This window comes from Ambystoma mexicanum, chromosome 14 (genome assembly GCF_040938575.1).
Source record: "Ambystoma mexicanum isolate Mex_15411 chromosome 14, UKY_AmexF1_1, whole genome shotgun sequence".
In the NCBI taxonomy this organism is placed as follows: domain Eukaryota; kingdom Metazoa; phylum Chordata; class Amphibia; order Caudata; family Ambystomatidae; genus Ambystoma; species Ambystoma mexicanum.
The window spans coordinates 272,152,942-272,225,030 of NC_090940.1; positions in this window are offsets into that span (position 1 = coordinate 272,152,942).

Here is a 72,089-nt window from a genome sequence, read left to right on the forward strand (position 1 = left end):
CCCCTCTGTGTACCTCCTTTAAGATGTTAACAAGACTTCCTCTTGCTGCAAACTTAATAACTTTCTATTACAAGATCCGCAGTTCATTCAATCTGTTCAATCATTTCTGCAACAATCATGACTGTGACACCTCCATTGTGAACAATTGGGAAATTGGGATGTGTTTAATGCTGCACTAAGAGGCCATATTATGGCTTTCTCAGGGGAAAAAAATGTGTAAAAAATATCTTGAAGATATTTATTCCCAATTTACTCTAGCCAAACAACGTTACCATCACAATTCTAATACAGCTAATCTTCGTCAGGTCAGGCCCTACACTTTCAAATTAATAAGGAGCTTACTTATCTAGCTGCTGAACCATACTTAAATATAATACAAAAATGTACCAGACATCAAATTAAGCTGGTATGGCACTAGCATCATATTTGAAAACTAAAAAAGAAATGTTATATATCTCATATTAAGGATGCATCTGGCACCTTACATAATCATCGTGACAAGATTTTTAACTGTTTTAAAATGTTTTAAATAGATTTGTATACTCCAGACAACCCTATCCCTCATGAAAATATTGTTTCAATAACAGATCTTCATATCCTCAAACAGATCATTCCCATTTAGATTATGACATTACTCCTCCAGAGATTGCCCAAGCTATTAACGGATTGGGTAGGGGAAAAGCCCCCGGACCAGATGGTCTTTCCACTGAATTGTACGACACTCTAGCCCATTACCTTATACCTAAACTCAAATATCTATTTTCCTATTTTATATCTCAAAAATCCTCATCTGGCTCATTCTCTGAAGCCCTACTCATATTATTCCCTAAACCAAAGACCCCACACTTCCCAGTAACTTTAGGCCTATTTCTCACATCAATGTTGAAAGTAAAACTTTTGCAAAAATTCTAGGCAATAGAATTGAATCTTCTCTCCCTGCTATAATCAAATCGGACCAAGTTGGCTTTGTAAATGGACGCAACATCTCCTCCAATGCAAGAATATTACTGGACACCATTAATTTAGCTTCTAGAGATAAAAAGAATAAACAAGGTTATGCGCCCATTGCACTTGATGCAGAAAAAGCTTTCAACCGTGTCAACTGGGATATTATGTTTCAATACCTGCAGTGGCACGATTGTGGCGATGAGTTTATTTCACTTGTCAAACTTCTCTACTCTTCCCCTAAATCCTCAATCAGTATTAATGGCCAATCCTCCCCATCTTTCCCCCTACTTAGAGGTACTCGACAGTGTTGTCCTCTCTCCCCAATTCTGTACATTCTCTCATTGGAGCCCTTACAAGAACTAATTAGATCCAATAAAAATATTCCTGGAATTTCAGGGGGAGTATCTCATATTAAATTTGCAGCATATGCCGTGACATCCTTATTCTTGTCAAAAACCCTAAACACACCTCCCTAACTTACTTAACTCACTCCGTCAATTTGGCCAAGTTTCGGGATACAAACTTAATAAAGACAAGTCAGAGATTTTGCCCCTAAACACCTATTGTCTCAAACACGATATTGATACATTTAGTTTCAAATGGTGTGATATTTCTATCAAATATTTGGAGATTCATTTTGCCTCTATGATCCATGAAACGATCAAACTCAACACACAGTTTTTGTTGGACAAACTTAAGGATTTAACTTCCAGATGGTACCCCTTTATCTCTCATAGTGTGGACGGCTTGACATGATCAAAATGATGCTCTCTACCATTGTTTTATATTATTTTCGCTCCTTTCTGTCCCTCTGCCTCTTTCCTTTTTTAAATATATCAACTCTATTCTACTTAACCTTTTCTAGGGTAATGGAAAACATAGAAGTATCGCCATTGCCAAGTTGAAAGCACCCTATGACTTGGGAGGGGTAAGGTTACCTGATTTTAAATTATATCACTCTGCTTTTCTCCTGAAACAATCCCGCTGCTGGTTTGCATGCCCAGAAGTTTCTGATATTCCCACATTGTGTATTTTAAAGAAACATCTGGTTCATCCTTTTAAAATTGCTGCCCTCATCTACCTATTTAATCATTCCTCCATAGCTATTTGTGATCCCATGAAAGCCTCCATTTCTGCTCTACAAATATGTATCTTTCCCCATATTAAAACTCCTAAAAATGCATCTCCCCTTTGCTATGGCACAATACAACTATTGTGATTAATAATAGGGCCTTGAATTGGAGTTCCCGTTTAAAAAAGGCATTATATCTATTCAACAAATTGTTAATGGCCCCTCTATGCTCTCCTTCCAACAATTAAAACATATATTCTCTATTATTTTTAATGCGGACTTCCATTTTTTTTAACAAACTAGTAAATTCTTGTCTCGATACACTCCATCACTTCTCAAATGATATCCTTTCACCATATGCTTTTAGATTACTGCAGTGTACTATGGTCTTCGATGTCAAGGCTTCTAAATTGTACAGTATACTTTCCTCTAATTCTGTGGTTTGCCCCGTGCATCTACAATGGGAAAATTATTTTGGCTGCACTTTTGATGACCGTACATGGTCCCTTTTTTTTTCCTAAAAGTAAATATATTTCAGTATCAGCCAATATCACTCAACATGTTTTCTTCTTTATTCATAGAGTGTTTATTACTCCTGTAAAACTAGCTAAATCCAAGACTGTTGTTAATGATCAATGTTGGTCTTGTGGCTATGCTCCGGCATCATATGTACATGTTTATTAGTTGTCCTTTTGTTTTCAGGTTCTGGCAAGATATATGGAGGTACCTTAAATGTATTTTCTTTGTAGACGTTCCACTATCTTTTTTGATATTTTTTTAGGTAGCCTGGCTGTCAACACCAGAGTTTTACATGCCTCAGCCAAACTTTATGGTCTATTTATCATCATTGCATTAAAACTCATTACGGTCAATTGGAAAATCTCTTGTTCTCTCTCTGCCAGAGGTTGGTGGAATAATATCTGCCATGTACAAAGAATGGAGCTATGTATGACAAACAATCTCAATTCTATTCCTAAATATAATGCCAAATGGTCCTTTTTCATTCCCTACTTGGACTGTGCTAATGCATCTGCGCATGGTACATGAACTTATATATGCTTATTTAACTTTCTGTTTGATTTACTATTTGATCAACCAATGTGTTTTGCTTGATACTATATTTACTGCATTCCTAAAGTTCTGATTGTCCTCCTTGCCTCTCCTTTTCTCCCTTCTGTTTTCATGTTTGTACTAAGTTTGTCTCCTGGTTTGTCTTCCCTTGTCTGTCTTAACCTTTTAAAAAGTTCTTCATCTGCAGAACTCCCTGTTATAAAAATTTCTCCAGTATTTGGCTCTAGAACTTTTAATTCTCACAAAGTTGCTTGTTGATCATATATTGTATATCTAGTATGGTTACTAAGAGCTCTTTGATGTTCTTTCTTTTTTCATTGTTTTCATAGCCCTCATGGATTTCTGCACTTTTCGAAATGTTATATTTTTATTGTAATCCCAATAAAGACTTATTAAACATTTTTAAAAAATACAGTGGGGAGGTCTAACATTTTGTATCCATAGCCAGAGTGGAGGAGCAATCTTGCCGGCAATTTAGCTCTACAAAATCCAAGGATTATCAGCTACAGTGTATGGTGCAGAGCTGTGGGCAGTATTCAAGTCCCCTCACTCCAAAGAGCAGATGACAATTTCCATAGAGCACTTTTGCAGCAGCCCAAAATCGCACCTATGGCCAGCCTCCGCTGGGAATGCGATTCAAAACCAATATCTTCTATACTGGCGATAAGACCATTAATGTATTGGTGTAGACTATGGAGCACCAGAGAACTTGAATCCTATAGAAATGCAATCAGAGTTCTGCTGGTTGTTCCCGGCTCACGGTCCTTGCCTTGTTTGAGATTTGTATGTAGTGGACTCGAAGGGCTGGACGTGACAGGCCTCTGGCTCGCTCCAGAAAGTATGCCACCTGACTTGAAATCAAGGGTTAAGTACAACTGCTGTATTGTGTTAAATAATGGTATGAAAATGGCTTGCCAAAAACTGAGCATAGGCACTTTATTCTTAGTGCATCATGACACGGTATGCGGTAACCATGGCGCTATTAGCGCCTTGGATGACGCCGGTATTTTACCATGCCTGCCTTGTTGGATGGCGGAATTACCACCCTACTCCAAGGTGAGCGGGGGCGGTAATTCCCCATTCACCAAGGCACTTCCCCATTCCCATTTTTGCCCCCATAGGGCTCAATGGGAATGGGGAAGGAGCTAATTACGGTACCACAAATTGCGGTACTGTAATTAGCACCAAGGTCCCTTTGCGGGCCCGTTCCTTAACGGCTGGTAAAACGGGTAAGGGTTTACCGGTACCGGTGCCTTTACCGGTACCGGTAAACCCTTACCGCATTCCGTGTAATGAGGCCCTTAGACTTGAAACCCGGGTATTGGTTCGAGCCATACCTTGATTAGGTAGGCCCCTGCTATGCCCAGGCATTATTCATCCAGTTGCGTAACAACTCCCTAAAACTAGGAACATTTACTGCAAAATGGTCAAGTTCTGATGATTAAAGCTGCAAGATATGTGCGGCTCAGAGGGAATCACTGACCCATTTCCTTTTATTCTGCCCTGCGAATATGGATTTAAGACACTGCCATCTAGTGCTGTTGTTTAGAAGTAGGGGTGTCAAATCTACTGCAATGGCTGTTGAACTATGCAAACAATCTGTGGATCTTAATATTGTCTACTTCATTTTGAAGTAAGTTTTTAGGGCCTGGCTACGCATATCTCGACTAATGGCTGCAGAATAAACTCACTCTTGAAGCCCTTGTTTGCTTCAATGTGTTAATGCTTTTCTATTTCTCCCTGGCACATTTAAAAAAGGTCTATTGTATTCTTATTATTTGTATGTGTATGACAATGACATGCTTTTATGGTTTTTACAGCCGAATGTTATGTTTAAACATATTTCTGTTCATTATGTCTAAAGAGAAGCTGCGTTTTTCATTCCTGTATCAATGTATAACAAACCTATAGCTAATTCACATACACCCTGTGAAATACAATTGTGATGAATGCGTAAAAAAATAAACCAAATATTGTTATTATTTTCACAAATTCACATTTCTCTTCTGCACAAAATAAAGTGCAAAGATGTTCCTTCATTTTCTGAGCTCACTTGTATTAAAACCATTATTCCTATAAATCAAGGTTCTGTTTTATTTATACCATTACTTTACAGCCTGAGGAAAAGACCCATGTGGTATTGAAAGCTAGCAGACAAACATATGGAATAAAGGAATCACTGCTGAAAGACCCTTTGTTGTTTTGTTTTTTTTATATATATATTTTTAACATTACCCTGCACTGTTTGGTTGGCTAGCACAGGATTTCCACCTGCCTTTGGAACATTGAAGATAATAAAAAGTACTGTGCATACATGAAAATAAAGAGCGTTCTGAACAAAATAGTCAAAGCTTGACAATGGCATATTTTTTTTCTCAGTGAATGCAAGAAAATAAACTCATCCAAAAAGCATTAACTATTAAGATCGCAGTTGCTTGTAACTACAAGCATAACAACTTTGCCACAGGACCTTGGAAAGAATTCCGAACCATTTCATCATATTTTCTGCAATCACAACAGGATTACACAAGAATAGATCAACACAAAGCAAGGATTACATGCTGTGAGTAGATGAAAAGGAGTCCAGACCCTCTACATAAGTTCTCTGCAACATTGTATCACAAACAGGAAAAATAAAGTTCCGAAGCCCAAGAACAAGAGAAAATAGTCTAGGGAAGAACATCAGAACCCAAAAAACCTACTGGCATACCAAAGGAATATGCATGCATTGTTAATCTCTCCATTTATAAACTAAATCTACTTAACTGTGTCATTGATGTGACCCTGCAAAGAGAGATGGTGTGTAGTGGGACCCTAGTCCCTTGATCTTCAGAGTGCTGGTAACTATAGAGGGCTATCTTTCCATTGCCCCTGCCCCAAGGCTTAACAGCCTGACAAGGTCACTGTTTTCTTCTGTTTCTGAGTGCATGAATTTCATCAAGCACATTAGACCTTGGAAGCCTGACAATAATCATGAATCCAGAAGAAATAACAGCTGAAGTGAAAACTGAACTTCCCCAAACAGAATGCACCTGGGTGCAACCGACAAACCCCAGCCTGGAGCAGGAGGAATGGGTCTAGCGTGAAAATTGATATGGACTGGACTCTTCAAATGCTAAAGAAGAAACAAAACACCCACCCGGATAACCCCAGATAGACAACCAGGGAGCTGTGGGCCAGTAACACCATGCAAACGACTGCAGGGGAACAGGGGAGCCCCAGAAACATTTGCACAAATATTGACCCAGAACACTCACAAACAAATGACCGGTCTGAACACATGGCTGCCTGCAGGAGAATGGAGTCTGAAAAAGGTGTGGGGCTAAAAGACCTCAAAGCTTTTGAGAGGACTCCTCGGTCTGAGGGGTGTGGCTCATGTAGAGCTTGACTAAGGGAATAGCCTATCTAGAGAACCTGGAGAGCCAATGGGAGCCATAATACACACCTGAGCATGAAGGGCTGGGGTCCGAAGCAGAATAGGTGGACCAAGAGACCAGCGAGGAGAGTTTCCCAGGTGGAGGAGGCATTGCAGGAGATTGTTTGAATACTAGGAGAGAGTGAAGGTAAGGTGTTGGATCTGCGAGGGGTGCCAATTGGGCTATGTACTGAATTGAAGACTGAGATTAGAAAGTGGGAAAGTTGTGGGTAAGTGGAAATGGTTGCGAGTTTATGAAATTGGCTGTGTCTGTATGTGTTTGTCTGTGTGAGTGTGTGAGAGATAGAGAGAGAGAGAGAGAGAGAGAGAGAGAGAGAGAGAGAGAGTGACAGAGAGAGAGAGAAGTCAGAAGGCAGCAATAGTGGTGGGAGTGAGGAGTTTTGAAAAAGGGATGACCAGAAGGGAGTTTGAGGGTGGAGACAGAAGCTTGGAGACAGAGAGTGCAGCAAGACCGGATGATTAAGTGTGGGGAGAGAGATAGAAAGAAATAGAGAGAGAGAAGAAAAAACAGGAAGCAAAGTACAGTGAGAGGGAAGGAAGTAGGTGGATGGCAGAAATAATAGAAGCAGGAGAGTGTGGGAAAACCAGTGGACGGCGTGTGGAGAGAGGAGTTTCAGAGAGAAGAGAAGAGACATGCAAGTGTGAAGAAGGGGAGGAGTTGGCCATCATGAAAGGTAAAGTGAAAGAACAAGCATAATAGCCAGGGAATTCACTACGGAAGCCTCTGCGGGGGTTAGTCAGGTAGCGCAAATTAAATGAGCGCAAAGAATGCAGCTGCTTCATTTGCGCTACTTTCATAAATGCACAGATCACCCTATTCTGAAAGTTGACTGGTGTTTTTCAGGATGGGAGGAAAAGTGATGCAAAGAAATGTGGTCCAGGCCCTTTGTATATAGTGTCGGGAACCTGCTGCCGACTCTCATGCATACCTGGATCCTAGCAAATACATGGTTTCTGGGAGTGCATTTCACGGAGGGGGGCACTTAAAGTAATATAAATGACCCTGTCATGATCTGTGCCACCCTCTGCACCACTACCCAACAAGGATGACCTACCTTTCTAGGCATTTTCTGAATTCAGGATTTGATTTTAAAAGTGCAGCAACATCCTCTGATATGCGCAAATACACCAAGGGGAGAAAACGGGTATTTAAGATGCACTAACTCAGATGCCTGTTGAAGAACGATTTGCTCCTTTTTTTCGTGTATCTGATGAGATTTTGATTTGCACCAAAATCCAACAATCCTGGCAACTATGTGTAATGTGTTCTTCACCCAACTTACCGCACACATGTGTATGTCATGAAACTGTCCAGGGATATTGTGAGATAACAACAAACCCGAGAGTAGAAAAAGCGAGACATATAGCTTCTGCAGTGGAAGATGGCGACACAATAAATAAAATCCAATGAGACACAAAGTAACTTGTTGTGCACCCTGTGATCAGGGAGCTGTAGCATATAGTATGCATGCGTTTGCAAATGGCACTGGTAACAGATGACTGAATGCAAAAATAGATGAATATTCATGCTTTTCATACATTGACAAATATGGCTCTGGTATACCAGATGCCTGAAGAATAAATCGATGAGTATTAATGCTTTGCATACATTAGAAAAATTGGCCCTGGTAACAGATGCCTGAGGAATCAATAAATTAGTAATAATGCTTTCCATACATCAGCAAAATTGACCCTAGTAACAGATGCCTGAGGAATAAAAAAAATGAGTATTAATGTTTTCCATATATTAGCAAAAATCAACACTGTTGATATGAAGTATTATTTCAATAAAATTGCCTAGGTGTCATAACAAAATATCTTGAGTCAATGAGCAGGTTAAAACTCAGTGTTCCCTTTTGCAAGATACACTTTCAATATAAAATGATATTTTCCAGCTTTCTTAAAGGTCTGCGCAACAATTGCGCCCTCTGGACATGGTGGGTCTTTTTACAAGAATGTCTTGACTCAAAGTTGCTGTTTATTCACTTGTTAAAGTTTCCTTCCAAAGTTCCATTCACTCTGGAGTCCAAGGTATATTTGATGCACTTGTAGTGCTGATGTTCTGTTCACTTTAAGGTTCCATGAAGATTGATTTCTTGGGTTCAAAGCTTTGGTTACTTTTAAGTTCAACATATATACATTTGACTTGTATTTAAAGTTGTATTCACTTTTGAGCTTGGTACATGATGAATGTCAAGCTTCTTCCATTTATGATCTTCATAGGTGACAGAGGAATTAAAATATTGTTAAAGATCTTCACTCGATTCACCTCGATGTTGTACATCATTGTAGAATGTCTGTAATAGCGTGCCCAGCAACCAAAGACTTTTGGAACAATTGTAAAAGGTTTCATTCATTTCATTATGGTGTTATAAGTCATTGTAAATTGCCTTTTCACACAATCATTATGCTACAAGGTAATCCTCTGCCTAATTTTGACACACTCGCATACCGGGTTTCCTTTCACATAGAAACTCACTGGTTGCATCTTTGTCTTTCCTGCAGCGCACATCTCTCAGCCTTTGATTCTCCACCTCCAGGCTCCACCTTCTGCCCCTCAGGCACTCCGGGGTCAGCTTCTTATCCCAGGAGAATGAGCACTGTGCACTCCATGAAAAGGGGCAGCCTCCAGGCACGGCTCCCCTTTCAGAGTTCCCTCGTTCCACGGAGCCCCATCTCCGGGATGCACTCCTTTGAAACATTGATGCATCTCTTGGCCTCTCTGCTGCTGCTCCTCCATGAATGCCACGGCTTCCCTCGCCACTGCTTCCCATGCTGACACGATCTGATTGGGCCTTTTATACACTGGCAGCCCCTTAACAGGCTGCAGTTGCACATGCACAATTAGCCCTGCCTGACCATCATTAAGGGGACAGGCCTGGCACCTAGTCTTCATTAAACCCAACAGCCTCTTCCTTGTCCCAGCAAGTTTAGTAGTCATATATGAGGAAGTCAGGGAAGTTGCCTCAAAATACCCCACGAAGGGTTGGGTTGGTCAGTAGTATGAAAAGGGGGATACCATGTCTCTCCTGAGGGCATCCCATTCCCAGTCCCCCCAGTCACCCTACCCCTCTCATATTTAGCCCTTTTGGCCTTCTTCCTAGTACATCTGGATTGGGAATATCTATCCTTTTCCTTGTCAATGGGACATGAATAGCAATACCCCATTGCTGCCCCTCGAATAAAGGTTTCTCCTTGGAAGAGAAGTGGGGAATACTGCATCTCACTTAAAGGTACCCCACTTCCAATCACCAAAGACCCTCCACCCAGGTGATCCTCCCTCGCTTTTCCAACCCCAGCATTGGGATTCAAGAGCATGACCTTTCCCAGGCCACTTGTGGAGAATATCCCAAGGGAGTGGAAGTGAGAATACCCTCTGGTTTCTCATAGTTCCCAATTTGTTCTATTGATTTTAAAACCCCACAAGAATTGTTTTACACCCTGTGATCGGGTAGTTGTTTTATATAAAATAATATGAACACTAATTGAAAACAAGCGGTGCCAGTAGATATTTTACATGCGTAAGCAAATGTCACTGGTAACAGATGACTGAATGGACCAATAGATGAATATTGATGCTTTTCATACAAATGTGGCCCTGGTAACAGATGCCTGAGGAATACATGAGTCTTAATGTTGTTGATACATTAGCAAAATTGGCCCTGGTAACAGATGCCAGAGGAATAAATAGATGAGTATTAATGCTTTCCATATATTAGCAAAAATCAACACTGTTGATATGAAGTATTAGTTCAACAAAAACACCAAACTGTCATAACTATAGGTTGCTGTGACTTAGTCAGACTTTTTCTCTTTAACAAATACACCAACATTTCAGGTCACTGTGACTGACATTTTTTCCTTTTCCACACAGTAAAACTGTATTTGCATGGAACCGTCCCTAACAAGACCTTTCAAACCTTACAGGTAGCTGAAGTCTATCACACAGAATAATTACATTCAAGTAGAGAATACCCACCAGCACACTAGATTCAACCCAAAAAAACAAACATTTAATGGCACATACAAGGTCCTCCCGATCCGGTGAGAGTCTTGGGTTTTAGTTAATAGGATGTGAGTAACACTACCATAATCTTCTAACCAAACCGTGCATGAAATCTCGCCAATCCTAATGATTACCAAGGATATAAAATGTTCAATACATGTGGTATGTATGTCCTGTGCACTGAATAGTGAGCCTGCACAGGCACTAGAATGACTGTGCCATTTCTTCCCCATGAAAACCAAGGACCCTCCTTTCAACAAAAAACAAACCCCCTCATAACCCAGAGGCTCCTCAGGTGACTCCCAATAGGTATCGCCACCCGTTAACAACATGCTCGCCCGCTGCATGCTTCTTCTGATGTGCAAAACAAGGTTCCCAATTTGTTCTGTGTTATGGATTTCGAAACCCCTAAATTCACCTTCACGCCAACAAACAGATGAGTGTTTACAAATTGGAAATATAAGCAGCTGAAAGATATGTTCGCTTTATTCCCAACCCCTCAGTAACACTCAGCCAAAAAGTACAGGCTGCTGACTGTTTCATGCGGGAAGCAGGCATGAAGCAAAGGTCACCCGTGTGGTATGATACCGAGAATCCTTCTATGAAATGGCTGGCGATAAGTATGAATTTAAATGTACTTGATTTTTTAAAGCTTTTTTTTTTTAAAGAAACTTTCTGCTCACTCACACTTTAAACAAGTCTCACTGTGAATTGAGAATACAATTCCTCGGGAAAACAGATCCTCCACCCCATCTATTGCCCCTGTCCTACGTCTCAGGCGCACTAACACGTATAGGAAACTGGCCTAAAGGCCTGTAGCTACTTAGCTGTGACCTTGGACCATGACCACACCCTGGTTCGTATGACAACAGGCTCCCTGTTCACCTGCATCCGGGGCTGCTTAACTGGAAGCAATTTGCCTCCCAAATCAGGTTGGGTCACCTTGAAAATCACAAGTGGCACACCCCGCTCCATGTCACTCTCCCTTGACTCCAATTCCACGTACTTTTTTCTCTTAACTGGAACACCACACCTCCTCACCCAGCAGGGGGAACCCGACTATAAACACAACAACATCTCCACAGCAGCTAAAAAACACCCCGTTCTTTGGGATGTACCATTACCTCCCATGTATAGACTCCCTGCTACAGGAGTCCAAATGCAAGCTAAATAGAGAGAACGACCATTTATAAAAAAAAATAAATTAGGAATACCCCCCATTAAAGGGCACTGCATACCTCAGAACACACGCACATGACATTGAACTAACAAACCACATAAAAAACGGAGACGATAGTCTTATATTTAATCCATGTTACTAGGTGTAAACATTGACAGGACAGGCGAACCTACACATAAATGGAGTCCTCTGGCAGATGTGCTCGGCAAACCCCTCACACATTTCAAAATGTAAACATATTACAAAGGCATAAGCCCCCTTTTTAAATAAAGTAAAATTAATTGCTCATCTTTTTTCATATTAAATGAACTATTGCATGGTTTTTAACCCAGCCTATAAATGAAGGGGTTGCATATGGTTATTGAGTCACTCTATGCCGATCTCCCCCATCAGAAGCCAGGGCCAGCCTGCAGGGAATTGCTGGAACAGCAAGATGATCGCTCAGATACAGTAATCAAACATATATAATGTATACTGCCCCTAAACTACTTCTTATTTAGATGTGCAATATACTTTCAAAAATAAGGAATGGCTAAGAGCAATGGAATGGCATTGCAATAGGCTATTCTTTTCATGGCACACGTAAAACAAAAGTAAACACGTACGAGCTGCTGCATAAAAACACGAATCTAACTATGTTACATAGATGACATTCTCCTGGTTTGGACTTCAAATAGCAGGACTTTTTACAGTTTCACAACAGCTTTAATGAATTACAGCAAACTATTAACCCTAATCTCCCCCATTTCCCTAAAGCACTTAACATTTAAACGTCATCAGCAGCATAAAAGACAGACACATATGAAGTTTAATACAATGCAAATCCACATATTGCTCTAGTTACCTATTTATTGAAAGATTCGTTTCGAAACATAGAAAGCATGCTACCATCTTAAGTCAAGAAATTTGTTACCATCAGATGTGCTCTGATAAAGACGACACTGAACAAAAACTAATTCCATAAATCGTGGCAACAAGCACAGAATTGTGGATGACCAGGTTGCATGAGAGTGCTGATATAGTGCTTTCAAGGCGGGGTGCATCTACCAGTTGCAGGAATAGAGAGAAAGGAGGGGGCACCCCAGCCAGGGGATAGGGCATCATTGAGGGCTGCACACTAGGTGCCTCAAGCACACCTGCAGCCTGAGAAGCATGGGGATTGAAGTGGGGTGCAGAGGATTCAGGAGGGAACTGGAGGCATTGGATGAGCATGATAGCATAACTTATGGGGTGTGGCCGTGCAGGTTGAATTACGTCAAAACGACAGGTGAGTAGACTGCATGGGGGACCCAGCCAGGCTGTGCACCGTACTTGCGCAGACCCCTCACAACAGTTGGGTCGGGGAGATTCACTCAGTCAGACTGTTCCCAGGAGACAACAGTCTCTGGGAGCAGAACCAGCTGATACAATCAAGGTCGGCGAGACAAGTCCTTGGGCGCTTGCTGGGAGCAGGGAGAAATTAAGCTCACAGAAAAATGCCTGTGAAGGTACAGATAAAGTATGTCCAGAAGTTTTAAATTGCCTGTTGGCAGGTGAGCCTGGGAAGAAGGATGTGTGGTGAGGGGTGAGACGCAAAAGAGCTAATCAGAAAGTATGTTCTGGTGTCCCTGAAACGAAACAAGTACCTTGTGCTCTCGTCAATGTCTGCGAGGTACATCGTTGGTCAGATGCGGTGTAAATGTCTCCCTTCCCACAACCTCAGGTTGTCTCATATTTTTTCAATGTATGGCAGGTTATTAAAGTCCCAGAGGTCAGCACGATTACGTAGTGTTTAGTAACAACTACATTTTGTGGTGGAACGGGATGGAATGTGGCGCCACGAGGGAGGTATGATATGATGATATGATATCATATGGCATTTATGACGCGCCTACACACAAGTGTTTCAAGGCACGACGAAGCAAGGGAGGGGGAACAGAGAGGAGACAAGAGACAACGATCCTACTAGGCCAGTTGTTCAATCAGATCGTGCAAATGCATGGGAGGGAGGAAGGGGAGGGTGCAGTACATGGTAAAAAAAGCATAAATAACAATAGGTAAAAGAAAATGGGCAGCTGGTGGCAAGTGCAAGGGTAAGTGAAGATATCAGGTGGTAGTGGGACTGTTAGAGGGGCAGAAAACAGTCCCCAAGTGTGGGGGGTTGCCAGGAAGACAGTGCAGGTGTGTGACTGGCAGGGGGGAGGGGACCTGGTACCGAGATCAGAGGGTGGCCAGGTAACCAGTGCAGATCAGTTTCAGCCAGGAGGTCAGCAGGGTAGAGGAGGAGAAAAAGCAGAAGCAAAGAGAAGGGTTTTGAGGTGCTTCCACAAACAGAGCTCATATCTGCTCATATCTGACACTGCTGCAGTGGCAACCCGCCCAACAGGGGGGATTTCCAGTAGGGAACGTGTCCCCACCTGGGGGACATTTACCACCATCATATGCACCACAATGGGGGGTGCAGCAGCAGGGCGGCTATCTACAAGGGGGAATGTACCAACTAGGGGGGCAGTTCCAAATGGGTAGAGGGTACCCGCAGCGATGGAGAAGAAGAGGATATGGGGGACTCGGATAGTGGCTCATGGCCCGTGTTTCATATGCGGGAACATGGGATTTTTTGCACAGAGAGCAGAGAACCAACCCACCAGCACCAACCCAGATCTATTAAGCATGCTGAATGCAACAATATTTTTTATGGAAAAGGGGATGGTGTGCTCGACACCGGGCATGTACTACGCCAGAGTGGCAGTGCTCCTCCAGGCAAAACAAGCGCACAGCACACTGTGTGGACAGCCCTTGTACCCTGAGTTGATCATGTATGGGGTTCAAATATGGTTGTGATGGGTCCCGCGGATGCAGGGGAAGATGGTCAGACTAGCATCAAACTTTGTATTTCCACCTCAGTGTCAGAAGGAGGAAGCAAGGGGCCCCACAGAAGTGTTACAGTTGGAAGAAGTGGTGATCCGGAAAAGATATGGCGATATTATGTGAGCAGATGACGATGACATACAGTGGCTTACAGTGCTATGCATTGACCCAACATTGACGATAACAGGGGTGACTGACAAACAACTGTTCTCAGAGAAAGAAGAAGAAGGTGAGATGGTTATAGATCGCCTGTCCAGTAAGAGTACTAGAAACGCTTGTACTGCAACTGACACAACTGGTGCAAAAGGAATGTCAGGTACACACATGTCAACTTAAAGAAGGTTCCAGAGAATTGGTGGACCACAGGGCCCCATGCCAAAAAGCTACTAAAGGGAATAGTAGCAGTACAAATAAAACTGAAAGAGGGAGTGTGATGCTGGAAATGCCTTTTGGAGCGACAGGACCTCTTTAGTCCTTGTCCAACCACTTCCCTGTGTGTGTTTTATTTATGTTTTGTACAACTGAGGTCCAGACTGGGCCACTGGCAGTCCAGCTGTTCATGTTTTCCTTTTGGTGAACAACACCCATGGTATACCCTTATTTCACCCATGTGTGGGGGTACACTCTTGCACCCGTTATGTGTGTTTTTGGGAACCTGTATGTGGCCCACAAAGCATGGTATGGGATGGTGGCAGCAACGTGCTGACTTGGCAGTGGCTCTGATTGTCCTCCATTTTTGGGACACCCAGGCCCTGCCATAGGAATTAATGGATTCGGGAAGAAAGGCAAGATGGCCACTGTGGCCTCTTGGTTTCAATTGTCGTTTACCTTGTTTCCCAAAGTCCTGGAAAACCCTGCCTCTATCCTTTTACTCCAGACTGGATGTTGGGTGGTGATATCATATATGGCTCTGGGGCTGCCCCCTGTCAGAATGACTGGAGCCTTCCCGTGTGCTGTGTTTTGTGGGTACACCCTTGGGGTAGGACCTCTGTGAATGAAGTTAGAAGTGAACTCACATTCTGTGTTGTGGGTTGTTATGGGTGTCTGGGTGGAGTGAACGGCCTGAATGCATGTGATCCTGATTAGCTTCCTGCTTGTATGAATACCCTTCTGCATGATTGGTTGACTGGCTTGGCTCAGCCTGATTGAATGGGGAACACATTTGTATAACTAGGGTCCCCTTTCAGAAGCTGAAGTTGAAGCCAAAGATGATCCATGGAGTGCAGCTGGAGGAAGAAGGTTGTGGCTGCTACTCTTCATCTAAATCCAAAAGCTGCTGTGCTGCTCCTAGGACTGATCGAAGAGAAGACCTGAATAGAAGATCTCTCCCTGATCTACGAGAGACCATCGTGCAAACTGCTGCTTTTCATCAGAGGTACCCTGGAAGTCAGTCCTGTGTGCCTGCCGTCCATAGAAGGGGTCTTCATGAATCTAGAAGAGAGGTGCCTGGACATCTTGTGCCTAAGGAGTCCAGTGGTGACACCCATGGTCCAGAAGAGTGTTCATGACCACTGGAAGCCTGTTGCAGTGTAGCACCCAGAAGACGCGGTACCCTGGCATAGTGCTGCTTGACACCCAGAGCTGTGAAAGCTCCAAACTGCTCATGAATGCATCAAGGGACATCCTTGCCATCATCACTGTCCACTTTTTCCCACCGGAGAAGGTCAAGGGTCACTGAGTGCAGAGGAAGGTCTGCTGGTGGATTTCCCACCACCAGAATCCAAAAATGACATCCTGAGGGTGCAGACTTGGTGAGGGTCTATGGTTGAGTTCAGGTAACCAGAATCCATCCAGATATCTGTGCTGTGGCTGCAGCACCAAAAAACTGAAAGTTCAAAAATTGCAAAATCCCGAAAACCAACACCTAAAGTGACCACTGCACCTGTCGGAGCCAGAAGTCATCAAAGGTACTGTAATGAGGAAGCGCATCTTCTAGCATCTGGAGTTGTCCAGAGGTCCCAGATTCATCTTGGATCCTGTTCTCCTGGGGCCTATCAGGTACTTTGGGGTGGTAGAACCTTTAAAAGGAAAGTAGAGTGTTATTAAACATTTTTGGACTGGGCTTTAAAAGACAAGATAAGTTACTCCCTAATTTATCCCTTTCATGTTACCCAGGTGGGAAAATCCTCACACAGAATTGTGTATCTAGTCTAAAGAAAGCATGATGTCACTGTTCATAAATAACCTGCCTTTCTTCCCTAATCTATGCTATTACACCTCACTTAAGAATTCACATACCTATTTGAAACTGTCTGCAGTTGGTGCATTTATTACGGAATGTAAGTATTGTGTGGTACCACATAGAGTGTAAATATTTGCCATTCGTTTAACCGCCTGAGTACAAAGTGTTAGTATTTATATGAATATATATTACTGAACATTATCTAATATATAGAAGCTGTGTCATCACCTAACATAGTGTGTGGACATTCCTTTGTGGGGGCTTGGGGACTCACTGCACTTATGAACCTGCCTGAATCACCTCCTGAGTGTTTAAGCCTTGGCTTATCATCCAAATTACCATATAGAGAACCTTGGCTGAGGTGTTCTGTGCCTTTGTCCCAACCATATAGAGGACAAAAGTACAGATACCCCCATCCAGTCTTTACAGGGAGCTCTGATACTACAAGCAAAACAGTAACCACTATCCCGGCAGGCAAAGGGAAACACTCCACCCTGCACGCATTATGGCAACAGTTCATAATAAAGACATCAACATCTCCATGTAACACTTCCATATACCCGATAAAGAAGTCAAAAGGGCGGGTCATGGAGATTCATACAGGATTTACGCCCCTTAAACAACATTGTGGAAGCAGAATTCCCTCTTGTTCCAAACCCTGCCACAGTATTATGTAACATCCCGACCAAGGCAAAATACTTCATGGTCATTGACCTGAAGAATGCCTTCTTCTCTTTCCCACTGCACCCCGAATCCAGAAACCTCAAAGCGTTCACGTATCGACGGAGCAGATTTGAACCTCTTATGCTCCCATAGGGGTACTGTGAATCACCAAGTATTTTTACCAGAGTGATTCAGATGGATCTAAGCAACTTGCAGGTACCCAGCACTGTGATCCAATAGGTTGATGATTTACTTGTGTGCAGTGAAACAGAGGAGCAGTGCAAGGCAGACTCAGTGTACCTCTTCACCTTGCTGGCAGAAAAGGGGTATAAAGTGGACATAGATAAGTTGCAATACTGTCACAAGGAGGTGGTGTACTTGGGGCAAATAACATCCATTGATGGCAGCAAGATAAGTCCAGAGAGAGCTGAAGCAATACATAAGACCCCGTGCATGGTGAAAGAGATGCAAACATTTCGAGGTTTAGGCAATTATTGCAGGGCCTGGGTGTTTGACTCTTCCATCTATGCTAAACCCCTATCACAGGCCCGCAAAGAAGCACAGAAAAAGAAAAGGTCAATTCAGTGGACCTCAGAGATGACTGACAATTCGTGGAACTCAAAGAGGGACTGTCCCATGCGCCAATGTTGGCAACCCCTAATTACAAAGAGAATTTCTATTTGTTTTCTCATTCAGATGGTTCTGTGATGACGGCAGTCCTCACGCAGAAGCCGCAGGGGCACAAGCCGCTGGCATATTACAGTGATCTTTTAGACCCATTGATACAGGGACACATCCCCTGTGAGCAAGCGCTTGCGGCTGCTGCTTTGCAATAGAAAAGGCACCAACTATTACCGTACATTGCCTAGTACTTCTACACATGGAGCACTCTCTTTTTGCCATCCTGGTAGAATCAAAGAGTCCACTAATGGCACAGAGGGCTTTAGGCTATGAGATTATACTGAAAAATCCAACAATTGAGGTTGTGAGGTGTTGTGCAGTTAATCTGGTGACATTCATCCCAAAACTAGCAGAAAAAGGGGACTATATGCAGGACTGTGCAGTATATATGGACCGAATGGAAGGGAAGGTAAAGGAAGAAGAGATAGAGGGATGAGATATGGTTTTCACTGATGAGTCATCAAGCAATTATTTGAATACAGGAAAAAGACACACTGATGCCGTAGTAGTGATCTAATTGAATGGAAGGTTTGTCATTGCATTCCAGCAGAGGCTACCATCTCATTTGTCAGCACAAGCAGCAAAACTAGTGCCCATGGTAAGTGTGCCACACATATCAGAGGGGCATGTAAGGAACATCTCTTCATTGAGGCTATAGGAAAAGAGAGGATTCAGGAGGAGTGCACAACATGCTAAATTACTACATAAACAAATAGAGTCGTTGAAGATGCCAGTAGAAGTGGCTATCATAAAATGTGTCACTCTCAAGGGAATGAAATGGCCAACCGGGCCACAAAAGAAGCAGCCTATTTATCTGTCGGCACAACACAGTTATACCCAGGCACAGAAAGGATGGTGCCAATGATGGATGCAGGGGAAAACAGAAGCAGAGGATCAGGAAGGGCAGAACCTTTCATTGACCTACCAATTATGCAAATAATTGACTTCCAGAGGGATGTTCCTCACAAGGAAAAAGATTTATGGATACAGAGGGGGTGCTCATTATCACCTACCGATTTGGTTTGGAGGCAAAACGGTATGGGGAAACCAATAATGCCCAGAAAACTGGTAGCAATTGTGCTAGAATAGTTACATTTTACAGCCCATGTCTCCAAAGAGCAGAGGGTAGCAGAAATAAATGAAGGGTGGTATGACCCCAAATTACATAAACTTGCTGTGGAATTTGCTGGGAACTTTGTGGTGTGCAAAAGTTTTTGGCTGGTCCTATATGAAAACAATAGATGGAGTGTTACCACAACTGGAAAGGCTCTCCGGCACTTGAATATTGACTATGTCGATATGTAAGAGAGATGGACCTCTTATATGTATATGTTCCTGGTCGTCTGTCCTTTTTCACATTGGCTTGAGGTGGGACCCTGTGTTCACAATGATGCTAAATCGGCTGCAAAACTTTTGCTGTGGGAGGTGTTTTTTAGATGCGGAATATGTGATGAAATAAGGTTGGATAATGGGTAACATTTTGCAAATGACTTATTTATGGAACTAACACAGTTATTGGCAATAAAGCACCGACTCTACACAGTGTACCGGCTGAAAGCAAACAGGGTTTGTCGAACATCTAAATGTCTTGCTTAAAGAATGCTTAGCAAAGCTAACAACAACTTTATGCAAGTACTAGCGGTGTAGCCTCCCTTTAGCACTCTTTTCTTTGCGCAATTCTCCTGGCGCAGATCACCACTTGACTCTGCATTACATTGTTACTGGCAGGAGAATGCATGCACCTGTCCCTCAAGCTTGTATCATTTTGGATGCTCACACCATAGCACAGGTTGTGGGGGAAGAAATGCAACTATATTTGACTGGATTAACCAAACCCCTGAAATATGTTTCTCACCAGGTCCAATGTTCAACAGTAAGGAAATCAGCAACAACAGATCCACATGTGGTGAAGACATATTTCCACAAGCAACAACCTTCTATCTGGGTGATACAATTTCCATCCGCAATTTCGTGCGGAAGTGGCAAAACCCAAGGTTCATGCGGCTCCATGTTGTAGTATATGCAACTCCTATAGCAGTGAAGGAAAAGAAAGCATGTGTCGATACATCAGATTTTTGCAAAAACAACAGCGTTGCCACATCGAGAGACGAAGAGAGGGGGCAAACATGATGGGGAGTATTTCACAGTTATCATTAACATTTTTTCTGCTATAAGACTTTACAGAAGGCCCGTGCAGGAGAAGAATGAAGGGCAAAACAACATTGGGGAGAATGGGAGAAGAGGCAAAAATAATATATTGATGGAGATAGGATTGGTTTTGGTCATTGTTTTCTGTCTCTCTTTTTTCTGGCTCTTATCATATAAAGTGTATAAAGGCTTGGTCAAAGAATAAGAAAAAGGCACACGTGCAAAAAGAAGTATATTCAGTGTGGAAATGGTTTATGATGCAACTGGGGGGAGCGAGACATGGCATCCGGAAATATCTGGTATGACAAGATGAAGCATGTGGAGCGAGAGATGGCTAATGGCAGTTGTTATGTGTGCGTGCTAATCCCACACATCACAGGGACACCAAGACAATTCCGGTTCTGAGGATTAGCTGAGAAGAAGGGGGAATGTTTGATGCACTTATCTTTATGTAAGACCCGTGGGTTGTTTCAAGGGCAGACGGTGGAAGTCCATTGGGTAGATGAGGCGATCAGGTCTATGCTGATAATTCTATAAAGCTAGAAAGCATGTCTGAAAAAGAAGCCATGAAGCATAGAATACTCAAATATGTTATGGAGGGGGCACAAAGGGAAGGAATGCTGTTCAAAAATCACCAGAGGGTATATTTCAAAAGCTCAACAGGACACAATATCTCATGGTGCCCAACCAGATCTCCTTTGATAATAAATATGAGAAAATAAATGAAAATAAATTAAAGTTGCAGTGGAGTGTGGAATACTAATGTACTTTGTTTGACCTGGATAGATGAGAGACATGCACCGGATCATATAAAGCTTCTTACATACCTTTCTTTGTGTTTCAGAGCAACTAGGGCGACCGTACTAGGGGTGAACACTGGCTACCCGAGGACAATGTGCATCTTAGCATTGCAGAGCAGGACAGCAGCCATGATGGACCGGTGTTGGGAATGTGGGTATAAGGAATATGTCCAGTTGCCTCAAGATTGGGGAGGCGTGTAGGCCATTGTCAGGCTTCACAGCCCTGCTTTGGTCGTGCCTCGAGCTGACTTACTGCCTTTGAAAGAACCCTCTATATTGCGGCAAAAGAAGATCGTGAGCAGAGATAAGAAGAAGGGGAGGGAAGCAAGATGACCAGGAAGAAAAAAAGCAGTAACTATCTTTTGGAAGAATCCTCACAAGGTTTGGATGCAATCCCACAACATTTTAGATTATTTAGTATGTCATCTGTTTTTTTTACGTCATTGTTGCTACCTGGGGTGCAAACAGCCACAAATGCCAAGTGACTTCAGATTACAGGATGTGAGGTGCTACAGCTGACAAACGTGACAGAAAAAGGACTGAATGCAGCAATGGAAGGAGAGGTCTGCCACAAGATTGCCAGCAGTTGATGCATGGCAGTTCCTGCTAATGATGCCACCAATGCGATGCTTGCAGAGACGGTCAAAGAGATTTGCACATTGCATGACAACATTCTTAAAGAGACGCAGGATATCACGTCAGACAGTTGGGGGATACTCATTGTTTGCCTGGGTGCCGAGGGGCTGTACACCTTGTTTAAGTTGACTGTCCCTGTGCTTGTCGTGATTCACCTTGTCATCTGTGCTGGAAAAAGGATCATTAGGAATTGTGATTTTGCAAAGAAAAGGGTTCGATATATAATATCTTCTAATGAGGTGTGGAAGAATGGCAGTACAAGGGAGATTCAGCATTCCAGAATGAATGGCAGTGAGGATGGCGTACAGGTGGTCTTTGTAGCACCATCAGCGAACATAGAGGATTATGACAGCTTTCGGGTAGCATGCTCAACAGATGGGAGGGATTAACTGGTAATAAGAGACACACACACTGGAGGGGCATGAAGAAGAAGTGGGGAACATGGAAAGGTTAACACGAATGTGGATGCCCAAGACAGTGAATAAAGAAATGGTGGGAAAAAGATTGTTGATCGATAGATCGATCAAAAAGGGGGAATGCAATGAAAGTGCTGATTCAGTACTGCCCAGGGGAGAACATCTTCCAGTTGCGGGAATAGGGATAAAAGGAGGGGGCATCCCAGGGAGGGGATAGGGCTTAATTGATGGCTGCATGCTAGGTGTCTCGAGCATGCGTACAGCGTGAGTAGCATGGTGATTGAAGGGGGATGGATAAGTTTCACGGGAATAATTGTGGCACGGGATGATCATGATTGCGTAACTATATGGGTTCTGGCCGCGCAGGTTGACTTATTTGAAAATGACAGGTGAGTAGACTGCATGGTGGCACCCAGACAGGCCGTGCAAGGAAATTGCTCAAGACCACCTAGGAAAAATTTGCTGGCAGCAGAACCTGTGATACATAGAAGGTTGGTGAGCTGAGCTGCCGGGCATTCATTGGGACCAGGGAGAAATGATGCTATTTGTGCTTTCGCCGAGGTCCGCCAGGCACCTTATTAGCCGGATGCCAAGTGAATGTCTCCCTTCCCACAAGCTAAGGAGGTCTCATGTTTTTTTAATGTGTGCTGACTAATTGCAGGTTATTAAAGTCCTGGAGGTCAGCATGATAACCTAGTGTGTAGTAGCAACTATCTTTTGGGGTGGAAAGGGAAGGAATGTGGTGCCACGAGGGAGTTGATGAACCAGGGTGCAGAGGGACTGTTTGCTCCAATCATTTTCAACTAACCTATGTTTAGCTATAAGGGATTGACAAGCTCCACCAATTATCTCTGTGGGACACTGGATGTCTCATCTCAGTAATTGCAATTATCTTTTTGCTCTGCTAATGTCTTTCTCACTGTATAAAAAACCAGGCCATGGTGAGTGGTTTTTTGGCTCTCATCAACCAGTTTTGTTCCACTGTGCTGTTGGATGTCTGCTTACCCAGCTGTAATTAACAACGATACTTCTTGTCTGGTGTACGCTCTTCCTTGGATTATTTTGGTAAATTATTGATTACATGCTCATAGAGGACCCCAAATACAAGCTCAAGAGAGCAACATCAATAACCCACAATGACCTGCTGGAGTTACAAACAGAAAGAGTGAAATGGTCATGTCCCTCTGCTTGTTACCTTCCATTCACAATGGGAACTCCTGCAGAGATTGCCAAGAGCCTTTAAGTAATTCTTCACAGAATCTGAGAGAAGTCTTCCCAGGAACACACTTACTAAACTTCAGAAAACCTAACAAACGGAAACAAATGATTGCCAAAAACAATCTCATTAGCCAAAGAACAGAATAGCACACACTTCCTTGCCAAAAAGCAATGCAAAACCTCTGCACACATTCTAGCAATGGAAAAAATCAACATACACTAAATAAAGCAATTCTTTAAAGTTAAGGGTTAGGTTATTTCACCTTCACTTCTACAAGAATAGTTTGTTTCATTTCATGCACAAAATGCCTACCATTCTCTTTTGCTGAAACCTGGGCACATACTTAGACAATCAATTAACACTAACTTCACTACAGCATTATCAACAGGAATCGAAACGTCATGAGCAAGGCATTCAACCAATCCCACAAACACACTATCGTTGAGTGTTACCGTTCTTATCACCATTTAGTGGAGATCACTTGGACACATCTGCTAACCTCTCTAATGAATAGTTAGTAGTGTGAGATAAAATATTACTGCAATATAATAGACCCTCTTATGCTCAACAAAATTAAACCTTTACCACTACACGTCAAGTGATGCAAATCACTGGAGACTATCACACACCAATAACCCTGTTGGTCCATGACTTCCTGCTGCATGTTTTTAGTACCTTTGCATGAAATTCCAGACTCAAAACTCAGGAATAATAAATTCGACCCCACCACCTATTCCCACCACTCACATCCCACTACTAACTTTTCACTTCTAATATCTTGCAACCTTTACACCTCACTTAGTCCCAGCTGATGAGCCACCAGTTCTCACATACCTAACAGACTCCTACCCTGAGCTCTTCCTTTCAACAACCACTCAGCCATTACTTCAATTACTATGTTTAAAAATTGGTGACAAGGCAGGTGCTCTGTTGCCAGTCAAGTTTTCCTGCATTAGCTTCTCCAAAAGCACGTTTTCATGACTCCATCAATCTTCAGGGAGACTGTGTTTCTTTGCTTTTTCAGGCATGTCTTCATTTCCTTTTCAGGTGTGGCAAGTTAACTGACTCTGAGGAATCTGGTACTTGTATTTTTCGCACTTAATTTTTCTTGCAGGTGGCTGGAAACAACTCTTTCCATAGTGCAAATCTTCCCCTTGATGGGGGGAGGGGGAAAGCCATGGTTTTGGCTCTCCATTGTAAGGCATGATGGCCCTGCTGCTGCTGCCTTTTGAGCCCGGGACTCCTGGAACAATGTTTAAAACTTGGTGACAAGGCAGGCGCTCTGTTGCCAGTCAAGTTTTCCTGCATTAGTTTCTCCTCCAAACGCATGTTTTCATGACTCCATAAATCTTCAGGGAGGCTGTGTTTCTTTGCTTTTTCAGGAGTGTCTTCATTTCCTTTTCTGTGGCAAGTTAATTGACTCTAGGGTTTCTGGTATTTTTTCTACTTAATTTTTCTTGCAGGTGGCTGGAAACAACTACCTCCATAGCACAAATAGTCCTCTTGATGGGGGGAGGGGGAAAGCCATGGTTGTGGCTCTCCATTGTAAGGCATGATGGCCCTGCTGCTGCTGCCTTTTGAGCCCGGGACTCCTGGAACAATATTTAAAAATTGGTGACAAGGCAGGCGCTCTGTTGCCAGACAAGTTTTCCTGCATTAGCTTCTCCTCCAAAACGCACGTTTTCATGACTCCATCAATCTTGAGGGAGGCTTTTACTAGTTTGCAACACGGGGGCACCCTTACGGTTAACCAACACCTGTCTATAAACTTCACCAAAAAAAGAGATTTCAGATCTGCACATAGTTGCCAGAAACTTCTAACCTTCAATCATCAACACTACAGATGTTCCACAACTGCCTTCCTGCTACCCAACTGAAACCCACCACCCTGCTTTTCTTGCATAGTCATGCACAATAAGGGCAATATTATTGGCAGGGGGGCTCTATATAAGAACACTTACCTTAACTTACATTAAGGATCTGTCTTCAATCCCAGGACATGACATCAGGGGAAGCAGGGTGACTATCCTTAATGGGAACTTTAATATACAGAGAGACAGAACAAAATATCTAAACTTAAAGGAATGGTTCGGTTAAAATGTTTTATTGCCCCTACGGGTCGGCCATGTGTTTTTAAGCCTAAGTCGGTCGATTTTAGAAATATTTCCTATGGACCTTACCCGAGTTTTCGTCCATTAAACGCACGCGAAAACAGGCACCAGGGAGCTGCCATTTTGTGATATTCCTATCACTCGCCGCATCGCCCTGGCTGACATGCTTTTGCGGCACTAAATCATATCCCCCGCCCCTGAGCCTGACATCATCAAAACATTCATATTTCCCGCCTCTCTCCGTGACGTTTCTGTGCTGCGTAGGCAAACGCACCCAGTCGTCTTCTACGCGACTTCACACAGAACCCGTAAACCAACACAGATCCGCTCACAACACAGCGCGCCACAATTTGGAATATGAAACTGTACTTTAAAATCAAACAGCAACACAGTAAATTTGGTAAAGTACATTTATTTGACATTAAATGTTTATAGAATATTCAGCAATTGCCATATGAACTCCGAAAGTCATTTATTTTCTTTTATCTCTATCCACAAATCCGTAAAATGTTATGGTGAGTCACGCGCTGTTCCTTTATGGTACACAGGGTGTTGGTTTTCGTTCAAAGAAGCACTTTTGTCGCACGTTGAACCGCAAGGCTGTTCCATCAAGTAGGCACTAGGCCAGCGTAAAGGTTGATATGTTGCTTCTAGCCGCTAGTACCGCGTAAGGGCATATGGGTCCTTGGTGATCGTCCCATAAGATCATCAGAATGGTGCAGTTGTTTACATTAAGCTGCAGCTGGCGGCTGAAGAAACCGTCTGCCGGTGTCTGAAACTGGTGGCAGTGGCAAAATGGAAGTATATACCTGTTTTGAAAACATAAAATTTATAATTAGTCTCGCGAGCCGATCTTTATTAATATTATTCATTTTATTTATTACGGCCGAGCTGAAACTATTTACTTTCAAGGATAGTGCAATGGAGTATGTTCGACTCTAAAATCAATGCGAAAACTAACTAAATAAATCGAGGTTAGTACACAATGAGAAACGACATTTGTCTACATGCGTGTGGAATGTGGACCTGCATGCCCATGTGCCCGCTACAAGGATGATCCCACAAACGTTTTCAAAGCTCTTCATTCATTCATTTATTCATGCATCCATTCACTAATTCTTTATTCCGGTATAAAAGCGTCTAAAGAGTTACTTACATTATATTTGCAATTTCCATTGTGTCTCTGCGTAATGCAGTCCGTAAATCCCACTGTGCTCTTGACAATGATTTTTCGTATACTGAACTAACATGAAACTCGGTCTATTTTAAGAATTTTCTGCCTTATCGTCTCTTACGTTATTGCACCCCCCAAACCCTCTTCAAATGAAGTTCTTTCGGCATGGTCCATGTCTCTCAAGGTCAAAAAACAATAGAACCTTATACTGCCAGTGCGAGTTGTGTGCCTCTTCAGGGCGCCAGCTGAAAATCAAAGCCGCTGACCTTCACTAGAAATGAGCATACATTCTTTCTTTGCAACATCCCGTAGTAAAGCCATCTGTGAGAACTTGAAGTTTCGAATCCATCTATGTACTGCGCCTCAATGTGCAAATGCGAACTGGCTTTTCTTCCATCTGCAACGGCTTGCTTGGCGCGTTCTAAGGCCCCCAATTTTGTCCTCGTTGTCTGCGAGCTTTGAAGCCCCAAAGAATCATAACTATTGAGACTTTTAATTTTTTGGGCAAGGTCAGGGAAAGTATAAAGTACCCGAGGAGTTGAGTTTAAAGTGAGATTTATTGTTTGTTTGTTTTCTTATTTGCAATACGCAAGCCTCCCCTCGGTTAACAGTGCCCAGCATTTATAAGAGATTGCGAAAATTAGTTACATCAACAAAAATATATACATACACATATAGACAAGGTCAGCAATATGAGGTGAATAGAGAGAGAATTCAAAAATGACACCCAGGTAGTTCGGCACCCAAGATCGTGAAGGTAGGGTTTAGGGTTAGAGTACTTTGTATGCACACTGTACAATAAAATGTATTTACAAAAAGACAATCGTATTACAATTATTTAAACCGGGATTTGTACTTCACAACCAGCTCTCCTTTGGGTGGACATGGCACAGTGGCAATGTTGGGTGGCAATTGATCAGTGCTCTGCACAGAAACGTTCAAAATTCCATATCTGTGCTTCTCTAATACAGCAACAATAAGGCTTTTGACAAAGTCGAACTCCATTTCCTCATAGACTGGTTTGATCACCCATTGCTTACTTCTTTTTGAAAAGGCCTTAGTGTAGCGAGGCATCCTTACATTACCCTTAGTCCTAGATTGTTCACGGCCGAGATTCTCGTTATGGGCCAAGACGGCAAGTAGAGTCCTATGTCTCATGCCCTGTATGCTGAAATGCAAGCGCTTTGGCCTGTACTTTAGGCACATATTGTGGAACACCTCCAAACCTCCAGTGTGACAGAATTCTGTCAGTCCCCTCAAATCTCTTGATAGAGTTTTAACAATAAAAAAATCTTCCCAATTGCTTTGTGTGTCGGTGAAGATGGATTCAACCACTTCTTCTTCCGTGCCTCCACTGGGGATAAAGGGCCATGTTCACATTGGTGGAAATGTTGGTTTTCTGACCAGCGGTGCACGTTGGTACAGTGGTGCATCAGTGACCACGATTTTTCAAGTAGTATTTCCACTGACCCTTCACAAGTTTTGGAGCTCCACCAAAGATGGTTGCTGATAGACTGGGACCACTCTGAAATACTTTCCAAACCTTTTTTTTCTCTGCAGCCGAGATTTTCTTATTGATTGATTTAGCAAGATGCCATACGTCAAATTGATGTTTAATATGTGGGAACTGCTCTCTCATTTTCTTGGCAATTGAAACGTGTCTGTCCGTGGCTATGAGGTTGATGTGCATTCCACTCGATTGCAGATATTCCACTGATTTTATAAATCCTAGTTTCTCCATGGCCACTGAGGATGTACATTGTGTTACCTGCACGACCACCGAACTCACAATTTTCATACTATCCATGTCCTGAAAGTGGTAGGTGCAGTACTTGGCAGAAAATCCAGGGCTGTCACACTGTCCATCACTGGCTAGCCTGAATCGTTTGCCTTCAAATGTTCTTGCTAGAGACAATTGTTCAATTTTCCAAGCATCACTAATGGCCGGAAACAGATAATCATGTTGGTATTTGTAGTACTGCGTTTTTTTAAATGAAATTGAGTCCCACAAACTGAAAGAAAGACTTTAACTTTCTAAAACTGGAGCCACTAAAAAGTGATGCAGCTGCACACAGTAGATTGCCTGCTGGCAGTTTCCCCAGCATCGGTTGTGCAGACCATGAGAACGTATGATGTAATCTACAGGCGGCATGTATTGTGACGTTACTGCCTTGTTTTTGACGAGTCACATGAATCAACGGCTTCCCACATACTTTCCCTCTGACGGAATGCCCACATTTCAGCATACTTATAATATCCATAAAACAACTGTTGAATACTATGTATTTGTCCTCTTTCATTAGACTGTCATCCTGCATCAAAGTTGTTTCGGCCTGTGACGTTGAGGACATATCACCACATTTGAAAGAAATATTGCTGCTATCAAGTTCTGATGCGTCAGTGAATACTGCTGCTGGTTCATTCTCTGTCATTTCAACATCTGCTACTTCAACATTGATGGGAGAACACAACAATGTCGACAGCTTTTTTGGTGGCAATTTTTTGGCGGGTGTATATTGTGTAAATTGATCTGCGACTGCTTCAGAGCTATCTTCAATACATCCAGTATCATGTTGTTGCGGTGGTGCGGTCGTACTGTAGCAATGGTCCAATACAACTTTGCTGGATTCTCCGGACACATTCATTTCATTTTCTGTACATTGGACATGAGCATCCCGAGTCTCAACACGCTGCATCTGAATTAATAGTTCCTCCATAGCCTCCATGGTCTGGCAAGCAACATCTCTCATTCGCTTCACTGTCTGTGTATGTATAGTTCGTAGACCCACGGGTAACTAGAAGACAGATTGGAAAAGGGATGTTCAGTTTAAACACAAGATAAAGTATAGTACAATTGACTTTAAAAAAACATAAAATAGTCCCCAGCACAAAAACATTTCTAAAGTTATGAACTGTTTGTAACTAACCTTATTTTTGTTTCTTTTCTTTGCAACTTTTTTGACTCGACCTTCAACATCTGCACGCTGTTGCTCCGATACGTATCCGCATGTCTCCCTTTCCTCTTGCGCTGCAACGACTATATTTTCTGTATCCGCATAGACAGCACGGAATGAGGCTCCATCGACTCCCTGAAACATAGTATTTTCATTACTGTGTATCAAAATATTGTTAGCATAAAACGCACGTGAGGACGAACACACATGTACATCTCAATAGCCAAACACGATTTAAACATTGTGTGGAACAATCAAACGACAAGTATTCGAGCTCTGATGACCTAGTTCGATGGAGCTGTCACTAACCATACCTCTGGTTCTGCATGGACTGCCACGAATGATTGTATTGAAGAGGAGGCATCTGCAACTCCCTGAAACACAGTACTCGCATTAGTATGGTTTTCAATATCGTAAACATAACACACACTTGGGGTCGACGGCACAGGTACATATAAAGAGATAACCACAAATGCTGCATTGTCTAAAAGAATCAAGGAATATTTAAAAATGATCAGATTTAATCGACTTATTTCTCCGATTTCTTTACATCTGCATCATCTAAATGGGATCTTGTAATTGTAGTGGAAGCTCCATCATCTCCCTGAAACACAGTACTTGCGTTAATAGGGAAGAAAGTATAGCAAATAGAATCACGTTATATGATCATGCTCGATGGAGCTGTCAGTATCCATACCTCATGCTGCTGAAGAATATCTAGGGCTGTTGTCAATGTGGTGTGCACTTCCGAAAGCTGTTGCGCCAATTCGTATCCGCATGGTCCCGCTTCCACCGGAATACTTGAATGTCAGGCTCCGCATCAAGTGCGTGGGTTGACAATTCAACATCTGCCTGAAACATAGTATTTGCATTAGTAAGGATTACAATATTGAAAACACAACACATGCTTGGGGTCGACCGCACAGGTACATATCAACAGCTAACCACAAATGAAACATGGTGTAGAACAATCAAACGACAAGTGTTCCAGTCCTGATGATCACGGTCAGTTGAGCTGTCAGTATCCATACCTCGGGCTGCTGAAGAACATCTAGGGCTGTTGTCAATGTGGTGGACGCTTCAGCATCTCCCTGAAAGACAGTACTTGCATTAGTATGGATAACACTAATTATAACTGAAAACAAACACCAGGGGATGACAACTAAGGTGTACATCAATTGGAAAGCACTAACCAAACAATTGGTAAAATAATCACACGATACATACAAACTATTACTTGACATGCATAAAACAAGTCTGTAGCGGAATAGCCAAGTATGATTACCTGATACGCGCTAGAAGTGGTTGATAACTGCGAGCACGTGACGGAAGTAGAATGTTCTTGCTTCAGATTGAAGGGATAGTCAAGAAGTTGTCAAGGTGAATTATTGTTTGATAATGAAATGCCAATATTTAAAATTGCCATGTAAGGAGACAGAATACTTGAGTAATGCGCAATATAGCACAGTTCCCTGTGCCCATATATAGATTTTGTTTGTGGATTATGAAATCTAAAAATAATATATTGATAAATGTCATTATTCAAACACTCATATCAATGTCGAAAGTATTACAAATTGGAAACAACACCTAAAATATCAATGAATCCATTCGGCTACCTACACACTACCGCAAGGCCTAAAGCTAAAAACGGACACTTGACTCACCAGTGGCGGATTGTGGACGAATAGAGTGGGAATAGCGTTTGCGAGCAATTTTCGTGTCGATCGCCGTTTATTCTTCTTTGTTACCCAAGATGTGGTGTACATGTTCGAGGGAAAGTGCCGGCTGCAGATGCGGTATCAATCACCCCTCTTGTCCTCAAAGACTTGTTGGACTCTACTTTCCAGCTCATCCAGTGGATATCCGCAATGTCTTACGATCAACAGTTTTCGGGAACACATGCATTGTAGTGCCTTCAGATTTAGCATGGGTCTCCGAAGGGCAACCGCTAATCGAACAGGCAGGCATTGTTGAAAATTCTGAAAAGTAAATATCAAGATTATTATAAAACCTTGATGAATAAAAATGTCATAAAAAAGTAAATGAACCATACCGTGCTCAATGCAAGGGTTGTTTTGGTCGACGGAACTATACCAGTTCATCATATGCGGCTTAGTATTTGCATAAGTTACAGAAATGTTTTAAATTATGTGACTGAACTCTGAACATGTGACTCGTCCCTTGGATGTTCTGTCTTGCACAAAAAGGAACCATGCTTACATTATGGACTAGACCCCCGAAGGATGCAATTCGATGATAATTGACACAGAGGAAAATAAATAGATCTATTGATAGCATAACAATTGAAACTCAAGTCAATAGCAATGAGACCAATGACCATAGCTCTATTGGGTACTGTAAAAGCAAATAGATTGAAATGTAAAAATGACCGAAATATGACTAGGATACATGGCCTTACCTTGACCAACAAACAGTTGGATTCAGCAGGCCGAGCAGTATGTTGCAGGAGAACAGGTAGATGGCCATAGGTAGCACACTGACGAGTTTGCTCGAATTGTTCACTGATAGCACGGCGACAAGCAGATTAGCATAGATCTCAGTGCTTCTCAGGTAGAAGGTTCAGGAGTTGACTTGCAAAGCACAAAGATGTTCTCATGAGACATATCAAGTGGTTTATAAAGTATTAGAAACAGGGGTGTGTTTGTGAATGAATGACATGTGTATGTCGTGGTATTATGTTTATTGCAGGGGGGCGGCCTGCCTCAGGGGAGGCCTGCCTGGAGACACGGGGTCTGAGGAGGCCATGTGAGCGATGGCCCCTAGGCGTGGGATACCTTTTGAAGTGTACATGCTGTTTGGCACCTTGGCCGTTTGCGCCCGTCACAGCCCCCCATGCCAGCACTCATCCCCAGGTGCGAACCGCCTTTGATAGAGGGGGTGGGATGGATGGGCCTGGGGCGTGAAGATAAGGCACAGGAAGACTGCTGAATGGAGACACACTTATGTGGATTGCAGGGGGGCGACCGGCCTCAGGGGAGGCCTGCCTGGCGACACAGGGTCTGAGGAGGCCATGTGAGCAATGGCCCCTGGGTGTGGGATACCTTTTGAAGTGTACATGCTGTTTGGCACCTTGGCCGTTTGCGCCCGTCACAGCCCCCCATGCCAGCGCTCATCCACGGGTGCGAACCGCCTTTGATAGAGGGGGTGGGATGGATGGGCCTGGGGCGTGCAGATAAGGCACAGGAAGACTGCTGAATGGAGACACACTTATGTGGATTGCAGGCGGGCGGCCTGCCTCAGGGGAGGCCTGCCTGGAGACACAGGGTCTGAGTAGGCCATGTGAGCGATGGCCCCTGGGCATGGGATACCTTTGAAGTGTACATGCTGTTTGGCACCTTGGCCATTTGCGCCCGTCACTGCCCCCCATGCCAGTGCTCATCCCGGGTGCGAACCGCCTTTTGGCGTGCAGGCAAGTGTGTGGGAGCGAGGGGCCATCAGGCCCCTCTCATCCTTTACTTCTCAGTAGAAACTCGTACCAAGTGCCTCCAGTAGTGGGTTCGCCCCCTGCCCTTATGTGATGTTAACTTTGGATGGCACTTGCGTAGATGGGAACACTGAGCAGGTCACGGGGCATCCATTTTTGTACCCCCTTTCCACTCCATTTTGGTGACCAGGCCTCACTGCGATAGTACAGCGTGCAGAGCACATGGCCCACAGCCTCGTTCCCACTCTGACTGGAAAACTCCAGAGGTTATTGGCAACAGCTAATAAATGCATCACATCACTCTCTGAGATCACGGTCCTGCATGTGAACCGGCCTGAACCAAGCACATGGCTCGTTCATCTCCACAAACGTGTCCTTGCCCACGCACCCTCGCCAGTGGAAACTTACTGCCATTATGACCCTGTGTCCCTGCAAGGTATTCTCTTCATGTGCCAAACCACTGACCACGCCATGATGCCCACCTAGCAGATCCCCAACTAACATTAGACCCCTACTGCAGTACATCGTTGCCTATCAATAACAAATGCCACATACCGGAGATTGTTGTGAGCACAGACCGACACTTCAAACAGTGTATTATAGTGGTCAAGAACCTTGACCTAAGGCCTGTATAATCCAATGTTAATTGATAGTATAGATATATGTGTGACTTTTATAGAGACATAACCGACTGAAAGACTTTGAACAAGTGTTATTTAGTGCATGCATTATTGATAATATATTACGTTAGCTTAGATAGTGACCACCCCGCTACACAGCGACCTGAACTTCACCCATTCTGAGCACAGGTGTCTGACGTCCATCCTTGAATGAAGACACACTTGATTGATTTAAAAAATCGAAACAACCGTTGTTAAAATATATGTGTGTTTTATTTTGTAGCTTATTTTGATGACACAAAAATACAAAACTTTACACATTGTACAGTTCAGGTTGCAGCACAGCGAGAGAAAATCCCCTGTACTGACCGCTGTCACTCGGGAACGTTTCTCTTATGGCACGAAAGGCACAGGCGGGTATCACTCTTCGAACGCGGTATCCAAGCCTCCCGTGAAGCCACCATGTAAAGGAACGATAGGCCACCAGCCTGTACCACCTGTGAAAAGGAATGAAACAAACTGTTTTTAAATGACCAAGATAAGTTTAATAAACGTTTGTTGTCAATGACAATTCTTGTAACTAATGGCATTCTGCTCGGACAAATGCTATCTAGACACTGCACACTATTGAATGACTTTCATGCGTTACAATGATATGTATATGTAATTTTGGATATAGTAGAAGACCATGAAATGGGAATGGCATGACAAGCAGAGTATACTTACTCGTTACTCGGATTACGAGGACGAACAGTTGCGCGAAGTTTGTGCATAAGCACCATCATTATCCTCAACACAGACCGTGTGAGGCAGGCTGCCCTGAAGTCTGGCAGCTCGGTGATGCATTGCGGTCGTGGCTCACCTTCCGAAATGTAGGCCACGCATCCCGAGTTTTCAAAGCAGCAGTTCTCGTCCTCGGTTGGCATTAGCTCGCACCGATTGCATGTGCACCAGGTGGAAACACCATCCATGCGACTAGGTCCAGGCCCTTCAGCTGTTGAATCGTCCTCCCAACTGCCGTCCGAAGACCCGTCGTTTTCGCGTCTTTGCCTTTCCAGTAGTTCCTCCTCGGTATACTCGGGCTCGTACATGTAGGGCATTATTGTATCCATTGTGTGTTAAACAAACTAAAATAATTGATAGCGGTGGTACTGGTATCTGTTCACACGGGCTACAAGCAACGAAGGTAGCTGACCAGAGCACAGAAACGAGTCACAGAATACTCAAAGTAACACAGAGAGAGGAATGGAATCGAAAATCTGCTGCTGTGTCTTGTGAAACGGTCTGTTTATACTTATTGAGGAAAGAGGCGTCCTGTCATTTCCATCGCGACACGTCATTAGATGAATCACAGCGATTGTTGACACGAGACGTGCTTTGGCGTTGTGAAATGGGCGGTACGCGTCTACTGATGACAGGCTCAGGGGTGGGGGATATGATTTAGTGCCGCAAAAGCAGGTTAGTCAGGGTGATGGGGTAAATAAAAGGATTATCACAAAATGGCAGCTCCCTGGTGCCTGTTTTTGCGTGCGTTTAATGGACGAAAACTCGGGTAAGGTCCATAGGAAATTTTTCTAAAATCGAGCGACTTAGGCTTAAAAACACATGGCTGACCCTTAGGGGCAATAACATTTTTTGACCGAACCATTCCTTTAAAATAATGCAAGTCTTTGGCACACTAGGCCCTGGACTGAATAACCACATGCGTTTTGCATTACACTACACAACAGGAAGTCTTATTTTCTGAGCGCCGAGCTTCAAGGACGCAAGGTGGTTCATTGTTTGGGGAAAATCGAACAGTGGTGTTCACAGGGGCTCACTGCCTGACTATGCCTTGGTCTCCGAAAGGATTGGTTTTATGGAAAGTTGTTGCCTTTATGGCTTAGGGCAAAGTATATCTTGCACCCTCGATTTGTTGTTAGGGTTCCTGGTTGCGAGACAGTGATGTTTGAAAATGAATAATGTAAAACGTTTAAAGTTGTGCTCATGTTCTATTGTCCATTTTCTTTTGAATCATTCTCCCTGAACATTTTCTTTTTCTACCAACAGAAATCTGAATTAGCCCCTTGAATACCACTCCATCATAGACCCAATAACAACTATTGGAAGGCTAGGGTGATTTTCATCTCATTCTCATCATCTATCATACTTACATTGTTTCAGTTGTTTATCATTATTAAAGTCGTATGCATTTTTGAATTTGAATTTGTTTCTATATTTTTGTCTTTTTCTCACACCTGTATTTAAATGTGTATGGTGTGTCTTGCATCACTCTTGCAGTGTTCAGACTGGAGTTTAGTCAAGATACCAGTAGCAGAACAGTAGTAGATCCATAGGTATATTTGAAAGCTTTTGGTTCACTGCTGCCCATTAATACCTAGGGATTTTGATGAAGGAGAGGTATGGCCCATGAAAGACTTTGGATTCTCTCCTATCTCTTCCTAAAGTTAATGTGAGCCAGATGCACACCCTATATGTAATACTTTAAGGGATGTTTATTCTTGCCTACCAAAGAGGTAAATCTCAGTAAATCATTGCTTACCAAAGGTTGCATAGAATTAATAATAAGAGATGCAGCAGCTTTTGAAGATGTAATACAATGAAGCAAAGAGCTTTGTCACAGCTAGCATTTATCTTGTGGTAATTATTCTCTCTAAAGGTCTTTCGAACAAGAGTCTTTACTAGGTGAGCACCGTGGATGAAGCTCTGAGAACATTACTCAAAAGAGGTGCATTTTTGCTTGGAAGGGACACACACACACACACACACACACACTGTGCTGCAAAAAGATGTTCCTCTTCACATGCTTTCACACAATAAGAGTGGATCCTCGGCAAAATGAACAATTTTAAAACATCCACTTCAAAGGATGTTTACCTATTCAGTTAAACATTGGATGAAATCAGTATTGTTCTTTATTGTGTCCTGTTTTGTTTATTTCTCTGCCAGAGATGAAAGTACTTCACTATCCCCTTTATCCTTTGAAACAAAAATCCTAAATGAGTTTCTAGAGAACATGGGATGAGCTTGAAATGCATGGATAGTGGATCCCTTGATGCCATTGCTCTTCAAACCATTTATCACAAGAAGATCTCAACCCCTTTAGATAATTTAATTTAAATAGCAATTTCTGGTTACAACAAACGATAAGTTTGCATTTCAGAAACAATGCATTTGCAAAAGTGTCACGATTTTAAAATGCATCTGCTGGATCCTGTTAGGTATAAAAAAAGCTTTGGCATGGATTAATGGTAATGGCCAATCAGGTGGAAGACCTGTAACAGAATAGGAAGTGAATACTAGTCCCTCTGCAGTGTTTACCAAGCAGAACATTGTTCAGGCTGCTTTACGTGACAACTCAAAAAGAGCCGAATTAATTTCTAGTCACAACTGAGGTTAGGTTCATTGATTTTATAAAATAAATGTTATTAGGCTCGAGCTGAAACGTATACGATTAACAGGAAATCATTTCTTTCTTACTGTTTGACTCGTGTTAAAAACATAAGCAGAAGTCCAATAATCAGCGTGTAATTGTGCTACAATACAGAGTCAGGGAGCCAGTCAGCCAATTCATGTTTACCAGGTTGTTTTGACTTGTAAATCCTAATCCCACTTTCCCCTGTCTCCCCTCTACATCTCCTACCACCTTACACTACATCAGGGATGTCATGTGGGGATCGCCACTGGTCACAACTATGTTCCCTGGCAATTCCTATGTGACCCCGGCACTGCCTCTGCGACCCCTGGTTATGGGCGGTGGCTCAGAATAAAAAAAAAATATATCTCCTTTTGAAGTCACTCTGACCATAACGAAAATATTTTTTTTTAAAATCAGTCAGAGTTACTGCAAAAGAATGGATTTCTCTTTTTAAATCTGCGTCCCCCTCCAGGATTGCGTGCGTGCTGGAGCATGGGAGACAGAGACCTGCTGGCAGAGGAGGAACAACGGATTCGGTAAAGTAAGGACATGTATTTTTTAATTGTAAGAGTGCATGTGTGTATTTATCATGTGAGCTAGATGAATGTATATTATGTACCTATGTGTATATATTATGTAATGTGTGGGAATGTGTGAGTGTATGATGTATGGGTGGCGGAGTGGGCGTTTGGGATCTTTATTACTCCTATTACTACTCTTCTTCGTCCCAGTGTGTGCCTATAAAGCACCTTGCCTCATACATAAGTACTGGGATTGAGGGTGAAGGACGTGGAGATAATGCTGAGCCGAGGAGCTGATTTTGGGGTTTGGAGGAGAGTGGTGGGGAGAGAGGATGTGTGGAAAGGTTGGGTCAGGAGAGGGGTGCACTAATACATAATGGTCATCAATGATAAAGTAGGCATGACGTGTTATTAGTGGCTAGACTGGCATTGGCTACAGCCAGTCTAGCCCTTTCTTACTGTGTCATGGCATATTTTTCTGGTAATCTATCATAAAATAAGCATGGGAATTGTTATCACATGATTAGATTGGCATTCTGGTGCCACCAGTCTAGGTATTTCTTACTGTGGCATGGCATTTTTTACTGTCAATCATCAAGGCTAAAGCAAACATCATAAGTGTTATTGCATGTCTGGCCTACATTGTGAGGCCAGTTTTGACATGTTTTCTTACTGTGGCAGTGCATTTTTAATAGCAAAGTGGTAAAATAGCTTAGCAGGTTGAGCACTTGCTGCTGCAATCCATGTGTGCTCTGCAGGTCGCAGGTTTTAATCCCTATAAGCCCAACTCAGCCTTTTATTCTCCCAAGGTTGCTTAATTAGTAACTTCGCTTGGGATGATAATTGTATGTAAATATGTGCTATATATAGCACTTTGGCATTGCACTATGTAATAACAAATCATGTTCATGAATTAAAGCATTCATGCTCCTGTGCATTGTTTCTGACTTGCATATGTTGAATTTGTGGATACTGTATTTTCGCAGCAACTGGCTCTACTTATCATACACTGACAATACATCAGCTACAGCTCTAATCGGCATAATATAGAAGTGACTGGCCATACAATCCTGAAGTGGCATATCTATGGAAAGTCCTCGGCCTATGTTGATTCTATTGGTTCTAACACTATTCTATCATGACGTTATTCATGCCATATGAAGGCAGCACTCTTGTTAAAATGTGGTTGGTATCTAAAATATTCCTGCCTGCTTTCTTACCTATTTGATATTTTAAACATTGCATCATGTGACAACAGACATTTTTGTGGTCGGTCTCAGGTAGGTATAATGCACTATACCAAGGTATGCATACCTTTTTAACCCAGCCATATTCACAAAATTCAGACCCCAATCCCACTGATCAAATTTGTGCTCAAAGTCTGCCTTTAGCCGATAATAATCCCAGTCCCAATCCGGGGTCCATACTATGGTCTTGAATATCTTCACAGCACTATTGGAAATTATTTTATGCCCGCAACACACCACCCATTATGTCACCAGGGTTAAAGAGTAACTGATGCCATATGGTTTAAATTTCATGTGACATCAGCTCCTCAGGTGTGTGATGTCATTTCTGCTACCCCTAGCATTTTGGTGAATCAACATCCATGCACTACACACACAATCCCCATAAAGACGGCCACCACAAGACTAGCCGTTAGCACATGAGCACTAACCGAGCCACAACTAAGTTCTCCTCTTTAGCCCTGTCCCACTCACCCAAATCAGCGAATAGCCAGACCCAAAGTGAGTGTAGTCTATCAGATCTTGGGCTCTTCCCTATGGATGACATACTCCCATGTTTCACCGCCAAACCCATAAAAAGCAGATTGGCATTCATGAACCAAGTACTTTGGAACTGCAGCCATCAACACCACAGGTTTCACATCTGCCTTTCCCACTGTCCCACTAATGAACCCAATCCCCCTTTTTTCTTACAGAGCCAAGTGCAGTGAGATCACCAATAGACGCAGACGGGTGGGCTACAAGACCACTTAATTTAATTTGCTTTGAAAACATGATCATACAATAAAAATGAGCAGAAGTGAATACAAAAATGTTGGCATTACACATATAATACTTCACATATAATACAATAATTGTTATTTCATATAATACAAGGCTAACTAGCATTCTAAAATCATGCAATTGTTTTCCCAATTCATCTGCCTGATTTGCACCTGATCCATGCTGTGGTTTCAAAATTATCAACATCAGAAATAGTATTTCTGGTGTCACACAACACTTATCACTATATCAGAACACCCAAATGAAATCTAAAACCATATAGACTCCCGGAATCCTGTAAACAGGTAGTGGTTGAGTAAGTGAATAAAGTGCTATGGGCAAATATCATCAAACCCTCTTCAAGCCCATGGTCCTCCCCTATAGTAATGGTCACAAAACCTTCCCATTCGTGGAGGTTTTGCATAGGCTTCTGCCAAGGTAATGCCATCTCTGGAATCAATGACTATCCCATGCCACGCATCGACAAATTGATTGACAAACAGGGACATGTCACCTTTCTATCAACCCTAGATTTAACTAAGGGGTACTGGCAGGTCCCAGTACATGGACCTGATGAGGAAAAGACAGCTTTCTCAACGCCCCTGGGACTATTCCAGTTCAAAGTCCTCCCTTTTGGCTTACTCAGGGCCCCTGCCATGTTCCAATGACTTATGGACAGAATATTACAGCCCTACTCTGATTTCTGTGGGGCTACATTGACGATATAGTCATGTATAGTAAAACTTGGCAAGACAATTTTTTTCATCTCTTTAATAGGAGAGCCCTCAGAGATGCCGGCTTAACTACCAATCCATCTAAATGCAAGCTGGCTCAATCAGCCCTGAAATATCTTGGCTTCTTTGTAGGGAAGAGTAGTGCCCAACCTCAACGCGAGAAAGTGAAGGCCGTCCTAGATACCCCTACACCTAAAAATAAAAGAGACCTCAGAGCATTCTTATGGCTAATCAGTTATTACCGTAGGTTTATCCCTAACTTCTTGGACAGGACAGCTAGGCAGAAAGACAAATTAAAGAACGCCAAACCCCAGAAAATTAATTGGACTGATGAGGATGATGTATGATACAACAACCTAAAACAAACCCTGTGCCAGACCCGATGTCACTAATATCGGTTATATCTTCTTCTTCGGATGAAATAGCAGATTCTCCCCCTTCCCCCAACTCCTCACCTTCCACTTTTTTCTTGATCTTCCCTTCCTTACGTCTTGGAGGCTTCTCTTTTTTCTTGTGAAGATAAGGACACACTCGATAGGATGCCACCGTGCCACTAAGATAGGGGCAACAGAGGTTATCCCACCGAGAGCGCCTCACAAGGGTAAAAAGCCAGAAGGCACAAAAACCCCTAGAAATAGTATTTCAGGTGGATGATCGAAGAAGGCAAGTGCGCTGATGGAAGAAGAATCCGGTAAGCAGGCACGGGTCTGGTAGGCAGAGGTTCCAAATAGGTACAAGGGCTAGGCACAGGCAGTCCGGTAAGCAGGCACGGGTCTGGTAGGCAGAGGTTCCAAATAGGTACAAGGGATAGGCACAGGCAGTCCGGTAAGCAGGCCCGGGACTGGTAGGCAGAGGTTCCAAATAGGTACAAGGGATAGGCACAGGCAGTCCGGTAAGCAGGCACGGGTCTGGAAGGCAGAGGTTCCAAATAGGTACAAGGGATAGGCACAGGCAGTCCGGTAAGCAGACTTGGGTCTGGTAGACAGAGGTTCCAAATAGGTACAAGGGCTAGAGAAAGGAGGCGGAAGAAACAGGGAAGGGAGGAAAAGGGGAGGAAAAGGAATGAAGCAAGCAAAGGCACAGGGAAAAAGGCGAAAGTAAGGAAAATCAAGGACAAGGCACTGCGCAAGGCAGGGTAACAAAAGGGTGGAACACTGCTGTGTGGGAACAGCGAAAACGAAAAGCAGAAAAGCAGGATATCACCAGTAACGGGAGCGGCAGCAACACAGGAGGGAACCCGGAAACGTTGCAACGCGTATGCGACCCGGAAGTGGAGTGCTTTATACTTCCGGGTCACGCTCGTGTGCAACGACTAGAGCAGTGCGGGGAAAAGATGAGGAGTGAAATGCTACGGAGGACAGAAACACCAGCGATTCCACACACGCCATCCCCGCCGCGGCATGACAGTATGCCCCCTCCTAGGGAGGCCTCCCCCAGGTTTACCTGGATGAAAGTGATAAAACCTGCGAACCAAAAGCGGGGCATGTACATGAGAGGCTGGTTCCCAAGAGTTTTCTGACCAGTGATACCCCTTCCACCGTACCAGGAATTCCAGCCGTCCCCGGCGGTATCGGGAGTCACAGATTTGGGCTACTTCAAATTCCTGCTGGGTCGAAGTAGCAGGCAAGGGGGTTTTCTTTTCTTTACGGGACCAGATGTCTGCATGGAATGGTTTCAGTTGTGAGGCATGAAACACAGGGAGAACTCTCTGAAGGCTCTTGGGTAGTTTTAGATGAAAAGCTACCGGGTTGATAGCTTGGGTGATCTCGTAAGAACCCAGAAACCTAGGGGAGAGTTTGGAAGGGTGTACCCATTGTGGTAGGTATCTTGTGGACAACATGACCTGAGAACCCACACCCCAATCAGGAACTGGCTTACAATGTTTGTCGGCCTGGCCTTTGTATCTCATTTGTGCTTCGCTAAGGTTGTGTTTAGCCTGCAGGTGAACGTCTCTCAACAAGGCGAGAGTGGAATCAACTGTGGGTAAGGCGGTGGTGACATTAGAGACCGGCAGTATGGACCGGGGATGGTAGCCATAACTGCAGAAAAAAAGGGGTGAAACCGAGAGTAGTATGAAAGGAGTTATTGTAGGAGAACTCTGCCAGATGCAGTAGAGAAACCCAGTTATCCTGTTGAAGGTTCACATAACATCGCAGGTACTGCTCTAAGGTGGCATTTAGACGTTCCGTCTGTCCGTTGGACTGAGGGTGGAACCCGGACGTTAGAGCTCTCTCTATACCCAAACGGCTGCAGACATTCTTCCAGAATCGGGAGGTGTATTGGCTACCTCGATCAGAGATGATTTTCTTAGGCACCCCGTGGAGACCGAAGACATCCTTGATAAATGTCTCGGCCATAGCTGCTGCTGTCGGTACACCTGGTAACGGGGAGAAGTGAGCCATTTTAGTGAAGAAATCGATCACCACCATAATACATGTGAACCCTTGGGAAGGAGGCAAGTCCACGATGAAATCGGTAGAAACGACTTCCCAAGGACCGTTTGGAACAGGAATAGGTTCCAAAAGTTCCTAAAAGGAAAAGGTCTAAGACGGGAACTCTTGCTGTGCTTGTGTGTGTGTCACGCAGGATTGAACATAACAGGCCACGTCTTGTCTCATCTCCGGCCAATAGAAGTGCCTCTGCAGATAATCCAAAGTGCCCTTGGTACCTCGATGACCTGCCAACTTGGAGTCGTGACACCAATTCAACGCCAATTTCCGAAATTCAGGAGTGGGTAGATATAGTTTGCCTTCCACAAAGTAGAGTCCTTCCTTGATGTCGTAGACGATGTCTTGTGGGTGTCTCTCGGATTCAAAACCGCCTTTGGAAGCATCTTTCACTTGCCTTAAGAACGTGGACAGTACTCCTATTCGTCTTGGCAAAGGCAACATCAGATTGTGTGTCCTGTCGGATTCGGTCACATAGTCTCCTCTGGGAGACAGAAAGTCTGCGACAAGATTCTGTTGCCCTGGGATGTACGTAATGTCGAAATCGAACTGGGCAAAGAAGTGAGCCCAACGTGCTTGACGTGTGTTGTAGCACTCGAACTGCCGCAGGACTTGCAGGTTCTTGTGATCGGTTCTAATGGAAAATGGTTGTTTACCTCCTTGTAGGAGGTGACGCCACTCCAAACAGGCTGACTTCATGGCCAGTAATTCACGCTCTATGACTGAGTAGTTCCTTTGGCTGACGTTGAGAGTTTTGGAAAAATAGGAGACTGGATGTTCCACTCCTTGATGTTCCTGCAAAAGAACTGCCCCCATAGCTGACGACACAGACAGAGTTGCGTAAGGACTAGGAATGACCCCTCGGGAGTGCGTCCCAACACTCACCGAGGGCGCTCGTTTCCCGAACGCCTCGGAGGGACATCTGGACAGTCCCGTAACAGATGGCTAGAGGCTCCACAGTACATACACATATTGCCATCCCTTCGTCTCTTTCGTTCTTCTGGGGTGAGTGGTGCACGAGCAGTACCGATCTGCATCGGTTCCTCTTTGCCTTGGCGTGGAGGTGGTAGAGAAGAAGGCGACTGGGTTTCTAGGGGAGGGAGACTGTAGAGTTTGTTCTTTTTTCGTTCTGACCGTCGTTTCGAGAGCCGTAAATAAATCCGAAGGGTGGCCGTGATGAGATCAGAAAAGGATGACGGATGGGTGATACGTGCCAGTTCGTCCTTGAGATCCTCTCTCAACACTCAACAGAAAATGGCGTATTGAGCCTGTTCCTGCCAGCCAGCTTCAGCGGCTATCTGTTTGAATGTAGTGATGTAGGAGAGAAGGTCTGTGCTTCCTTGGCGGATGTCTAAGAGGTCCTCAGAGGCCAGAAAAGTGCTTTCAGTGCGTAGAAACGTTTGCTGCAGCAGGGTCTTGAAATCCTCATAGTTCTGCAGCACAGGAGCTGGTTGATTTACCAAAGGGGTGGCCCACGCCAGGGCATTACCCGTCATGTGGGTAATGATGAATCCGACCTTGGCATGATCTGATGCGAACGTCTGCGGGCGGAAGGAAAAGTGGAGATTGCAGGCATCCAAGAACTCCTTGACTCACTTCGGCGATCCATCAAATTTGCCTGAGACCAAAGGGAGCGAAGGTAGGTCTGCAGAGGGCCGCTCCCGTTCAGTCATTCTTAACTGCAATGCTGCGTTGGCTGTCTTAAGGTTCTGGACCTCCAAGTTAAGTTTTTGGACGGCAGCTACAAGTTCCTGTACTTGCTGGGGGGTTGCCATCTTAGTTTCTTGTTGGCGTTGCAAACTGTCACTAATGTCGGTTATATCTTCTTCTTTGGATGAAATAGCAGATTCTCCCCTTTCCCCCAACTCCTCACCTTCCACTTTCTTCTTGATCTTCCCTTCCTTAAGTCTTGGAGGCTTCTCTTTTTTCTTGTGAAGATAAGGACGCCCTCGATAGGATGCCACCGTGCCACTAAGATAGGGGCAACGGTGGTTATCCCACCGAGAGCGCCTCACAGGGGGAAAAAGCCAGAAGGCACAAAAACCCCTAGAAGTAGTATTTCAGGTGGATGATCGAAGAAGGCAAGTGCGCTGATGGAAGAACAATCCGGTAAGCAGGCACGGGTCTGGTAGGCAGAGGTTCCAAATAGATACAAGGGATAGGCACAGGCAGTCCGGTAAGCAGGCACGGGTCTGGTAGGCAGAGGTTCCAAATAGGTACAAGGGATAGGCACAGGCAGTCCGGTAAGCAGGCACGGGACTGGTAGGCAGAGGTTCCAAATAGGTACAAGGGATAGGCGCAGGCAGTCTGGTAAGCAGGCACGGGTCTGGTAGGCAGAGGTTTCAAATAGGTACAAGGGATAGGCACAGGCAGTCCGGTAAGCAGGCACGGGTCTGGTAGGCAAAGGTTCCAAGGAGGCGGAAGAAACAGGGAAGGGAGGAAAAGGGGAGGAAAAGGAACGAAGCAAGCAAAGGCACAGGGAAAAAGGTGAAAGTAAGGAAAATCAAGGACAAGGCACTGTGCAAGGCAAGGTAACAAAAGGGTGGAACACTGCTGTGTGGGAACAGCGAAAACGAAAAGCAGAAAAGTAGGATATCACCAGTAACGGGAGCGGCAGCAACACAGGAGGGAACCCGGAAACGTTGCAACGCGTATGCGACCCGGAAGTGGAGTGCTTTATACTTCCGGGTCACGCTCGCGTGCAACGACTAGAGCGGTGCGGGGAAAAGACGAGGAGTGAAATGCTACGGCGGACAGAAACGCCAGCGATTCCACACACGCCATCCCCGCCGCGGCATGACACCCAAACCTAGAGGAAGTAGATTTCTCAATGGAGTTTGTGCTGCAAACAAACACCTCCCTTACAGGGTTAGGAGCAGTCTTGTCACAAATTTGCAACAGATTGGAACACCCTATCCTTTTAACCAGTTGCAAACTCTTCCCACGTGAACAAAATTACTCTGTGCTGGAATTAGAGGCCCTTGCCATCATGCGGGCCATTATCCACCTTAGATACTACCTCCTAGGAAGGAAGGTCACACTCGTCACAGATCTTTCTCCATTAATTTGGATTAGCCAGCGGAAAGATTATAATTCTCAAGTCATGCAATGGTTCTTAGACCTGCAACCCTACTGTTTCACTGTGGAGCACTGAAAAGGCAAAGACCAAGGAAGCGTGCATTTCCTTTGTCGGTTTCCTTGTGAAACAGATGCGGCTACATCGCATAGGGGAAGGGTTTGTGAGAAACCTGAAGGTGTTGTCACCCTGTAGTCCCTGGGGATCTGTCATCTAGGTCGCCAGGAAACAGCCATCACTTTTGCATCCAGTTCCTGGGTGTGGACCAGTGCGGGAGGATCACCCGGGTGAGGGGCCTTCGGGAGTGGGTGTGGGACACTAGATGGCAAGACTTGGTATCCCCTTCTAGATCACACCTTTAGCCCATCCTACCAGGTAGGATATTTAGGAACACAACCACCCTCCCCCTTTTTCACAACATAAACACTTTTTCACAGACAGATCGCTATGAAAGAAAACGGACTAACACCCGAGCCGTATACCTGACATGTCCCAATACAATAGTCAGGCAGAGCCAGGCAATTACTGACCATCACACACACCTGACTTCCATTACACCTCCCCACACAGATAAAAGGTGGAGCACGGGAGCACACTCTGATCAAGGCAAAGCACACATGCAAGCAGCAGTTCCAAGAGGGCAGTTTAACACAAGGAGAAAAAACGCAAAACAGAAGGGGATCGCAAGAGGGAAGTCCCCTTGGCCTTTTCGACGACGAACCATTACTTTCATGAACCCTCAAGAATAGGAAGCGTAAGACCAGGAAACAAGGCTGAAGAATCCTGTGTTATGTGTCAGCGGTACCTGGGGGGGGTCTCCTGTGTCGATAGTCAAGGCGGGGAAAAACGCTTGCTGCCTTGGTACTGTCCTTGGCTCCTACAACAAAGCAGCACCACTGAAATCAACACAGCAGGTGAGTTGGGAGACTGATACCAAACAGGTCAGTGTTGAAGCCAAGGTTGCAAGCAGCAACATTGTATGGTGAACGCAAATCCGAACAGTGTATGCAATGTATGTGATAACCAACGCAAGTAAAAAGTGAACAACAGATGAGTGATTGAACTTTGAAACTGAGCTACGATGCCCTTGACAGAGTGGTAAGGCACCGCGTGGGTGCTCATTCGAAAGTCTCTGTAGAGTGTCCAACTGAGAGTTAAGAAAGGTGAAAGATTGGCAAAAGGAATGATACATCGAAGTGGTCCTGCAAAGGGTCAAGAAAAATACTATGCACAATCGAAAGTCTTCGAAGTTGATACTACCAAGCAAGTTGATGACAAAATAGATAAAGTCGGCCCGAGCCCGGCAGAGGGAGACTGATAGAACATTGTGTTGAAAGGGATCTGAGTTTGGCAGAGGAAGATCCGGGGTGAATAGAAAATCACTAGAGAAATCGAGGATATTGAATTGAAGTGGATCTGAGCCCGGCAGAGTGGGATGAGTGTACAGGAATACACCTGAAAAGTTGAACATTGTGTCAAAAGGGGATCTGAGCCTGACTGAGGGGGATCTGAGGTGAATTGTGAATCACCTGAGAAATTGAGTATGTGTGAAAACAAGTTATTGTTTGTTTGTCGCCTCAGAACCTCTGAGTGAAGAGATACCACCCGGCTAATAGCGTTACTGCCACCCGGTCTGGCGCTATTAGAGATGGATCAAGGGTTGGGCAGTAATGGGTCTTCCCCATTCGCCATTGGGTCCATTGGGAATTTTTGTCGCTAATAGCGCCTGAAAAGGGGCGTTAAATTGGTGCATTTACCCCCAGGTTAGAGCTTAGAGCTGGGGGTAAATGCTGCCAGACTCGTGATTGGGCAGACCCTAGAATGAAGTGGTAATAGCGTTACCAGCAAATTTAAGGGCTACTGCCCAACTCATGATGAGGCCCTTTGAAAGGCAAATAGATTTGTTTGTTTGTTTTTTTTTCTTATATAGCGCACCAAACCCAAGGGTCACAATAATTATATGCAATACAGTAAAAGTTACATCAGTACTATGCAAAAATATACAATGTGAGTAAAAGATACAGTAATATACGCAGAGGAATATACAGTATTATACCAGTAAATACAAGGTGAGGGGATATACAATATCTACAGGTTCATCACACAACTTGAAGCACGATTGCGGCAGGCCTAGGCGTCCAGTTGGATTGCCAAACCTAAGCTGAGGGCATAGTCGGGAGGATAGCTAGGTCTTAATTTCACAATAGTACAAGGTGGTCATTAGTTTGAATGCGAGAACAGAAAGGTTTTTAATTTGTTCCGGAATGAGAGAAACATAGGGTCAGACCTTAGTGCAGATGGTAGCTTGTTCCAGGTCTTCGCTGCAAGCATTGGAAAACTGCAGCCTCCTACTTTGTTAAGTTTGAATTTCGAATGTTAAAACAGTGGGCATAGTTGGTTCTAGTAGGTCTAGTGGACTCTTTTCTAGAAAATGTGACCATCAGATACTTAGATGCAGAGTTATTTAGGCACTTATGAGTGATCATGAGCGTTCTAAAGGTGATCCTATCTTGGATATGGAACCAATGGGTGTTGCGTCTGATTTGTGAAATCTGGTTGGAGCAAGAAATATTTAGGGCAGTTCTGAGAACATTGTTTTGCAATACTTGTAACTTGTGAAGGTTCCTCTGGCTGACTAACAATAGTCCAGTTTGGACAATATAATGGCTCTTGCAAGGGTCATGGAACTATTGATAGACAAGAATGGTCTGCATGCATTTATTCGTTTTGAAGTGTAGGCCGTTGAGGATGCAGTGGCATTGGTTTGTATTTGAAGAGTTATGGCAGAATCTAGGTAGAAGCCTAGGGTTTTTGATTCTTGTCAACTTTTATGTGGTTACCATCAATGTTGAAGGAGGAATATTTGGGACCTAGCTTGTTGAGTCTTAACTTGGATCCAATGTGTGGGAGCTCAGTTTTGTCATTCTTAAGATAAAGGCCATGTTTGGCCATCCAAGCCTGGATTTTGCTGTAGATTTTGTTTAGGATAATGGAGTGTGATTGGTATTCACCTGATAGAGTGATGGGTATCTGTGTATCATCAGCGTAATTAGTGTATGATATGTCTAGATCGTCGAACAGAATCTTAGTGAATATATTGCAGACGTTAGGGGAGACGCAAGAGCCTTCTGGGACTCCACATCTGATGGGGGATGGATCAGCTGAAGCAATTGGGGAGAAAACCCTCATGGATCCGTCCGTTAGGAAGGAGTTGACCAAGGCTGGAGCTTTATTGGAGAAAGAAGCAACTGAGGAAAGGTGGTTAGTTAAGAAGTTGTGGTCAACTAAATCGAATGCTGCTGACAAATCCAATAGGAGAAGTAAGGCAGGCTTTCCATTGTCCCTTGCCTCATCCATTTGGATTTTTAGATCCAATAGGGCTGTTTCTTTTCCCATGCCTTGGTCTCAATCCGGATTGTCTGAGGCCTAGGAGATTATTGGTCTCGAGATGATTTTGTATCTGGACATAAGCGGCCTTGTCTGAGATTTTTAGGAGGAACGGCACAGTGGTGACTGGCCTGAAATTGGTGGAAATATAAGGATCAAGTTTCGGTTTTTTGATGAGGTGCATAATGTTATGAAGATGCGACGGAGGCAGGTAAGCTTGTAATATAGGTTTATTAAGTATATAAGTAAGAAAAGAAGACCCCACATCTCATGGGCTCCCTTCCCTTCAGCTCTCTCCTCCAACTATCAATCCTCGAACTATAACAAGAAACCTGCACCAACATTCCATGACATCATAATGCATAGCTCTTTCACACTAGAGGTTTCTTGCATTACCTTTCATATAGGAAGAACTCCTCCCCTAAGAAGAAGCAACATAACACATCTTCCCCCTTTTCTCTTTTTTTTTTTTTATATATATCATCAGATTAGTTCACTTTTCATAAAACTGGTTTTAAAACAAACTGCCATGAATGGCTCAGTTACCATCCCCAGGTTCCTCTCCTGGGCATTGCCCACACATGACTCTCACGTGTGGCCTCTCTTCACAGAGGCAACTCTATTTTTATTCCACACTTGTCCACCAGCAACTCGCACTTCCCCTTTCATGACTGCCACCACTCTGACAGGATCCGAATAAAGGGGCTCACCTTTCCTCCTTATCACTCCTCTCTTTATCCTGACCCAGTCACCACACTCCACACGTAACTCCTTCTTTCCTCTCCTCAAATTCTCACGTTTGACCCACTCTGACTTCTTCCTCACTAATGATCTTCTCACTTCGTCCACAACAAGATCGGTCTCCCTACATCTTCCTAGCCATGGCGGACAAGCCATAGAGTATGGCTTCCTTCCCTCATGAGCTCAAACGGGCATAGACCAGTTGTAGAATGTGGTGCCATCCTCAAAGCCCACATCCTATTCTGTATCAAGGCTACCTTATCTAAACCACATTCTTCTCCCATACGCACACTCTCCATCACACACCTATTCATTCTCTCAACTACACCATTTGACTCGGGATGGTACAATGAAGTCCTTTTGTGACCAACTCCACACTTCCTCAAATAGTTAGAGAATCTTTCTCCAATAAACTGGGGACCATTGTCGGTCAATACAGTCTCAGGCAAACCCTCACTTGCAAAAATCTCCTGTAGAACCTTTATCATACACTCACCCGTGATGTCCCTCACTATCTTAAAGTCTACCCATCTGGAAAATAGATCCACCACCAGAACAATATACTTACCACGAGCATAACCAAGTTCCACGGGACCAAGTATGTCCATGGCAATATCACACCATATCCTGGACGGAAGACCGACGTCCACTAATGGTTGTTTTCTGGCCACCACTCCCTTTCCACTCTTAACACAAAACTGGCAATTTGCCAGACAACTTTCCACCTCTTTGTCAAAACACGGCCACCAATAATCTTCTCTTAATACTCCTTTGGTCTTGGTTATCCCTATATGACCGATATGTGCTAGATCAACCACTTTCTTCCTTAATCCTATCGGGACCACTGCCCTACCCCATCTGAACAAAATATTATCACTAACGGACAATTCATCCTTCACCTCCCAATATGGCTTCATTTCTTCCGCCAATTCCACCTTATTGGGCCAAGCTGTAGATTCAACATATGTAATCACCCTCCTTATGATATTGTCTCTTTCCACTTCGTCCAACCACTCCTGCTTGGACACAATACCATCAGTGTTGACAAACACTAACTCCATCTCCTCACTCTCCATACTTTCGGGACCTGCCACCCTTATCCTAGATAAACTGTCCGCCAAAACATTCTCCCTACCGGGTATGACCTCCATCCTAAAACAATGTGTTTGCATCCTGGTAACCCAGCCTGCCACTCTCCGAGAAACTTTGTCAAGGCCTTTATTTTCAAAAATTGCTTTTAAGGGTTTATGATCCGTTCGTATCACAAACTCCACTCCCCACACAAAATTTCTGAATCGTTCCACAGCCCAAAAACATGCCAGTGCCTCCTTTTCTAATACAGAATATCTTAACTCCGCTCCCTTGAGGCCCCTCGAGGCATGGGCAATTACCTCTTCAGAACCATCTTCTTGCTTCTGGGATAACACAGCTCCCAGTCCGCTTTCACTCGCATCTACTGTGATTATGGTTAGCTTCCTCGTGTCAAAGCATCCTAATGGTCTGGCCATGTTTATTTCTTCCTTTATCCTGTTAAACTCCATGTCACACTGGCTATTCCATACAAAATCGGCACCCTTCTTAAGAATCTTTCTCATCTCCTGTACCTTGTCAGCATAGTTTATCACAAATTTGTGGTAAAATTCCGTCATCCCAAGAAAAGAGCGTAGCTCATTCTTGCTTTTCGGTTTCTCAATACTCTTAATAGAATTCACCATGTCTTCCTTGGGCTTAACTCCATCTCCCGACACTTCATGTCCCAGATAATCCACTTTCGTCTCCGCAAACACACACTTCTCACCTCTCAAAGTAATACCTCTCTCCTCAAATATCCTCAAAACCTTCCGTAGGTTCCTGTCATGTTCTTCCATTGTGACACCACTCACCAACACATCATCCTGAAAACAGAACACTCCCTTAAGACCCTTCAACAACCGATCCATGATCTTCTGAAATACAGATGAAGCGGACGCCAGCCCAAACGGCATCCTCCTAAATTGAAAAACACCTTCATGCGTCACAAAAGCAGTAACCTTCCTACATGCCTCCACCAATTCGACCTGATGATAAGCTGATGTCATGTCTAACTTAGAAAAATATCTTCCTCCCCCCACCATGGTCAATAGTTCACCCATGTTCGGTAGCGGGTGTCTGTCTACTAACACACACTTATTCAATTCGCGCATATCAACACACAACCTTATGTCTCCTGAACTTTTCTTCACAATTACCACTGGGGATACCCATTCAACCCCCCAGCTCTCTCAATCACACCTGACTCCAATAGCTTCTGTAATTCCCTTCTCACATTCTCCCTTATAGCAAGAGGCACTGGTCTGAGTTTCGCCACGACAGGTATACTGCCCCTTTTTAATGTTACCTGATGTTGAAACCCTCTTATCCTTCCCAACTTCTCATTGAATACTTTCCCACAATCCGACATATACCTGTTGTGACACACAGACACTTCGGATATTTGCAGTACTTGCTCTGGGTGATTGGGATCGAGTCTGATCCCTAAATTCTTTTGTTCTCTCCATCCTAACAAAGATTGCCCCTTCCTAGTAACATACACTTTGCCATCACAACTGCGTCCCTTAAATTCAAATCTACTCCATACATAACCCAATAAATCAATTCGATCTTGGTTGTACCCTCCTGGTTTTATATCAGGCTCTAACAACTCAGATACTACCCCTTTCATTTCGCACTCAAAGGCAACCCTGGATATTAAAGTTATCTTTGACCCTGAATCAGCCATCATTGATACTTCACGCCCATTCACTGTCACCACAGCATAGGGCCGTTCACAATCATCGGGATCCCCACCATTTGTAACAACATTAACAGTATTCACGATAACATTTTGTAATGGCACCACAACTTCGTCTTCAGATGATCTCCCATCTTCTTCCTCATTCACATATAGGACTGTCCGTTGGCCTGACTGTCCAAATTGGTAGTTCTTGCAGCATGATGCTAAATGCCCTCTCCTTTTGCATTTTGAGCACGTACTCTTTCGCCCTGGACATACAACAGAGGATGCAAAGTGTGTTGCACTAGCACACCGATAACATAGCCTTTCGTCCTTCCTATCTTCTTTTTTCTCATATCTCTGCATCGACTCTTGATTCTTCCTCTCTTAGGGATTACTCCTCCCTGACAATCTGTTCTTTCCTCTCCTTTTGTTCTTCCCCTCGGCCACAGACAATACCTCCGGCTTATTTTCTTTGGGCTCCCCTCCTTCAGATTTGGAGAGTTTGGCCACACATGCCAAGGAATGCTCCACACGTTTTGCCAAATCCAGTACTTCATCTAAACTTGGCTCATCCTTTAGCCACAATTCCTCTCTTATCTTATTCGACCTACAATGTGTCATGAATTGATCACGAATATGTTCATCGAAATTTCCCTGAAACTTGCATGTAAGGGCCAGATGACGCAACGCAGTCACATAATCCTCAACAGATTCACTCTGGGCTTGTGTGCGCATCCGGAAATTGTACCTCTCCAAAATCGTGCTCCTCTTTGGATTAAAATGCTTATCAAGTCTCACCAATGCAGACTCAAACTCATTTAATTCATCCCCACTTCCGTCATTTGCAAGTTGGGGTAGAGTTTCAAAAATTCTCTGGCCCTCGAAGCCCAAAAAATGCAACAGCAATGCTACCTTCCTCTCGCCGGAATAGGCCGTTCCGCCAGCTGCTTTCATGTAGTGCAGAAAACCCTTGCGCCATTGTGGCCATGCGATCCTCGCCGTGCCTGGGGCAGGCATAAAAATGGGGGGACCCGATATCCCTGGTAAAGCTGCCATGTCCGCTGCCAGCCAAAATGTCAATTGAAGTGCGCGTATTCTATTTTCCCTGCACCAGGTACTACTGGGCTCTGTTGACTATGAGCGCTGTAAATGTCCCTTACAGGAGTTTCTCCTTCACACCTCTAGTTACCCCCTTGATGCCTTGGCATAAAACCGCGTTGTGCGGGAAACTGGCACCTTATTGTTAGTATGCTCTTCTATTAAGTAGATTACGGTAATGCCGTTTACTTCTCCCTCTATTACGTGGAATACGGTACTCTGGTTGAGAGTCCGCTCCCAACAGCTTCCTTTAAAATGACGGTGCCCAACAACGACACACCTTGGGCAGAGGCACGGGATCACCTAAAGGAGTTCGGAAGGGTGACCCCAGAGGAGCGCAGTAATAGCCAAGACACACTTACTTCTGTCTCGTTGGCGGAATGCAAAGCACGCCGATCTCCAAACGGCGGCCACTCGACGCTACATGAGAGCGGAGCGGCCAACACACAGGCTTCCACACGGGGCCGCTCTACGCTGCGTGATAGCGGAGCAGCCCTCCCAGTCCTGCTCTTGGTACACCGGAAAAGTTCTGCACGGCGGCCCCTGCGTGGGTGGAAGCGCCCACACGGTGGCCACTCGACGCTTCAGGAGAGCGGAGCGGCCAACACACAGGCTTTCACACGGGGCCGCTCAACACTGCCTGGAAGCGGAACAGCCCTCCCACTCTTCGTACCCTTGAAAAGTCCTGCACGGCGGCCCCTGCGCGGGTGGAGGCGTTCACAGATCCCGCTGGCGTCCACCGCCAAGCACGTCAGCCGGTCACACTGATTCGCACGGAGCATCCAGCGAACAACATAGGCCGGTCTTCTTCGCGCTTGTGGCGTGGACAGCGTTCCCCTCCGGAGCCGCACACAGGAACCAAGAGTGGGTCGGCCTTATGGTGCTGCACCACACACACAGGGCGAACTTGGAAATCAAGAGGGACCAGTTCATAGGAGCTTGCAAAATGCAGGACTCATCGGATCCTGCGTACTTCAGCTGGGGTCTTCTCTTCACCTGCTAGTCCATGGCATTTCATCCCATCCTCGTCGCCATTGTTATGAAGATGCGACGGAGGCAGGTAAGCTTGTAATATAGGTTTATTAAGTATATAAGTAAGAAAAGAAGACCCCACATCTCATGGGCTCCCTTCCCTTCAGCTCTCTCCTCCAACTGTCAATCCTCGAACTATAACAAGAAACCTGCACCAACATTCCATGACATCATAATGCATAGCTCTTTCACACTAGAGGTTTCTTGCATTACCTTTCATATAGGAAGAACTCCTCCCCTAAGAAGAAGCAACATAACACATAACCCAGGCATCTTTGAGATTTTTGGGAACATTGCAGCAGGCAAAGGAAGCGTTTATAAAGGAGGTGATAAAATGGGCACATTCTTTAGCTCCTTCTTTTATGATGGAGGCTGGCCATATGTCTCTTTGGCACTTGGATGGTTTGAGACTTCTGATGATGGATTCAACCTCTAGCGTAGTTACAGGGGTGAATTTGAAGACTTTGTTTAGGTTAGGGTGCAAGGTGAATTGGGAGCTTGGATTAGGCTGTAGTTTGTCTGAGTTGCTCGTTTTGGGAGTGGTCGACAGACTTACAGGCTGATTCATGGAATTAATGTGCGCGGAAAAAACGTCGCACGTGTGCGAAAACATGCGATTCGCAGAGAAATAGCGAAAATCGCAGTGCAAGTGCGATTATCGCACAGAAAACATCGCACATCAATTCATGGAAGTCCGTGCACGCGCGAAATGTGGGATGTGCGCTGAAAAAGTGCGCGGCGCACGCTGGCGCACGCCGGCGCACAGGTCATCGAACGCCGTGCGATAAGGCCACAGCGAATTTTCACGTAGCGCGCAGCACATAACAAAAGTAGGCGTAACACGGGGCGTCACACGCAGAATGAAAATGTGGGCGTCACGGGGGAAGTACAGGAGGCAAGTGCGCAGAACGCCCACACGCTCGCCTACAACACGTATTCATGGAATCGAATAGGGAAAAACAGCGGACGGCCAAAGACGCGCACAGGCCCATACATGTCCGCCACACGAAAGCAGGCGGTAGCGTCCCTGCGCAGGAAAAAAATGTGCGCCAAAGTCCTACACGCGCGAGAAGGCCCACACGCGATCGGGCCTGGGGGAGCGTGTGCGTGTATTTCAGGGGTGCGCGTGAAGTTCCACGCGCGATTGGCCTGGGCGCCTGTATTTCAGGGGTGCGCGAGAAGTTTCTCACACGATTGGCCTGGGGGCGTGTATTTCAGGGGCTCGCGGGTGTTTTCACACGCGATCGGGCCTGGGGGAGCGGGGTACGTGTATTCCAGGGGCTCGCGGGTGTTTCTACACGCGATCGGGCCTGGGGGAGTGGGGTACGTGTATTTCAGGGGCTCGCAGGTGTTTTCACACGCGATCGGGCCTGGGGGAGCGGGGTACGTGTATTTCAGGGGCTCGCGGGTGTTTTCACACGCGATCGGGCCTGGGGGAGCGTGTGCGTGTATTTCAGAGGTGCGCGAGAAGTTCCACACGTGATTGGGCTGCGTGCGGGCATTTCAGGGGTGCGCGTGAAGTTTCACACGCAATTGGGCTGCGTGCGGGTATATCAGAGGAGCGCGCAAAGTTTTTCACGCAATCGGGCCTGGGGGGGGAGCGAGGTACCACTCACCGTCTGCCTTGCGTGTAGAAGAACGCGTAGCCAACATCCGCTGTGAAGTAATAGCGTGTGAACCCCAATGGATGGAAAACACATGCACCGCACGAAAAGCACGTACAGAGCAGTGTAAAGGCACGCGGGATCTCCAAGCCCTGCCAGGGCAATGCCTGTGCACGAAACGTCACAGACGCACTTACGCTGTAAGGGCCTTTGGTCCAATGAAATCACGTACGCGTGCTGACGCGCTTACGCGCTAAGCCCCTTTCCTCGAATTTCACGCTGACGTGCAGGATTTTCACGTGCCAAATCACTCCGTATCAAGCTGGCTACGGCGAAAACACACGGAAGACCACGCTCCTGCCCAGAAGGCCGAATTACTGCCCCGAGTGCCCCGAGCAGCCTCCCACGTGCCATCTGCTGCTGCCTGCCTGCCTGCCTGCTGCCACCGTGCCCTGCCATTTGGTGCCTGCACTTCAGCCCTCTGCAGGGGTCCAGTTGCTGTGTCCACCCCTGCTGAAACAGAAGACTCCCGACTCGGATAACATCGCTCCACAGCCCAGCCCCAGGACCCAGTTGCCCACCCACTCCTGCCCCTGGGGTTGCCATGTCGGGCACATCAACATCTGGCACCAGTGGCAACCCCCGGCCAGAGGGGCAGAGGGGCACCAGCTTCACTGCCACCGAAGTTGGTGTCCTGGTGGAGCAAGTCCTGGGGCAGTATGATGCCCTCTTCGGATCGTCCCGTGCCAACAAGGAAGGACGGGAGAGGATCTGGGCCGACTGTGTGGTTGCCATCAACGCGGAGGGGGTGGCAACCCGCACCATCCAGAAGGTCAAGATGCGCTGGGAGGACTTGAGGTCCAGGACCCTCATAAAGGCCCGGCGCCTCGTGGAGGGGGGCCGGGGCCACATGAGTTCCATCCAGATGAGGGTCCTGGAACGCGTACACCCAGCGCTCCACGCCCAGGTCCTTGAGAGGGAGACCCGTCTGGAGTTGAGCGGTAAGTGGCCAAGCATTGCTGTGTGAGACAGGGCATGTTGCAGTGTGCTGGTTGTCTGATACTTGCCTGTATGTGTGACATAGGCCATGTACGCATGTATGTGTGCAGGGACATCATGGTAATGCATGTGCGACCAGTAATGTGTGAACCGCACGGTTGTTGCATGTGTTTAAATGCAACATGGGGAGCCCTATGCAGATTGTACACATGAGAGCATGGCAGTCTCTGTTCCTGGACATGGGTGGGGGTGAGGGATGGGTGCTGATGCCAGGTACATATATGGTATCCATGTCTGTGTGCCTGACCTGCGTGTCTGTGACTTGTGAATGCCATGGATGCATGACACATGTCTGTGACAATTTACAGATTCACTGATGCAGCCTAGTCATCCTTGTATCCACTGTGATTGGGGTGTACGGGGCCAGATGGATGTGACTGAGGAGAAGTGTGTGCATGTGATAGGCATGACCCATGATGCATGTGAGTTCCATTACATTGTATGTTTCAAGAGTCTGTGTGTGTTTTGCCTGGACTGACACATGTGTTGTGGAGGGACATGATGGAAGTGTACTTTGACAGTGGCACTCATCTGCTATTGCTTCCTGTCTAGGGGACCATTGTACAGTACCCTGATGCTTGTGTTCTATGTCTCCCTCTACGCAGCGGCTAGTGAAGAAGAGGGTGGAGACGGCGCTGTGGAGCAAGGCGGCGGGGATGCCCCCACGGCTGCAGCGGAAGGGGTGGGTGAGCCCCCAAAGGGGCCTGCTATGGCGGAAGACGGTGAGGAGCCATCCAGGTTGGTGGTTTCCACAGAGGAGGAGGAGGCCGCCACTGAGGCGCACATGGGGCCTGGTGGGGGCATCCCTGCTGGTGCAAGTGGTGCAGTCCAGGGGCAGGGGCAGGAGGCAGCACAGGTCACCGTGGAGGGGCCTGTGCATGTCGCTGTCCCTGACCCTGTGGGTGCACCACCATGCACCAGCAGGGATGCCCCGTCCCAGGCCCGTCCGCAGGTAGAGGGGATGTCCATGTCATCTGACTCCCCTCCACCTGCGGACGAGGGGACCCCTGGCCGTATGGAGAAGGTCCTGATTGAGGTCGCAATGCGCACGGCTGTGATTCGTGATGACGTGCGTGCTTCCCAGGAGGAGCACGCACGTCATCACGAAGAGCACCGTGCCGACGTGGCCCAATTGGGATTGTCCATGTTCGGGGGTTTCCTGCATGTGTCGGCCAATCTGGCGGCCCTCTCCTCCTCTGTGGAGACTATACGCCAGTCGTTCTCCTTGCCATCTTCCGGCCCAGATGCCACCAGGGCCCCCTGTGGACCTGCCCTGACCAATGCAGCCAGCTCGGTGGGGATCCCATCCCTGCCACAGTCGGGAGTCAGAGGTCCAGCAGGGGTGGACACCACAGCAACTGTACCCCAGCAGATGGAGGATGTGCCGGCATCATCAGGCAGGGCACGTGCACGACGGCATCGGTGGATTCCATCAGCCTGGATGCTATCGTGCTGGCAGAGGCAGTGGCGTCGGAGGCAGCAGCGGAGTCAACGTGGGAGGCATCATGGCTCGGGGCCATCAACATCGGCGGGCAGGCAACGGCCGGAGGGCAGGAGGACCCAGGACGGGAAGTGTCTTCCGTGTGGCAGCGGTTGGGCCAGCATATAGGTGCGGAGCGGCGGCGGGCGGAAGAGGCGCGGCTCACAATGGTCAGGGCGGAGAACTCCATGCAGAGGGCCCTGAGGCGGGCCAAGTGCCTCGAGGCAATCCGCAGGGGGTTGGAGGAGGAGACAGCGTCGTCCCTGCGGACCCTCGGGGCCATGGAACAGGACCGCCTCCGGGACATCGAACAGGATTTCGATGATGCCCTGGCCCGGAACACCACGGAGTGAGCCGCTGGACTTGCCCGCCGCCTTTGTATATAGTTATATAGTTAGTGTTAGGTTTCCTTTAATATTTTTTTTTTTATTTGGTTGCGATTGAACAATGCCCCACATTTTTGTATATAGTTCAGTTTTTAGTTAGTTGTCATAGTTAGGTTTCATTTGGTTGGGCTCATGGACCCGGGATTATCGTGTAAATAGTTCTTCAATGGATTCTTTTATTTTTGGGATTTTTTTCATCGCCATGGAGCAATGGTTTTTGTTTATCATTTACACTTGGATTACTTTGCTGACTGTGACTTTGGACACCATTAATTTTGATTGTGCTGTGTGTTTTTGTTTTTTTCATGGACATTCATCTTCTTTTGGTTGTTTTGCTTTGTGGTTTTTCTCATTTCATTTCCATTCAAGTTGATTTTCAATACATTTTTATTTTCATCCTTCAATGTGTCGTATCATGTCATTGCTTTCATGCATGTCATGTTGGGTTAACATTCACTTGCAGCCATTGTGTGTGACAGACATGTGTTCATTTGCATTATTTACATTGGGTGTGTAACATGTAATTGCCTTTGATATGTGGGTGGATGTGATAGTTGGTTGGGCCTTTTGGCAGGGGAGGATGGCCATTACGGACATGATTGGGGATTGTTGGGACACAGGTGCAGGGGGGCATGGATGGGACATGGGCGAGGGCCTGGTGGAGGGTGCCCCTGCACTGCTGGGGGGTGTGGGGGTGGGGAACATGAGTTGGACATGGGTGGGGGCCTGCTGGCAGGTGCCCCACAGTGCTGGGGGGTGGGAGACATGAGTTGGACATGGGTGGGGGCCTGCTGGCAGGTGCCCCACAGTGCTGGTGGGTGGGGGGGGTGGGAGACATGAGTTGGACATGGGTGGGGGCCTGCTGGCAGGTGCCCCACAGTGCTGGGGGGTGGGGGGGTGGGAGACATGAGTTGGACATGGGTGGGGGCCTGCTGGCAGGTGCCCCACAGTGCTGGGGGGTGGGGGGGGTGGGAGACATGAGTTGGACATGGGTGGGGGCCTGCTGGCAGGTGCCCCACAGTGCTGGGGGGTGGGGGTGGTGGGGAACATGAGTTGGACATGGGTGGGGGCCTGCTGGCAGGTGCCCCGCAGTGCTGGGGGGTGGGGGGGTGTGAGACATGGGTGGGGGCCTGGTGGAGGGTGCCCCTGGTGGCTGGGGGTGCAGGGGGACATGCGTTGGTGGGCAGTAGTGCAAGTTGACATGTGGGTTGGCTGGGGGGCATGGCCATGGTGGATGGGGTGCCTGCAGGACATGTGCAGGGTAGGCCCCTGTGGTGTGAGCTACCTGCAGGGGCCGTGGAGGGTGTAGACGGAACACCTGGGAGGACCCACACGTGAAATTCACGTGTGGTGCTCCCCACGCACCCCTGTAATACACGTATCCTGATGAAATCGCGTGTGGTGCTCCATGCGCACCCCTGTAATACACATACCCTGATGGAGTCGCGTGTGAAACTTCCCGTGCACCCCTGTAATACATGCGCCCAGGGCAATCGCGTGTGAAACTTCCCGCGCACCCCTGTAATACACGCACGCAGCCCAATCGCGTGTGAAACTTCCCGCGCACCCCTGAAATACCCGCACGCAGCCCAATCGCGTGTGAAACTTCCCGCGCACCCCTGAAATACACGCACGCAGCCCAATCGCTTGTGAAACTTCCCGCGCACCCCTGAAATACACGCACGCAGCCCAATCGCGTGTGAAACTTCCCGCGCACCCCTGAAATACACGCACGCAGCCCAATCGCGTGTGAAACTTCCCGCGCACCCCTGAAATACACGCACGCAGCCCAATCGCGTGTGAAACTTCCCGCGCACCCCTGAAATACACGCACGCAGCCCAATCGCGTGTGAAACTTCCCACGCACCCCTGAAATACACGCACACAGCCCAATCGCGTGTGAAACTTCCCGCGCACCCCTGTAATACACGCGCCCAGGGCAATCGCGTGTGAAACTTCCCGCGCACCCATGTTATACACGCGCCCAGGGCAATCGCGTGTGAAACTTCCCACGCACCCCTGTAATACACGCGCCCAGGGCAATCGCGTGTGAAACTTCCCGCGCACCCCTGTACTACACATGCCCAGGGCAATCGCGTGTGAAACTTCCCGCACACCCCTGTAATACACGCGCCCAGGGCAATCGGGTGTGAAACTTCCCGCGCACCCCTGTAATACACGCACGCAGCCCAATCGCGTGTGAAACTTCCCACGCACCCCTGAAATACACGCACGCAGCCCAATCACGTGTGAAACTTCCCGCGCACCCCTGAAATACACGCACGCAGCCCAACCGCGTGTGAAACTTCCCGCGCACCCCTGAAATACACGCACCCAGGCCATTCGCGTGTAGAACTTCTTGCGCACCCCTGAAATACACGCACACGCTCCCCCTGGCCCGATCGCGTGTGAATCTTCTCGCGCACGCGTGTTCCCGACACCCATAATACGCGTTCCCCGCTTTTGCCAGTCCGGTAAACTGGTACAGTTTTGGCGCAGCCCTTTGCGATGGTTTTGCGATCTTGATGGCTTTTCCTTGCGCGAGGGCGTTCTTGGGGGTGTAACTGGCGCTGCTGCAGGGTCGCTGCGCCACTCTGCGCCATGTCTGCTTTTGGAGGCGAGAATCCATGAATACGCTGTGCGCGGAAATTGATTTTATCGCACGCGGCTGGCGCAGACATTCGCACCGGCACGATGTGCGCCAGCTACGTGCGACACTTTTGAGAGGAATTACATGAATCGGCCTGTAGATCTTGTTGCTTCGATTTTTGATTGAAGTAGTGTGATTTTGTTAAGTAAGGCCTTTTCAATGTTGGTACACCAGAGGGCATCTTTCTTACAGGAGTCAGGAGGGGTGATAAGAGATTCCAATTCATTGAGGATGGTAAAGAGCTCCTTAGTGCTGGAATTGGCATTAGAGATTCTATTATTGTAGATTTCCCTTTTTGTTTCTAGGAGAGCAGTTTAATAAGTGGTGGAGCAATTGCAAATGTATCCTTTTTCTGCACTGATGGGCTTTTTTTTCTAGGATGCTTCTGCATCTCTTTTGGCATTCCGTAGCGTTTTCAACTCAGTGGTGAACCGTTTATTAAGGTGTGCAAGAGCTTTGGCTTTCCTTAATTTAAGTGGGGCTAGCTGGTCAAGTGCCCCAAGTATATTCTGACTGAATATTTCTACCATTGTAGAAGGATCTGAATCAGGGGGCAACTGGTGATGGGTAATAAGTTGCAGCAGAGGTAGTAAGCTTTTTAGAGTGATTAAGCAGTTGTTTCTGGTTCGAGCTGGTAGAGATTGGTGATCTCTTGGGTGGACAGTTGTTTGGAGTCATGAATTTCAAAGGAAATTACATTGTTTTCTGACCTGGCACATGGCGTGTTAGAGAGGATTTTAGTATTGCAATTAAAGTCTGCTACCAAATCTAGAATTCTGCCTTTGCAGTGTGTAGGGTCAGATACCCGCAGAGAGAAGCCTAGTTCTGAGAGTGTTTTGGATGGCTAAGGCATTAGTATCTAGGTTGTCATATAGACCAAGATTCAGGTCGCTAAAAAGCAGGATTTGCGAGCCAGGTTTTGTGTTTTGTGTGAGGAGGCAAGTTATGTCTTCCTCGAACGAGGAAAGTTGGCCTGGCTGTCTATATAAGGTGTGGATAAGGAGTGTCCGCTCTGATGAGAGAGGGAGTTTCACGGAGAGTTCTTCGGAGGGGAAAGAGGTGTTGTCACTTTCTCTAATGGCATGTGTTTTTGGCAATGATAGCTAACCCCCCTCCTCTCTTGGTAGTTCTATCAGATCTAATGATATTCTAATCGTCTGGGACTGCTAAAATGAGTGCAGGGCCTGCAGCTGGGTGGAGCCATGTTTCAGCGATTGCCAGAAAATCCAATTTATTGGCAGTGATTAGGTCAGAGATGTCTAAGGCATGGGCGATTAATGATCTTGCATTAATGAGGGCCCCTTTAACAGTGGCAACTTCTGGTTGTGACAGTGGTGAGAGGGTATTGAGCGTGGGAGTTGGCGGTAATGGGGGTGATATAATAGGTGAGCATTTGGCGGTATTGCTAATGCAGTTGAACATAGAGGTCTTAGGTTGTGCATAGAATGTTGTTGTGGTGCGGGAGCCCAGTCTTTTGGTTCTGCAGGTGGTAGAGGCGTTAGGGGTGTTTTTGTACGCGGGTGCATGCATAATAGGACACTGGAGCAAGGGAGGGAGGCAGATCACCTTATATTGCAAGATGCCTAGATCCTGTTGAGCTATTACAGGCGTACGCGTACAGAGGCTTATTATGTCTATAGTAGAGATGAAATCCAGACACGGAGGACACTCTAATGAGTGTAGAAGGCACTGCATCAGGTCGTCATGGGGGTAAATTATCCCTTATTGGTGGCTGAGAGCTGTGTTAGTGGGTATATCACTGCTCAGCTGGAAACTTACTAATGGAGGTAGTGAGTTGGGAATGAAAGTAGGCACTTGGCGTGGAGTAATAATATCCAGTGGTTAGTGCGCGTCTTGTCAGAGTGGGAGCGTGGCAGTTGGCATCAAAGGGCATGCTAATTCTAAAAGGGTGTTAACTACATATCATCGCTCTGCATATCATGGGGGTAAATGATAATCACTAGAACACAAATAGTGTGGCTGACTAACTGCGGATGAGAAAAGGCCCAAAAGGAGCGGCACAAAACAAGCATAAAACTGGCATATACTGGGTGAGAGAAAATTGGTATAGAAGAGAGGCAGGTTGACTATGGTGAAGTGCAAGCAGCAGGGGCGGCATGGGCAACGTTACATATCAGGTGAATGACACCATGGATATAAGTGAAGGCTGGTTGTCAGTTACAATGGGAAAGCACCAATGGGCATCACACCTCAGAAACCTAAATAAGATAGGCGGCTGACTAAGGGATGGTTAAGTAGCTTAGAACAACACAGGTGAAGTAAATATTAGGTAGATATCAGACGTATAGCATATGACACGTATATTGGGCAACACAGTAGAAGGAAGTGCATGGCTAGATATCAATGACTGTGGGAGGCATTAACACATATATGGAACGGCAACAATGCAGTTGAAAAGGCAGACAGAGTATTGAGAGGCAAGCATAGAGGATGGCTGTTGCAGAGGGTTTTGCAAACTATTTAGAGCAATGAAGAGAGGCAATTAAAGCGACATGTACCAATTGGAGGGTGGTCACTGTATCAGTGATCAGCGTTTGATTGTCAACCGTTTGATAGTCAACGGTAGTAGGCAAAGCAGAGACAAAGATATGAAGGCAGAGAGCTACTGCAATCATATAGCCAAAGGTAGGGCTGCTATAGTCAATGTTCAGGCAATGTCTGCGATGATGGAGTAGTATGGAGGCAGCACGTGGAAATCCGGTGTAGGCTGCTAGGCAGATCGGGGGTGCAGCTAAGCAGCGGCAGCGTCTTTAGCGATTATGCTGCGAGATTGGTCCCAGAGCTCGTTAGAAGCTGCTGTAGTGCATATGGAAGTACAGTGGACACGTGGCAAACGCGGCGCTATAGCAGCAGTGTAGAGAGGCCACAGGTACCATAAGGGTACCATGAGGCACAAAAGGCTTGGATGGCAATGTTTGAACTGCACTCATGTGCTGGAGAAGCCAGAGACTGTGCTAAGCTCAAGTGTACCACCTTGTCCCGTGCTGAAAATGTGGGCAAGGGAGGGCAATGGCCTGAACATCCTGACATATCATTTCTTGAATACTTCTTTCTTTTATTTAACATTGGTTCCCACACTATTTGTATTTAAAGGTGAGGATTTGCAACAGGTTTATTAGTATAGGGCCTTTTTATTTTGATAAGCTACCACTAGGACTACATTATTATTATTATTATTATTATCATTTAATGGTCTTAGCTTGCTCCCATCTATAGATTTAGGATTAGATAGGCGTTTTTCAAACACTTTTTGAAGTTTCAATAAATACCCATGAACTGTGGTCACCTATGTCTGTCTTACTGTTGATACCATGACTTCCTTACACAATACAATGGTCAGGCAAGGTCAGGCAATTACTGACCATCACACACACGTAACTTCCATTAGGTTTCTCCACACAGATAAAAGGCGGAGCACGAAAGCACACTCTGAGCGAGGCAAAGCACACGAGGAAACAGCATTTCCAAGATGGCAGTTTAACATGAGGAGAAAGACGTTGAAACAGAAGGGGATCGCAAGGAGGGAAGTTCCTTTGATCTTTTCTACAATGGACTGTTGCTTTCATGAACCCTCGAGATCGGAAAGCGTAAGACCAGGAAAACAGGCTGTAGAATCCTGCATTGTGTGTCAGAGATACCCAGGGCCTTCCCGCATCAAAAATCAAGGCGGGTAGAATTACCAGACACTGTGATACTGTCCTTGGCTCCAAGGACAGAGCAGTGTCAGTGAAATCAACACAGCTGGTGAGTTGGGGAGACCGATACACGATTGGTCTGTGTTGAAGCCAAGCTTGCAAGTGCCAGCATTGTATGGAGAGTGCTGGAATGAAAATTGTTTGAAATTTGTGTGATAAAAGAGGCAAATAAATTTGAACTGCTGATGAGTGATTGAACTTTGAAACAAAGATACGAAGGTATCTGTAAGGTAGCCAGCAGAAAAGTGAACGAGTAGTAGAAAATTGTGAATCAAAGTGGTCCTGAGACGGGTCAGCCAAAATCCTGTTCACAATCGAAAGTCTTTGATGTTGATACAGTAAAGAAAGTTTGTTGCAAAATTGATAAAGTTGGTCCGAGCCCGGCAGAGAGAGATAAATTGAAAGCTTTGTATTAAAGTAGGTGTGAGCCCGGCAGAGGGGGACTCGGGGTGAACAGAACCTGCACATGTGAAATCCTAAGAAGAAAGGAACTTTGATGTTTGTCGAATTACAACAGGGCCTCTGAAAACGAGGCTTTGAATGGTGAAAAGACTTTGCTACAGAAGGCCACGATTTTGAACTGCAACCTCGTGCTAGAGAAGCCACAGACTTTCCTAAACTAGAGTGTGTTGCCTTGTTCCATGCTAAAAACATGGTGAACGGAGGCCAACAGCTTGAATATCCTGACATATCATTTCTTGGGCAGTTTTAATTTGCATAACACTGTTTCCCACACTTTTTGAAATTAAGATATAAGGATTGGTAATAGATTTATTAGCCTAGGCCCTTTTCTTTTAACAAGACACCACTAGGAGCACATCATTATTATTATTTGATGGTTGTAGCTTCCTCCCATATTTAGATTTAGGTTTAGTTAGGGGTTTTTCAAACCCAAATGAAGTTCAATAAACACCCTTGAACTGTGATAATGTTTGTCTATCTTACTGTTTGATACCATGCCTTACTTACAATGCTCTCATTATGATTCCCAACGGAGGGAGGTTATGTATGTTCAAAAGTAACAGCCTTCGTTGTGCAACTCCCAAGTCACACAACACTTCTGCTGTGAGAACATTTTCTCATTTAACTGATTTACGGCTTTTGTCGCCATCATAGTATTCCTCACACCATTCACCTGTCCACCAAACCACCGTCACATTTTGCCACTCTGAGCCAAATTTGGAAAGATCTGAAAACCATCAATGGAAATGTCATTCGCCAGCAAGCTTTCTTGTAATATAACTATCTGAATTTCCTCAACATATGTAGGGAGCCACCACAGTCCATAAAGTGGGTATTGCCACGAGTGGTCCAAGATAGTATTAAACTCAGTTAATGGACGTACGTCGGGTTTAATAGGTAGGAAACCAGAGAGCCAATTCCATTCTTCCGTTTTATTTCTATTTTCATGAGGTTTCACAACACAACATTCTCCATAGGTCAAGGTAATTTCAAGGTCTTCAAGCCTTCTCAATTGAGCTACTTGACTCCATTTTCGAAATATATTCTGTTAACTGTTAACTGGGTTTTATCCCAATTTAAGATAGTTAGCCTTTTATGCTATAATCATCATTGTGGTTTCCACTGAGCAGCATTGAATCCGAGAGGTGGTTAAACTTAAGCCATTGATCAGTTTGATGAACTCAAAGTCTACAGACTCAAAAATATGTATCAGTTGAATAATTCATCCCAATTTCTGGGGAATAAGCTAAGCATATAAAGAGATTTAGGATCCATCAAAGTAGCAGGGCTCGCAAGGTCTGCGCCCCTATCGGATAAATGAAATGTAACTTTCTTACAAGTTGCGGTTGTTATAGTAGATTGATAGGGCATCTGTCGGCTGGGACCACATGACTGGAATTTAATTCAGATTCATTTTCATCCATTTCACAATCTTCCAATACTGGATCTTTACTTCCTGCATTTTGATGTTTAAATACCCAACTTGTTCAATTGTCAGTGCTTTTGGCGGTTCTCTTTTTCCTTCTGTTGGTCTTCTTTCTTCCTTTTTTGTAGCAGTGACATCAGGAGATCCTCTACCACTATCCACATTTGTTGTTTTTGATCCAACCTCAAGTTGGCCTTTCTTTTTTGACTTTGCAATATTTTGTTGCTTGATCTTCCGCCTCAGTTTTTCTGGTTAATATATCTCAGAGGTGTCCTCCCCCTCACCTGATGCAGCAATAGGAATTATCTCACCCTCACTCCCCTCAAATGTAGGGGGAGATACCCCTATATTATCAGAGTCGAGTACAACAAAAACATTTTCATCGCTCTGCATGTTTGATTGCACTTTCCTAGGGCACTAACCGGCTGCAACCTAGGTATCAATTTGCTGTAACATTTGTCCAGATGTATCTGCTTGTGCATCCTGCCACATATTTTTTTAGAGCATTTTGCAATGTAGATGTAGCAGTTTGTAGTTCCAATGAGCGTTCATTTTTAGCTTTCAAAACGGCAGCCACTTAGCTTTCAGCAAAAAGCTCCAGTAGTACAGTCAAACTTCTACCCAAAACGTGCTTGACTGGATTTGAGTGCTCTATTAATTGAATCTCTGTGGTATCAGGGACTGCCCATTTTTCCTGCAAGGTGTGTGCTACTATTTATAATTGCATAGAATAACACAGGTTAAGTAATTAGTTGTCTATAATTATTCAATTGGAGTTATTCTTCTGGCCACAGCTATCCATTCCATTAGCGGCTTGCCGGCCATTTTCCTTTACAGATGCCCTCAGCTGAAAATATGCCATAATGTCCCCAGTAATGTGCTTTACAGGTTTCTCCACATACTCTGGTAAAAGGGGATCTTGAGGACAGACTGAGGAGCATTCACTGCTGAACACGGCTGTATTTTCCTCTGTAATAGTGTTTAACGCCGGCATGCTGTGATTTCGCAGGTTATAATGCCCTTTTTTTAAATGTACCTTTGGTCAGCATACTCACAGTCTTTTAACCAGGGAGAACAGGCAAAGGACACTGTTTTAAAAGGATACCACAGCTTTACCTCGTCTTCACCTGCGGAGGCACAACCAATGTAACTGCACCTCACAGCTGAACTGCTGACAGCAGACTGTGACACTTAGAAAACACTTGCTAAATGCGTGCACTACGCGCTGTTCCCAGGGTTTTAAATCACTGCAGGCCAGTCCACAGAGTAGAGCACTGCACCAGTAAAAAGAAGTGGATCAAAGATTCAAGCAGTAGCACATGGTACATCTTTCCTGCCGACTGTGACACTTCGAAAACAATTGCAAAATGTCCTTTTTCGTCCAGGTAACTTTCTTCCTCCCAAAAAGTTGGTTTGCTTCAAAATAGCTACTAAGTAAGTGATTTGTCTGACTGATCATCCAGATTTTAATTATGTCCATTCCTGATATTCATGCGTTATGACACATTTAGTTGTTTCCAGGTAACTTATTTGTCATGCATCTAACATTCCCTACCTGGGCTGTATCTGTAGCACCCTGTAACGTAATAAAAATCCTTAAGGCATTTCTACAGTCTGAGAGTAAGGGAGAGCTCCAAATCTTGACCCAATACAATAACATCCACTATTCAGCCTTGTATTTAACTCCATAAACACCTTTTTTGAATCTTTAGTGAAATATTGGTGGTGCTTTGAGCTTGAGATGTGTTTGATAATTTGGGGTATCCAATGGTCTCCAATGGGGCTAGCTCCACAATTACATATACCAAATAATGCTTGAACCTGCTAAATCTCTAGGACCAGAATTGCTACACTGCTCATGAGGTGTTTCGAAACACTCCTTATTGTACCCCTCCAAGAACTAATGGCATAAATAAGGAACATTTTGCAAACATCTTCTGTTACTAAGTATGACAAACCTATTCATTTTAAAGATTATTAAATGTATATATAGTGAGAACAGCAGGGGTACCAATACACACCAATACACACCTCTTTCACACTCCCACTGAACAAGAGACTTCCCAGTGAGCTTGCCCTCTTACTTGAAAATTAACTCATACTTATCTTTATACCGGATAATAATTGCAGGAATCCTCCCAGAAGGGACACTTGGTTCAATCAAAACCTAACAAAGGTTCCTTTTGGGAAATGACATCAAAGGCTATTTTGAGATCTATAAACACAAAGTAAGAGGACTCCTTTTGCAAAAACACAATTTTTTGGCTAAAAAACATATTTTTAGACCAACAAGGCTGAAGGACAACTGTGGCCCAATGCGTATATTCCCATCTGGAGTCCTTCTTGTAAACCAAATCATCTCCCGCTCTTGACTCTCCATGACCTCAGCCTGATTAAAAGCATCTTTCCATTCATTTTGGCTAAACTGTCTGATAACTAAATTGGCCGATATATATCAAAAAAGTTCTGACAAATTGTATTTTCTAAACAATGGGACAGTCTCAGCCCCTCCCCAAATATTTGATATAAAAAAAATGCAATCCATAAAGTTGTTTCACTTTAATAGAGAGAGATTGGATTCTTGTTGGGGCTGTGGGTTTTAACAAGCTTTTTTCTCTGATAACGTTCTGAATTTCTGTGGTATTAAAACCAGTGTACCATCTCTTGTGCTTAACAAATTGGTTTTGTTTCCTGGCTCAACCTGGGAATAGTCGACCCCAATAGTGCACAGCGACTCAAAATGGTCACACCATATTATTTCTGAAATACTGTTATCGTGCTGCTTCCCCCATAAGATGACAGAAGTAAGGGTTATTCTGTGTATCGGTAGCTGACAGAAGATCAGTCTTCAAAGTGTAATCCTGCTATTGTACAGAGAGGTCAAACCTCAGTGCACATTAAGTAACTCCATATATATAAGAGACTGCAGGACTAATTTTCTAATTCCTGTGTAGTGAAATCAGTGACTAAAAAGATGCAAAAGGCTTATACCAGTCTTTGCACATATTGTTCTGTTCTGTGGTAATTAAACATCTTTTGCAGGTGAAGTGGAAGTTGGAAGGCGACATCAGTTTCCTCCTCCTAATTCCTTATCTGGATGCAAAAGCATTTATTGTTACTCCTTAGTAAGGTTTTCATGCAGGCGTGTTACCAATTGATTCCTTTTGAATCCAGCTACATATAGCATCTTGTGAAAGGAGATTGCAAAGTCTAATTTGCAAGCAGCATTTACAATTACAAAAAAGCAGAGAGTTAAATGAAAGAGTAAATGAGATTTTACTTACTTTTGCACACCATTTTGGAATTGTGGACATTTGCGTGCATGGGACCTAAAAGCACGTAAGCAACATAAGATTGGATCTCCCCTGGATGCAGCTGACACTTTTTACAAAATTATCCCCAACCAGGGGTTTTACAAGCTGGGCAGTAACAATTAAAACAGCAGTATTTGCCAAATGCTGTCGTATTTACTGCCCTCCCAATTCGGAGGTGGGTAGGGGCATATCTCCAGCTGTGTCCTTGTGGAGAGCAGCAAGAGGTATTCTGAGTTGGATGTCCAAAATAGAAGCACACCAATTTGTACTTCTACAACAAAAATGGAGATAAGAATTGTAAATTGGCCCCAAAAGAATGTTTTAATTTTTAACTGTACAGAAGAGAAATGCAGGGGATTTCTTTTAATTCAGTGAAACATGTTTGTAGTAAGCATTTTTGATAACCCCATTGACACATGTAATGCATAAAAGGGTCATAATTGACCCTTTTGGGAATATTTATTTTTCCTCTAGTGGGATGTACCACTACTGTTTATTGTCTGTAAGATATTATTATCTTTAGTATCTCATTGTATTTTGGCAATATATTGTGGTAAACGTATTGGGGTATTTTTAGTGGTGAAACTAATTTCAGAATACTGCCTAATAATTATTTCACCAGGGTCACTAATGGTAAACAAATACTGGACTTAGTACACTCTGAATAATTTGCTCATGCTCTCCTGTAATATGCTACCTACAATATCACTCTTATGCCCTTTTGGCTCTGTTTTAAAATACATGGAACATGCAAATGAAATGCAAAACATTCATTCAGCCTCTCAAATTAAAACAATTTACTGTGACTAACTTTGTTTTGAGATTTCTTACTGCACGTTTTTTGTACTTTGAATGCCAAGTCAATGAGACTGAATGCAGAAGAAATACACTGGGACTAAATTACCTTTTTGAATTATTGTTCTTTATCATAAACTAGAGTTCTGCCTGTTGTCGCCCTTCACTTTGCAACAAAGTTGTCAGAATAAATACACTCTGATTAGCAGCAAAACGTAGAGAAATATAAACACAGTTTTACATGCATGTTTAAACTCTTATTACTAATGCAGCACCTAAAAATAACTGAATTATTTAACCTATGCTATACAGTATCAAAACATACACTACACACGCCCCTCAATTAACATCATAATTACCTAGGACT